Source organism: Stenella coeruleoalba (genome assembly GCF_951394435.1).
Source record: "Stenella coeruleoalba genome assembly, chromosome: 1".
NCBI classification, from domain to species: domain Eukaryota; kingdom Metazoa; phylum Chordata; class Mammalia; order Artiodactyla; family Delphinidae; genus Stenella; species Stenella coeruleoalba.
Genome location: NC_137169.1, coordinates 18,438,937 through 18,510,598, shown reverse-complemented (window position 1 = coordinate 18,510,598; position 71,662 = coordinate 18,438,937). Strand labels below are relative to the sequence as shown.

At 42.2% G+C, this 71,662-nt stretch overlaps 2 protein-coding genes and 2 pseudogenes across 9 annotated transcripts; 3 read left to right on the top strand and 1 right to left on the bottom strand.

Moving 5' to 3' along the window:
* The first annotated feature begins 15,678 nt into the window (after positions 1–15,678).
* LOC307175425 (RNA transcription, translation and transport factor protein-like) lies at positions 15,679–17,781 on the top strand (annotated as a pseudogene). The gene is made up of 2 exons: positions 15,679–15,684; positions 17,100–17,781. The product of its transcript is annotated as an RNA transcription, translation and transport factor protein-like (transcript).
* A 17,974-nt stretch (positions 17,782–35,755) lies between these two features.
* SRSF10 (serine and arginine rich splicing factor 10) lies at positions 35,756–49,535 on the top strand. Of its 6 annotated transcripts, none has more exons than XM_079943231.1 (6): positions 35,756–35,961; positions 37,414–37,520; positions 41,075–41,176; positions 43,170–43,332; positions 43,548–43,598; positions 47,134–49,535. In XM_079943231.1, exons 1-6 carry the CDS (start codon positions 35,897–35,899, stop codon positions 47,192–47,194), a joined length of 549 nt encoding a protein of 182 aa, XP_079799357.1. In that variant the 5' UTR covers positions 35,756–35,896; the 3' UTR covers positions 47,195–49,535. The 6 variants fall into 6 exon arrangements, with proteins under 6 accessions (XP_079799357.1, XP_079799356.1, XP_079799354.1 ...); XM_079943230.1 differs by having other exon boundaries at positions 43,545–43,598; positions 47,134–49,458; XM_079943228.1 differs by lacking the exon at positions 47,134–49,535 and adding an exon at positions 43,729–45,800.
* Positions 49,536–50,801: 1,266 nt separating this feature from the next.
* On the bottom strand, positions 50,802–54,584 carry PNRC2 (proline rich nuclear receptor coactivator 2). Its single transcript, XM_079943285.1, has 3 exons — positions 54,253–54,584; positions 53,154–53,359; positions 50,802–52,855 (listed from the first exon to the last, which is right to left on the bottom strand). Exon 3 carries the CDS (start codon positions 52,835–52,837, stop codon positions 52,418–52,420), a length of 420 nt encoding a protein of 139 aa, XP_079799411.1. The 5' UTR covers positions 52,838–52,855; positions 53,154–53,359; positions 54,253–54,584; the 3' UTR covers positions 50,802–52,417.
* Positions 54,585–64,026: 9,442 nt separating this feature from the next.
* Positions 64,027–64,461, top strand: LOC307195793 (ribosomal protein eL22-like 1; annotated as a pseudogene). Its single transcript has 2 exons — positions 64,027–64,128; positions 64,197–64,461. The product of its transcript is annotated as a ribosomal protein eL22-like 1 (transcript).
* The last annotated feature ends 7,201 nt before the right edge of the window (positions 64,462–71,662 follow it).

Here is a 71,662-nt window from a genome sequence, read left to right as displayed (position 1 = left end):
ACGGTGACAGCCATGCAAACAGACCACTGACAGCAGAGAGAGGAAAGGCATAAAGAAGCAAATGGACAATTTTATGGGGCGGGGCGGGGAATGAGCACGCTGGGACAGACTGAGAAAGTTCACAGAGGAGGCTTAAAACTAAGTCAATGCTGGTGGCATAAATGGGGGAGGACCTGAGAGGAGGGGTGGAAGGGGGAGGCACTTCCCACCTCTGGGCTTCAGACCTTCCCTCATTCTAAAATGAGGGAATCAGGCTAAGTTATCTTGGACACCACTTCCAGTTCCGAAGCCCTAGGCCTTCCTTCACCTTCTCTCCCTCTGTTCAGGTAGCATATTCATCACACGGTGAGAATAAGAAAACTAATACCATATGTAGGCGAAGCTCAACATGCCGACAGAGCTGTAAACTGGGACTCAGGGATGTGAGTTTCTTAATCAGACTTCTGCAGGCAGGTATTGTTTTGTCTTCTGTGATTCAAACACCACATGTGTGAATTTCAGAGGCCCGGTGTAGGGGAGGAAAAATATTTCCTCTACCTATCTTAATTAAGTTCCTCAGTTGGGGCTCTGTAACAAAAGACAGATTAACAAGAGAAAACAAACAGAATTTTGTCAACATGTATATTTCATATAAACATGGGAGAAACTCAGAGATGAGTAATTTAAGGAGGTAATTTAGAACTCAGGCTTAGGTAGCTTATGTAGCATCTTCAACAAAGAACAATAGATTTGTAGAGCTATGGCAGGTCAAAAGAAAGAAGTTTTAGGCTTCAAAGGGCAACAAGCTGTGTGAAAGTAAATACATGGGGGAAAATTAATGGTTGGTTGGTTGGTTTGTTTGTTTACAGTAACGTTTGTCTCTGGGCTGATAAGAGTCCAGAGTCATAGTAAAGGAAAATTTATATCCTGCCTTTAAGCAGAACTGGGGAAGGTATAGAGAGCTTTTCCTGCATTTGCTATTTCTTAATTGCCTTCAGCTCAAAATAATTCTTACATTAAAAAGGGATATTTTGACATGTTCTCGTTTACTTCACAAGTTATGTAGACCAGCCATCCATCTGTAGATGGAATCACTGAAAAAAAATGGGGAATTACAAAACAGAGGACAGTGTCTTATCTTGGCACCCAAGGCAAGTTCCTAGAACCTCAGCAAATGTGCAGTGGGTTGGGAAAGAACACTGGAGTCAGGAAACTGAGTTCAAATCTGGATCCAGCTGTGTGACCTTGGGCAAATTACTCACTCAATGATTCTGTTTCTCCATTTACATGTTATTTACAAGTAACTGAGCCTCTATGAACCTACTCAAGACTTAAAATCAATTTCAAACATAATCACATTAAAACACACACACACCTCTGAAGGCAAAAATGAGTAATGAGTATTTTTCCTGGAATTATAGTACACATCACATAGCAAAACTTCCCCCAAATCTTGGCTTTGTAGGGGAGGAAAAATAATTTGCCTTTTACACTTATGAGTTCTTAGCTGAGACCCTTGTAATAAAAAATAGAGAAAAGCATAAAAGAAAAAAGCAAACAGAAGTTTATTAACATGTATGGCTCATGTATACATGGGAGATACCCAGGAAAAATGAGCACCCCAAAGAGGTGGCTTTAGAATTCAGGATTAAATACTATGTTCATAGGGAAAGAGGTAAGGGGATGTAGGCCTCTTAGGGGAGAGTATGTAATTTGGTGGAAAGATGAATGGGCTCTTAGAAGAATATGTGGGAGATAAGATAGTTTGTGACAAAGTTACCTGGGTGTGGTATTGACATCCAGTCTCCTCTCCTATGATAAGAATGAATCTTCCCCTGTTAACGAAATTCCCAGAGAGGGGATTTATGACATCTGAGTTTCTTTGGGAGGATTTATCTTTAGGCAGATAGGGGAGTTCAGAGAAAGCCTGTCCGTGCATTTGTTGTTTTTCAAATGCCTACAGTTCAAAATAATAGATATATCAAAGCAGCATACTTTGGGGCGTGGCATGGCCTAAACGCCTACAGTCATATTTTGTGGTGGCATGCTCTACAGCCTTCAGCTCTTTCTTCAAATTCCTCTCCCTTTAGCAGCTGCTACAGTTGTCCCTCTCCCTGTCTCTCTCACTTATATCTTCCAGCCCCTCTTCACCCTCTTAGCTGCTGATGCCCCTCCAGCCTCACCCCCCAGGTCCAGCTATTCCTTTCTTATGAAGAGCAGTAACTCCACCTAACACCCTCCTTAGATGATTATCTACAACTATTCATTAAAATACTTTTGGTCTCCAAGACTGGATGAAGAACACAGACCTTGCCAAGTGTTTGGGAGGATTAAATAAGAAAAGTATGTCTAGTGCTGAGAGAGAGAGAGCAGATACAGCAGATATGTGTTCCTCTTTTTGCCTTCCTTTCTCCTGGAGAGTAGTGGATATTCAGAAGTGGAAAATGGGGCAGAAAAGCAAGCTGCCTTAAGGAGAACTGTCAACCACTGAAAACCAGACTTTGTACTGAGATTTTGGGGTGTGTGATTGAGTCCCCTCCCCACTACACACACATCTTTCTAAAGTACCCCCAATCCCCCTTCACCCAGTCACACTACTGCCCTTAAACATTCTTCCTTGTGGCCACTTCACTACCTGACTCTTTCCCCACCTGTTCTTAGCTACCTACCAGTAGGTATCCATGGAAACATCCCTAAATAGGCAGGCAAGTTACTCACTGATAAAGGACCCTGCTCTCCCTTCTTGCTACCTTGAAATCCTTGCTCTACCCTTCTCACAAGGTATTGGTAGTGTTACCAAACCAAACATGGGTCCACTCACCCAATGTACAGCAAAGTCAATCTACTGACAGCAGGTTGCAGTAAAGGAGAGTGCAGCTTTTATTGCAGGACACCAAGCAAGGAGAATGGGCAGCTCATGCTCAAAAGACCTAAACTCCCAGATGGTGTTCAGGGGAGGGTTTTTAAAGGCCACATTTGGGGTAAGGGTTGCAGCTCACAGACTTTCTTCTGATTGGTTTGTGATGAGGTAACAGGATGGTGTTTCAGGAATCTTAATCATCAACCTTCTGGTGGCAACCAGTCTAGGATCTACATGATTGTGGTCAGCAAGTAGTCACCATCCTCCATCTGAGTATGTGTGTGTGTGTGGGGGGGGGGGGGGGTCTCAGTATCTGAAGAACAACTCAAAAATATGCATCAGATAGTTATGTATATCCCTTGAGGAAGAACTAGGACTCTGTTTTATCCACTGAACTATTGTTTCTAGACTGCTTTTCCTTTTTTTCTGCATTCCCTCACCTCCCTAATTAGTAATTGCTTGATTCCGTTCTTTGGAACTCAGGGAAGTCCTAGGAGACTAAAGCCTTTTTCTACAATCAAGAAACAGGGGACACAGAGGGGCTTTTGCACCTGGGAAGGCCCCACAGAATCCTGCTCAGTTTCAATCCCTGCTTTTCTTTGATACTCCTCAATCCTGAGGGGAAGGGGGTGGGATAATGAAGGGAATACAGTTTTGAACTGAGAGGTTAATCATAAACCCAGCATGGGAACTCGGTTTTAGGGAAGCTCAGTTTCACTAGTTCTAGTCCCTGTGAGCAAAAACCAATTGCACCCAGTCAGTGCTACCTCAAAACATGCTATGTGGCAGTTTCTTCTAAAGTTAAACAGTATTTACCACATGACCCAGCCATTCCACTCCCGGTGTTACCCAGAAGAGGTTAAAGTACATGTTCACACAAGATTTATACACAAATGTACATAACAACTTTATTTGCAATAACTAAACACGGAAAACGGCACAGATGTCTATCTGCAAGAGAATGGACGAGCTGTGGTCACATTACGGAGTCCAAGCTTGTACTGCCCACCACACAACAGGCCAGCAAGTCAAGAGACAAGTTGTTGGACAAGGAAGAGTGAATTTACTCAGAAAGCCAGGAGACCAAGAAGTGTAGTGTCCCAAAGAACCAGCTTACCCGAGTTAGAATTCAGGCTTCTTTTCTACTAAAAGGGGAGGGTGGGCTGGGGGGGTGGCGGGGGAAGGAGGTAGCTGGTTGCTGTGAACTTCTTGGTGCTGGAACCCTTTGTTCCTGTAGCTGTCCCTGTAGGTCAGGTCACGGTGCTCCTATAAACCTCCCACAAGACAAATGTTATTCTCTGTTCTGCAACTTTTCATGTCTATAGGAATGGAAAAGTGTTACACATTTAAAGGTCAGAGCCTTGAGGATGGGCTATCTTGTATATTTCAGGCTACAGGCAACATTCTTTCACAAAGGTGCAGAGTCAGCATGACTCAGCACAGGCAACAGAGCTCAAGGGTTAGCGCTAAAGGACTAGATCCAATATGGAGTCAGGCTTGTTCTCTGTTACAGTCACTCCATACAATAGCACCAGCAATAAAAAGGAATAAACAGGCAACCACACAGATGAATCTCAAAAACGTTATGCTGAACAAAAGACACATGCCACAAAAGTGCACATACTAGATGGTTCTATTTACATGAACTTCTAGAAAAGGCAAAATGAATCCATGGTGACAGACAGCAGATCAGTGGCTGCCTGGGCCCAGAGGTTGGGGAGGTGGGAGGATAACTGCAAAGCAGCAGGAAGAAACTTTGGGGGGTGATGGAAAAGTTTTATATCTTAATTGTAGTGGTCATTACCCAAGTGTATATACATTGTCAAATCTCATTGAACTGTGCACTTAAAATGGGTGCATTTTATTGGATGCAGATTCATCAGTAAAGTTGAGCTTTTAAAAAACTGTTCTGTTTCTGCAGGTCTCAGAGGCAGGCTCTGAATACAGCACCTGGTATGTAACAACTGATAGTAGTTATTCCAGTAGCCCAAGGAAAACCATTCCCAATTCCAAATCTGGGGTGCCCTGGAGAACACCCCCCAGAAGTCTTTCTCACCCAAGGTTGGGTTTGTGCAAGTTCAGAAGCTGATTGAACGGGGTTTCCTAACTCAGCTCTTCCTGCTGTGCTGGAGAGCAGGCCTGAACTATTTCAGGCCCAAAGGCAACATCCTTGAGAAGTTCTATCTGGAAGGAGTGGGAGATCGCCATGGCAACCTGTCCCAGGCCCAGCCCTGGCCAGCCTCCAAGGCACACAAATAAAGCCATTGGAATGTGGTGCAGGGCAAAGGGTGGGGTGGGGGGAGAAAGTTGCCAAGTTTCCATGCAAACCAATAATGTGAGGCCTGAGGCCCTGGGAGCTGTCAGGGAAGCTTGGGCCCCCACACAATCAGCCCCAGGGAAATATAACACGTTCACAGACAGACAGACAGACAGACTTGTACACACACCCTGCTTGGAGAACAGCAGTGCTGCTTTTTGAAAAAAGAGGCCTGATGAAATGAGAGCCCTGGCTTTAGAGTCTGACAAATAGCCCTTCCAGTGCCCAATGATACTTCCTAGTAACCTCAGGCAAGTTTCTGAGCCAGTTATCTACTTGGCCCACTCCCTCCCCTCTTTGCCCGGAGGTCACCTTCTCCCTGAGACCTTTCCTGGTAACCTTACATCAAACTGCAGCCTCCCCTGCCCCAAACGCCTGCTCTGCTTTATTTCTCTTCATGGCACTTAGCACCACCTGACATATGAGACATTTCACTTATTCATCTCGTTTGTTGTCTTGTTCGTGTCAGTTCCACAAGGGCGGGGATTTTCGTCTGTCCATGCTCTCTCACCAATGCCTAGAACAGTGCCTGGCACATAGTAGAAGTGCACAAGGAACATGACAGAGCATGGACTTCTCTGTACATCAGCTTTCTCATCAGCAAAATGGGGATAATTCTACCACTGTGGGGTTAATGGGAGGGTTAAAGGAGTGGATTTAAGGCTGTGAGGTAGGTGCCCAGCCCTTAGTGGGGTTCCACTACGGCAACTCACAGTTAGAGTCTTCATTTAGTGAGGCTTAATCGTGAGCAGGTTCCTCATTACTGCCCTTCTGCACTTTGGTCCACATTTAAAAACAACTTTCCTGGGTTCTTACTTGCTACCCTGACCCGAGTCCAAGAACTTACCTGTGTCCATGTTCTGCAAAATCACTAGATATTAAAGACAATGTAATCAGAGATTTGATGCACAGAGGCATTTCTCTCTCTCTAAATATTTGTTAGGAGACTGAGCAAATGAACTAATTAATTCATAGGAAAACAAGGTCTTAAAAATGTACAGACGGGGACTTCCCTGGTGGTGCATTGGTTAGGAATTCATCTGCTAATGCAGGGGACACGGACTCGAGCCCCGGTCTGGGAAGATCCCACATGCTGCAGAGTAACTAAGCCCGTGTGCCACAACTACTGAGCCTGCACTCTAGGCCCGCAAGCCACAACTACGAGCCCCTGTGTCACAACTACCGAAGCCCGCGCACCTAGAGCCCGTGCTCTGCAACAAGAGAAGCCACCGCAGTGAGAAGCCCGTGAACCACAACGAATAGTAGCCCCTGCTCACTGCAGCTAGAGGAAGCCCTGAACATGCACAGCAACGAACACCCAACGCAGCCAAAAAACTAAAATTAATTAATTAATTAAAAAAAATTTTTTTTTAATGTACAGACGGTTTGTACAGGCAGGAAATGTTTAACCTGTCAAAGGAGAGAACAGGTATTTCTTGCCTTCTTAGACTGTGCCAGGTGGCGTGTTAGGCACCTGACATGTCTTATATTGTTTCATCCTGTGTCAGCCTTACAAGGAATGTATCCAAGAATGAACAAACTGAGGTCAGGACACTGGCCTGAGGCCGCAGAGCATTAAGTAGTGGGACAGGAGTTGAACCCAGAGCCGACAAGCCCCACAGCCTGTGTTCCTCCTGCCGCCCCACCCCACCTCCTTTGAAAATTCATTTGGTAAAAGGCCTCTTTGCCAAGCTAGGGACTTTGGATACATTCTGTTGGCAATTCTTAAAAAACAAAAGCAACTGATTATAAATATATGGGAACTACTAAGGAAGGAGGAATTATTTCTGCCTGAGATAAATCAGAAAAGCTACCGAGGGGAGATGGGACTGTTTCAGGACTTGTATTTCTATTTCATTTAACTCGTGTTTGCAGAGGTTATCACTGGCTTTTGGTTCCAACACATGATAATGAACAGCACTTTCTATTCATATGAGTTTTCCATCTTGTCATATTTTCAGCAGGTCATTCCTTTGGGATCCGGTACTTTTATCTATAGCCGTTTACATCACTTCATTGCCAGCATTTATCATGTTCTGGCAACGGCCACTTTCCGAGGGGCTGAAGCCTCCAACTACAAACCTTTAAGAAAGCAGAGAGTGTGGAGTTTGGAGCCTGCTTGAACCAATTCTCCTGTTCAGTGACTTCACAGAGGTGGCTTGAAATTAGCCAAGATGAGAGCATTTACTCGGCAGAAACCGACAGATGCTTTAAACCGAGGCTCTTTTTTGTTTCCCCTAGAGAGCCGGTTGTTAAACATCGCACCAACACACAACTGGCTTAGCTATTGTGAAAGAGCAGAGAGAATCCTGGATAGAAGTCAGAAAACTTGAGTCTTAACCTGGTGATATTACTAACGCACTTCAACCTCAGGCAAGTCATCTCACCTCTGGGGCCTCAGTTCCCTTTTCTATTAAATGGAGGGAGATTGACTAGATTCAAAAACCAGTACTGCGACCAGCAATCCCACTACTGGGCATATACCCTGAGAAAACCATAATTCAAAAAGAGTCATGTACCAAAATGTTCATTGCAGCTCTATTTACAATAGCCAGGACATGGAAGCAACCTAAGTGTTCATCAACAGATGAATGGATAAAGAAGATGTGGCACATATATACAAGGGAATATTACTCAGCCATAAAAAGAAACGAAGTTGAGTTATTTGTACTGAGGTGGATGGACCTAGAGTCTGTCACAGAGAGTGAAGTAAGTCAGAAAGAGAAAAACAAATACCGTATGTTAACACATATTTATGGAATCCAAGAAAAAAAAAAAAAAAAGGTCATGAAGTACCTAAGGGTAAGACGGGAATAAAGACACAGACCTACTAGAGCATGGACTTGAGGATATGGGGAGGGGGAAGGGTAAGCTGTGACAAAGTGAGAGAGTGGCATGGACATATATACACTACCAAACGTAAAATAGATAGCTAGTGGGAAGCAGCCGCATAGCACAGGGAGATCAGCTAGGTGGTTTGTGACCACCTAGAGGGGTGGGATAGGGAGGGTGGGAGGGAGGGAGACGCAAGAGGGAAGAGATATGGGAACATATGTATATGTATAACTGATTCACTTTGTTATAAAACAGAAACTAACACACCATTGTAAAGCAATTATACTCCAATAAAGATGTTAAAAAAACACACCAGTATTGTTAGGCTCCCAAGTTATTCCTCAAAAAGAAAACAGTTTAGAAGTTCTTCAGGCAATCTTCAATATTAAAAAGAATGAAAGAAAGAAAAGAAAACCATGCATGAATCCCCTGATAAGACCCAATAGGTTAACTTAAGGAATAAATTGTGTTTACTGGTTAAAATCTTTCAAAATCTGAAACTCAGAGGAAAGACAATAAAAGCAGGCAGCCCTCTGCTCCCCTCAATCCAATATATTGAGCACAGGAAATGGGGCAGTCACTGCTGGTCACTGAAGCTATCGTGCTGGGGAAGACACAGTCCCTGCTCCCGGGAGTTTGCAGACTAGGGAGGTAGATAGACAAGCGGCGAGCATCGTAACAAACGGGATCCACGCTCTGATGAAGGAAGAACCAGGCTTTAAGGGAGCACAGAGCAGGGGCACTATCAGTGTTGGGAGAGTAGAGGATGGCTTCTCGGGAGAAGAGACATCTAATGGGAATTAAAGCCCAGAGGTCAAACAGGGTAGGAACACTGGGGGAATTTTGCAGGCATGGAAAGTAGCTGAAAAGCATGGGACTAGCTGATGCCGGAAAGGCACACAGGGTCTTTTGTATCAGGTAAGGGAGTTCAGAATTTATCTTTAGAGTACCGGGAAACCATTGAAACGTGTGTAAACAGGTGAGTAATTTGAACGTTACAGAGCTCATTCAGGCTGTTATGTTGGGCAGGAATGGAAAGGAAGCAACACTGGAAGCTGGGGGACCAGTTCCGAGGCTCTTGCAGCAAAACAAGAGTCTGGTGACTTGGTAGAGTGTGAATGCATTAGGGCGTGTATAAGTACCCTGAGGCTGCTGTAACAAAGTACTGTTACCGAACAGGGTTCTTGGCCTTCCCCAAGCAATAGCAATTGACTAGAGGCCAGACCAGAAATTCAGGCATGGTTTTATTGGCTCTTCTGCTGCAGCAGGGGAGAGTGAGAACAAAAACAGGTTCCCTTGCTTGCTCCGTCACCAACCGTCACCGAGGGGGTGGAGAGCTTGTTTCTTATATGGGGTGAGGGTAGGGATGCGTCCAGAGGTCGGGCCAGAGGGGTGGCTTAGGTGGTGTTGTGTGCAGGGGGCATGCGCTGCTTTTGTTCCCGACACCCTGTTTTTTCTCCAGGCTCTTCAAAAGTGGCATTTGGGTTTTTCGGTCTCTTTGTATCTTTGGGGTCCAGAATTTGTCCCAACTGCCCATGCAGGCAGTTATTTTTAATCCCATATAGTTTCTTTGTATTTTGTTGCTCAAGGAGAGGTGTGTCAGGTGCAAGCATTGCAGCACAGCAGCAAAAGTATCCCAGGTCCCAGCAAAGGGTCCCAGGTCCCAGCCTGTCTCAGTACCACAAATTTGGCGGCTTAAATAACAGAAATGTATTCTCTCACAGTTCTGGAAGCTAGAAGTCTAAAATCATGGTGTCAGCAGGGCTGAGCTCCCTCGGAGACTCTGGGTAGAGTCCTCCTTCCTTCGCCCTAGCGTCTGGTGGGGCCATCAATCCTTGTGTTCCTTGGCTTGCAGCTCTATCTCTCCAATTTCTGCCTCTGTGTTCTCCCTGTGGGTCTTTGTCTCTTCACATCGTATTCTATAGACACCAGTTGTATTGGATTAAGGATCTACCCTGCTTCAGCATGATCTCATCTTAACTAATTGCATATGCAACGACCTTATTTCCAAATAAGGTCCCATTCTGAGGTTCTGGGGACTAGGAGTTTTGTGGGGTGTTTTTTGCGGTACGCAGGCCTCTCACTGCTGTGGCCTCTCCCGTTGCGGAGCACAGGCTCCGGACGTGCAGGCTCAGCGGCCATGGCTCACGGGCCCAGCCGCTCCGCGGCATGTGGGATCTTCCCGGACCGGGGCACGAACCCATGTCTCCTGCATCGGCAGGCGGACTCTCAACCGCTGCGCCACCAGGGAAGCCCAGGACTAGGAGTTTAACACAGCTTTTAGGGGGACACAATTCAACTTGTAATAGGGAGAGATTTAAAAATTGAATCAATAAAACTAATAAATTTATTAGGTATTGGGGGAGGGGCAAATAAAGGTTAGAAGTCAAGGGTTGCATGTTGATTTCTGAGTAGATGGTGGTCAAGGGAACCAAGTAGGGAACACAGGAAGGGAAGTGGATTTCAGGGAGAAAGTGATGAGTTTCATTTTGGATGTGTATCAATTTAAAAATGTGTTCCCCAGCAAAAAAACAAAAACCCAAGGCTATGGGGGTTTCCTTTTCCCATATAACAAGACCAGAGGTACGCAGTCCAGAGCTGGTACAGTTGTACCCCATTGCCATCAGGAAGCCATGCTCCTTCTGTCTTTCCAGTTGCCAACATTACCATGTAGGGCTTCACCCTCCCGCCTGTGTGTCCTGGTCACCTACAGGCTATTCCAACTCCAGCAGCTACATTCCAGACAAGCAGAAGACGAAGGAGGTGAAAACACGAGGAAACTGTTAGAAAAGCAAAAACATCCCAGAAACCCTAAGTCTGTGTGTCATCTGGCCACCTCTGCCTGCAACGGAGACTGAAGCAGACAGTACTTTCGCTGGCACATTGCCACCCTGAACAAAATCAGGGCTCTGTTAAAAAGAGATAAAGAGAGAGTAGATTTGAGGTAGAAAACCAGCAGTTTCTGCCACAGTCCACCCCTTTGGCTAGCCAACATTCAAACACATCCTTCTTCCCATAAATAAAAAGCACTTACCCCTCCCCAAGAAATACAGCTGCAAAGTTCCATCTCGTCACCGACTCCAGTGAGAAGTCCAGGATCCTTAGAGGCTTAGAGTCAAGATGTGGCTTCCCTTGAGCAAGGATCCATAAGCTTAAAGCTGAAAGACTAGTTTCTCTCCCCAACAGTAGTGAGTTATAAATACAGTCACAGATGTAGATATAGATATAAATAGAGATAGGTATAACTTAAGTGATCACTTATACAAGTGATTGATGATTGATCACATTTTAAAACCTCTTTGGGAAGAGGGGAGCATGGCAAACACCCAGCTGCCACTGGTCCATGGTGCTCATACAATCCCACTGGACAGGAACAGTGAGCATTCACTGTCCTGGCAGTGGAACTCCTTGGTTAGCTCCTTAGCAGCCCTCGTTCTGGCCTCTGGAAGGATTTTCCTTGTTTGCTATTCGGTACTGAAACCAGAAAGCAGTTTTCAGATGGCGCTTGAACCCAGTCAAAACTCAGATTGGGACTTGAACCCATGATCCCTGACTTAGGAGGGAACTTGAACCCACTGTCTTTTTTTTTTTTTTTAAATACATTTATTTATTTACTTATCTTTGGCTGCGTTGGGTCTTGGTTGCCGTGCACCGGCTTTCTCTAGTTGCGCGAGCGGAAGCTACTCTTTGCTGTGGTGCGCGGGCTTCTCATTGCGGCGGCTTCTCTTTGTTGCAGAGCACGGGTTCTAGGCGTGTGGGCTCCAGTAGCTGTGTCACGTGGGCTCAGTAGTTGTGGCGCACGGGCTTAGTTGCTCCACGGCACGTGGGATCTTCCCGAACCAGGGCTCGAACCCGTGTCCCCTGAATTGGCAGGCGGATTCTTAACCACTGCGCCACCAGGGAAGTCCCCCCACTGTCTTTTACTTGAAACCACTCACCTGGTGTCTGGACTTACTGAAGCTCAGGTTCTTTGTCTCAGAGCAGAAAGAATTCAGCAGCAGGCAAAGAGTAAGTTTATTAGCACGAGACGCTTGTGAGAGATACAAGCGGGCAGGCGAGAAGGCTCTACCCCGGGGACTGAGAGGACTTTATTTTTATAAGCAAAAGAAAAGTGGGGAGGGGGAGAAGACCACCTTCTTCCTCATTTGGGTGTAGATATCAAGGCTTATGTCATTAGTTCCTCCTTAAACCCTACATGTTCTAACCGGGACTGTCATGGCGCCATTTAAATCATATGTATATTAGTGGAAGGGTGGTAACATATACTAAAATCTGGTAATTCATCTCAGGTTTCAGTATAATGTCTCCTTTCACTTAGTTTTTTTCCCCTTTCACCTCTATTCCTATGTTGGCTACAGGCAGAAATGCTACTCTTCAAGGACCATTAACTTCCTGACTTCATGTAACAAGATTCAGACCCCATATCTATTGTCCTGTGTTTCAGGTTTGTGGCTTGAGTGTGCCTGGTCTTCCTTCGAGGTAGCATAGATTGTTACTAGGTTACTGGATTCTTTTCTTGAGTGGTAATTAGCCTACAACAGTCTCCCAAACTCCCTTAAATTTCCCTCTCTGTCTTTAGTCCCCTAAGTGGAATTTTTTGTTAAAATACATTTATTTATCCTACTCTATCCCTATCCCTGCGACTGCACCTGATTCGGGCACTGGGAAGAATACCCTTCCTGGAGGCTGTCAAGCTTCAGCAGACACTGCTGCTCACATAGATCAGGTCCCATCAATGCCTTGGGGGTTTCACAGGCTGTACTGAACAGCCTGGGGGATTCTTTGATAATCCAAACCTTCAAGATCTTAGCAGGCTTCCTCTATTTGTTTCAGTTCTATGAATAACCCTCATCAAAAGATCTTGCCCAGCTCTTTTCCAGAGCTGAAAATTGGCAGAATATGCCAACCTCAAATATGCTACTTTGCCATAAGGATTATTTTGAGCTAAAGACATTTGAAAAGCAGCAGGTACAGGAAGGACACTCTGACCACCTGTGCCCACCCCCTACCCATTGCACTTTTCTTCCTGAAAGCAGGAGATAAATAACTTCCTAGTGCAAGATGCCAGGAGGAAAGACACATTCCTACCACCAGAGATGGGGGGTGGAAGCCAGAGAAATCTATACAAACAGACCTTTTTAAAACAACTCATCCTACCTTGGTCTCCCCATATGTTTTACTTTTCCACAGTTGCTGCTCTTCGTTCAACTAAGTTTATAAACTTAGATGGGGGTGTCAAGGGGGGGAGGTCAAGGGGGGGGGTCTTCATTTTCCTATGGGAAATGTCCACACAAAAATCCATGTGCTTTTCTCCTATTAATCTTAGTCAATTTAATTCTCAGGCCCAGCCAGAGACCCTGTGAGAATAGAGATACAGTCCTGCCTCCCCTACAGATTTAAGTCTGAAGACCTGATTTTTTACCTCTGTATTCTGCCAACCTACTTCTCACTTAAAGGTCTTTGTCTTGAGACAATCCAAAATGAAAGATGGGGGAGGGCTGGAGTGGGGGAGGAAATGCCCGATGCCCTCTTTGCTGGTAGACCTACTCCCTTGAACTGGCACATAATCCTTAATGGAAAATGTCTTTTGGAGGACTTTGCCAAAAGGGGCAGGAAATCAGTACACAGCAACCTTCTAAATGTTTTCTACCATTTCCTCTAGCCCTGATTGGCATGGCTCTGTCCCAACATGTAGCAAAAAACAGTTTGATCGAATGCCACTGCATAACAAAGCTCACCACCTTTCCAGGCTGCAGCCGTGGGGACCTCATTAACTACCATTCTCCTCCACTCAGTCAATCCCACAGATTAGGGCCTGTGACTTCCAGAAACCACCTTAAAATACGAAAGTCTACATGCATCAGGGTTCTTAATTGTAAGCAACAGAAGCTGATCCTGGCTGATTACAGAGAAAATAAATGTATTTAAAACAATCTCAACAGCCCACAGAATCTGTGTGAAACTGAAGAAACTGGCTCAAGATTAAGCTTCCAAGAAATGGATTGAAAACCGAAAACCTGGCCTGATGAAGAAACTGCTGCTTCTGCTACTGCAGTTGCCGCCATGATGTGCTGATGCCGCCGTCTGCATTTCGACCAGAGTCTCCATTTGATTACAACCACCGCTACACCGGTAATGCTACCACCTGTGCATCAAGAGCTCAGCTCAACTGGAAAATGCTGTGTCCCTGAAAGCAATTCACCTCTGCCACTGCCGGGAAAATGGTTTCCACGCCAAGCCTCCTTCCTCAAATTGTGCCATTCTGAATCAAAGTTTCATATGGGCGAGTCCCATTGGTGGAGAATAGCTCACAGGCCTAAGCCTGACCACAAAAGAGACTGGGAAACACCTTTCTGAGGAAAAGGGACTGATGAGGCTGGAAATTCCCCCAAACAGAGCAAAAAGTACTGAGAATCCAGAAAACATAGCTATGTGGGGCATTCAAGTCGAGCAATCTGGTAGATGATGACTACACGTATCTGTAGTTTGGGAGAGCTACCTGGGCTTGGGAGCATAGAGGTGGTATTACGCTTTGAACTGTGTCTCACCAAAATTTATATGTTGATATCCTCCTCTCCATTACCTCAGAATGTGCCTTTACTTGGAGATAAGGTCTTTCCAGAGGTAATCAAGGTAAAAAGAGATCATGAGAATTGGCCCTAATCCAACATGACTGGTGTCCCTCTAAAACGGGGAAATTCCGACACAGAGAGAATGCCATGTAAAGATAAAGGCAGCAAGCCAAGGAACATCAAAGATTGCCAGCAAACCATTAGAAGCTGGGAGAGACGGAGGGAACAGGTTTTGTCCTCACAGGCCTCAGAAGGAACCAACACCACCACACCCTGATCTAGGACTTCCAGACAGCAGTGAGCGGTCCCAAAGAGAGATATTAGTTCCCTGCCCAGGAATTGAACCTGGGTAGCCTGGATGAAAACCAGGAATCTTAACCAGTAGACCACCAGGGGCTAGAGGCTGGAAGTAAAGTGGCCCTGGCTCTTGCCGGGTTTGAAAGCAAGAATGTTTCAAGGAGGCAGAAACTGTACAAAGGAGTACAAAGTTTATTATTGCAGACACAGCACAACAATTGGGAGAGCACACAGAGAAAGTGTTTGACTGAAGCAAGGCTGAAATACACATGCAGAGAGAAAGGGTGTGGGCATCCTTCCTAATGAGGAGCACAGTAAAGAGGTGATTTAAATCACTTGTACAGGGCAGTCCTTCTGGGTCTTTGTTTACCTTTGGCCAATTATCTTGTTTCTTTTTTCACACCTGACTGGGCCTAGGATCCTCCCCAGCATGTGTGCTCAACTTTTCGCTAAGACGGATCCCACAGCAGAGGCCTGGGACGGTATGTCCACCCTTATTATGGGGTGGCGCCCCCTCCTTTTTGACCCCCAAGGAGTCTTTCTGCTCCTCTGCAGTCGGGGAAGTTTCCCTGACCTCAGCAGTGGTCATCTTCCTTCTTTATTCCAGCAGAGCTCAGCTTCTGCCGCTAGCTTTGTCCTTGGAGTGTCTGGGGGAAAACAAAGCTTCAGTTTTAGTGCACTTGACAAACACGAGCTCTCCAGCCCAGGAGCCCATCTACCTCCTACCTCAGAAGGGCAAGGAAAGGGAGCGAGGGCTAATACCTGGGGACATATTAAAGGGAAGGCATCTCTTCCTCCATGAGAAGAGGAAAAGCCAGATGCAGGTGAGATGAGGATTCCTGGGCAATGACCTATTTGAGGAAGCATTCTCAGGAATGACCTGAAGGGGAGCGGGAAAAGAAAGCAGGAAGGGAAGGGGGCCGAGCACGAATGTCATGACAGCAAAGTGCCATGAAGGGCACCCAGACTTGGGTGCATCCCCCCGGGGAGCTCTCACAGCTCAGTCATCCCAGTCATCGGGCAAGTTTGCGGGGGTATTTATACTCCCGATTCAGGCAGCCTGAGGGCAGTCCTCAGACAAGAGACACAGGTGCTGGCTGTGGGGAGTGAAGGCACATGGGGGTGCTGGTGTGCCCCCAGACAGCGAAGGAATCCAAGGGGACATGGGCAGAGCTCGGGCAGCCTCTGCTATACAGCTGTGGGTTGGCAGGACAAGAGAGTGACACATGAAAAATTCTATATCCCCTTCTATTCTATAGGGAAGACATTTGAGGAGAATGAAGAAGGTTTAAAGTATGAAAGAGGTGCTCGCTTCAGCAGCACATATACTAAAATTGGAACGATACAGAGAAGATTAGCATGGCCCCTGCGCAAGGATGACACTCAAATTCATGAAGCGTTCCATATTTTTGGGGAAGCAGATTCGTGAAGCATTCCATATTTGGGGGAAGCAGCCGTATAGCACAGGGAGATCAGCTCGGTGCTTAGTGACCACCTAGAGGGGTGGGATAGGGAGGGTGGGATAGGAAGGTGGGAGGGAGACGCAAGAGGGAGGAGATATGGGGATATATGTACATGTATAGCTGATTCCCTTTGTTATAAAGCAGAAACTAACACACCCTTGTAAAGCAATTATACTCCAATAAAGATGTTAAAAATAAATAAATAAAAAATTCAGTATGAAAGAGAAAGCTGATCAGGAAGGTACAGAAAGATTGCCAGGCAACAGTGAAGTCCCAGTTGAGAGAGAGACCAGGACCTTGTTATGGCACAAACACCAACAGTATCCAGGTATAACAGGACCATGGGGCAAAAGAGGAGTGATTGGCAAAGACGTGGTAAAGGCATTCGGTCTTTCCTGGGCAGGAAAGGAACTTAGAACCTTAGAACTGAATAGAAAGGGAGACAACGGAGAGGCCAGGGGCTTGGCAGTTTTAACAAATTTGAAGAACAGGTATTGTGGGAGCAACTGGGTTAAAAAAATGTGGAAGAATGAGAGGGTGTGGTCCCAGATTTAAGAAACGATGATGCAAGGTCCAGGCTGTGGCCATTATGGTGGGTACCTAAGGTGGAACAGAGGGAAAGGTCACTGGAGCTGAGGAGGTCAAAGAACCAACAGGCTGCTCTCACCACGTTGCTGGTGCCTGAGTCACCCACTCCTCTTCCCCTCTCCTCTCCTGGCTGAAGCCTGGGGGACCACAGCCAGAAGCTGGGACCACCGCAATCCTGCCAACTACAGTGCAAAGATGAAACAGAATTTAGAAACAATTGTTTGGCTCGAAGACCAGAAAACTAGACACTATGAGATTAAAGACAGAAATAATTTAAGAAACGTTCACAGCAGTGACTGACCCAAGTTCTTTGAAAGGTATCTCAGCGCCATGAACTGGTTTTTCAAGATCGCCAAGTAGCAATTGGCTGGCTTCTTGATTTAGCTGTTGACTATGGAGGTAATGCTGAAAAATACAAAGACTTGGGACCTGATGGTGCAAAACATGCAGACAGTGCAACTAAAAATGCAGAGCCATTGATCAGTTTGGATGTAAATAATCCTGCTAGGAAGGCTGGGGTAAAGGCTTTGCTAACCTCCTTTGGGTTCAGCGTCACAGTGATTACCTGGTAACAAGGTAACAAGGTAAAAAAAGGCAATTCTCATTATGGTCCAGGACCTCCTGAACAGGATGTAGCTGCTGGAGGAAATCGAACAAAAGAAGGCTTGCCTGTTGGCTTTAGACAAGCATATTCTTGGTTTGGACACAGGAAATGCAGTTCTCCATGAAGCTACTCAAATTCTGTTGCATATAGAAGAGCTCAGAGAGCTGCAGACAAAAGTGAATGCAGCCAGAGTGGCTGTTCGGGCGATTCTTGCTGATCCAAAGACAGACCACAGGCTGGGAAAAGTTGGAGGACCAACCTTATAGGATTTCAGCTTCTCACCTGCTTAGTACAATTGGGAACCATGTACGCTCTGGCGTATGTTTGGAAATCAAATGTCACATTTTCAAAGGAGAAACCCCAGAAAATGGATGATGGTCTAGAGATTTACCATCATTGCTTTTTCTTTAATAAAGTTCTAAGAAGTGGGGAAAAGAAAAGAGAACTAGCAGGATGGGTGTGGAACGTATCATGTACATGGACACCGAAAACTCACAGGAAGCCTCAGAGCCAGGCGCTGACTAGAGCAATGCTAACGGTAATACTCATCACTGACACATACTGAGTGCTTCCACCTGCTTTATCTCATGTCATCCTCCTTCTCTTCCTTCAGGTCTTAGCTTAAATGGCACCTCATTCCCTAACCCCCTTCCCATCATGGTTCTCCTTCATTCTGTCTCAAACTCTTCATAGAACATATATCAATTTATAATTATTTTCTTCTGTTCACTTTTTTTTTTTTTTTTTTTTGCGGTACGCGGGCCTCTCACTGCTGTGGCCTCTCCCATTGCGGAGCACAGGCTCTGGACGCGCAGGCCCAGCGGCCATGGCTCACAGGCCCAGCCGCTCCGCGGCATGTGGGATCTTCCCGGACCGGGGCACGAACCCATGTCCCCTGCATCGGCAGGCGGACTCTCAACCAGGAAAGCCCCAAAGCCCACATTCTTAATGATAACACCTCCAAAAAATTTTCAGTGACTGAGAGGAGATGAAGGAAGTGGGGAGAGAGCAGGGCAGAGATGGGTGTACTGCCCTGCTCCCAGGTTATACAGTAGTTGTAGGACCAAGGACCTTCATACTAGAAATAGTTCAGAAGTAGCCCTGGGAAGGAAGGAGGGCTGCTAACCTACCTTCTGACCCCAGGTGTTCGAGATGTGGGCAATGCATAGTATCCTTTTGAGAGAGCTGCAGAGAAATCTCTCGGAGGAGCTCTGGGTTTCTATTAGCCAAGAGGTAGAGGGAAATTTCCATGAAGAGCTCACACTCCTTGGTAGGGTTTGCTTAGCATAGGATGAGGCTCCAGGGGGTGCAGTGGGAGGCTTTAGGGAAGCAAAGCAGTAGGAAAAGGCAACACAGAGCAGAATGCAGACGAGGGTGTGAAAGAAGATATATAATGGGGAGGCTTATATTTCGAGCATTAAACCAAGGATCAGAGGGCTGTGGGGAAGGTCAGGTTCAGCTGGCCACATATTTGCAAAGAATCATCCTTACCAGTCTTCTGATGGGCAGGAGAAATTCAGAGCATTCTGGAAGAAGTCAGTCTTGTCCTAAGTTGGTTAGGTTTTGAAGACAGTCTCATCTCACTCTCATCTCACTGACCCATGAGAGTTCTATTTAGTTCCCAGGACTCTATCAGCAGTTGAACACAGCAGAGGGAGTGGACATGATTCAGGTCTCCAGGAATGTGTCAGGGATGGCCTGTACTGATTTGCTTCAGACAGAATCAGACAGCACAACAGGGTAAGCCTGCAAGTTCCTGGGCAAAAACCGTTTACTCAGCTCTGTAACTCCAGAATGTAACAGATGCCCACCTCACGTACCAGAAAGAGGCTCGCTAAATGCTTGTTGATTGAATGATGGTGGGTTTATACGCTTTGTGATGGAATTCAGCACAGCCATCTAGTAATACGGAGTATTATAGAGACATTTAAGTTCAAGATTAGATTTGAGTAAAGATTGAATCAGTAGGGCTCCCCCGCAAAATCCTCGAAATATAGCAAAATGGAGACTATTTTTTTGTGTGTAGTGAAAAAGCCTAACATAAGATTTTCCATCTTAACCATTTTTAAGTGTACGGTTCAGTCGTATTAAGTATATTCACATTGTTGTGAAACAGATCTCCAGAACTTTTTCAGCTTGTAAATCTGAAGCTCTATACTCATTAAACAACCCCCCTTTTCCCCCCGCCCACCAGCCCCTGGTACCCACCATTCCACTTTCTGTCTCTATGAATTGGACTACTTTACATACCTCATGTAAGTGGAATCATACAGTATTTACCTTTTTGTGATTGGCTTATTTTGTTCAGCATAACATTCTCAAGTTTCATCCATGTTGTAGCATGTGACAGGATTTCTTTTCTTTTTAAGGCTAAATAATATTCCATTGTATGCATGTACTATATTTTGTTTATTCATCTGTTGATAGACATTTGGGTTGCTCCTACCTCTTGGCAGTTGTGAATAATGCTACTCTATATGTGGTTGAACAAATAACTCTTTGAGACCCTCCTTTCAATTCTCTAGGATATATATTCAGAAATAGAATTGCTGGATCACATGGTAGTATTATTCTTAGTTCTTTGAGGATCTTCCATACTGTTTTCCATAGTGGTCGCACCATTGCACAATCTTGACAACAGTACACAAGGGTTCCCATTTTACCACATCCTCACCAACCCTTCTTATTTTTTTTTTTATAGCCTTTCTAATGGGTGTGAGGTGATATGTCATTGTGGTTTTGATTTACGTTTCTCTGATGATTAGTGATGTTGAGCATCTTTTCACATGCTTGTTGGCCACTTGTATTCATCTTTGGAGAAATGTTTATTCAAGTCTTTTGTCTATTTTTTGGTTGGGGTATTTGGGGGTTTTGTTTGTTTGTTTATTTTAGGAATTCTTTATTTATTCTAGATATTAACCCCTTATCAGACATATGATTTGCAAATAATTTCTCCCATTCCATAGGTTGCCTTTTCTCTCTGTTGATTGTGTCCTTTCATGCACAAAAGTTTTTAAGTTTGATGTGGTCAAAATGTAGAAGATTTTTTAACCACAATGAAGTAGCTAAGAGATCATGGACTAATACTCCTAATGTTGGCAAGAAAATCTTGCTTACATGATTAGGAAGATATTCAAGGTAAACTGACATTTGCACTAAAACATCTCTTTATTTGAAGTGTTGGCTTTGGAACTGAGCCTGCAATTACTCTAGGCTGTATTCCTCAAGGGGCTCAGTGCAACACTGGACCTGCTTAATACAATAAAACTGATGTTATAAAACTTGGTGCGATAAGACGACAACAACAAAAACTAAAAAAACTAAAAAATAAAATGAAATGATCACTAAGGAAAGGTATTAAGCAAAACCAGTAATATTAGTGGTTTAAAAGTTGCCACCTGGATTATGCAGCCATTACTTTTTTTTTTTTTGGCTGTACCACGCAGCATGCAGGATCTTAGCTCCCCCACTGGGGATCAAATCATTGCCACCTGCAGCGGAAGCGTGGAGTCTTAACCACTGGACCGCCAGGGAAGTCCCACAAATGTTAATAAAACCCTTAAAGGACGTGATAGAATGCTTTGAAAGTAATATTAAGAAAAAAAAGTTAGATATAAAATTGTAGAATTCATTTTCATAATTTTAACAAAACACATGCAAGACCATAAGGCTGAAAATTCCGACGGAACATTGCCAAGACAAATTAAAGAAGGCCTAATTAAACAGAGAGGTGTACGCCATGTTTATAGATTGTAACACTCAATATTGCTGAGATACTTCAGTTATCTTAAAACCACTAATGCCCATCAGCAGTAATTCATTATTTTAAATGGTGGTTTACGTTTTATATTGCTAACATCTGAAAAGTGTAAGTATTTTACTGGGATACTTTATATTGTCGAATTTGATAGATTTCAGGGTGGGCTCAACAAAAAAGTAGTTTCTGAACCTGCAAAGGAGATGACCAGTGCTGGGACTGTGGGTTTTTTACTGGGGACAATCCTATTTTTTACTGAGTGAGCAAATCCTTTTTGACTCCTCTTCAGCTATAATCATCTGGGATTAGCCTCAGCTTCAGAGGTAGAAGCGACATGTGGCATCACCTCTCAAGATGGTATGAATAAAATAGTCCCTAGGGCAAGAAATCTTAAATTTCCCCATCAATAAAAAGAAAGTATTCCCGCGCTCCTGGGTGATGGAGCTGTATTCAGATAAGGTTAAGGCTTTAGATCACTGGAAAATTAACTATTCACGTGGAAGTCATTAACCGTTCTCGTGCCCTAGGGCACTCCAATATGAAGAGTCAAGTTGAAGAGGGAGAATCAGCCAGCAAGGGAGATTGAAAGTGTCTACTAGGATTGGGCGGGGAACCCTGTGTGGTGCCGTAGAAACCAAGTGAAGAGAGTATACTACGTACTGTATGAATCAGGATCCAATCAAAGGAAAGCAAACCAGTTCTAGGTATTTCAGACAGAAGAATTTAATAAAGGAACTGGCTACAAGAGTATTAGAAAAGATGGAGGAGCAGAAGAGGAGAGGGGCGATTACTCAAAGATTATTAACTTCAGGAAACCATCACCACTCTGGGCTAGAAGTGCAAAAATGTTACCTGAAGCCCGGGGCACAGTATCCCTAAGGTTCCTGTTGGTTGTTGGAGCCCAGTTATCTGAGCAGGAGCCCGGGAGCCTGCACTTACAGGTTGTTGCTCCTGTGTCCACAGGCACCACCCAGATCCACTGCTGCCATTGTCACTAGAGCCAATGCTGTCACCACCACCAACGCCGTACTACTCAGTGGTACTGCTGTCACTGATGCCAAAGACACCACAAGAAACCAGAGTCAGAAAGGGAGGCAATTCTCTCTTCCTTTCATCTTCCAGTGCCTTTCGTTGACAAAACCTAAACAGAAACCCGCTAGCTCGGGAGTCTGGAAAGTATCATTTGTCTCTCTCTGATACATACCAGAGCACAGAAAGGCAGATAAGGGCCGAGAGCAATAGGCAAATGACCAGCATAATCTACCCTTTTGGTCATTCAGCATCCTTTCTTATTCTTCTACCTATATTTAGGTCAAAGACTCAAAGACTAAATTGAAGTTACTTACCAATGCTGCCTACATCTTAGAAACCTTTCATAGCTCTCCATTACCTTCAGAGTAAAGTCAAAACCCCACAGCTTGGAGGTTAAGAACCTACCAAGCTAGACCAAGCTTCCTTTCGTAACTTCTCACTATTCCAACTAGATTGATCCATATTTCGTTTCCCAAACACATCTGGTATATTTCTCCCTCTAAGCCTTTGAGCTTGTCATTTCTCCCACCTAAAATGCATTCCCCTTCTCATCTTTTCTACCTCCTCTGCTCCAAACCTACCCAATGATCACAGCATGGCTCAGGTTCAATTCCTCCACACAGTCCCCTCCCAAAGGCGTCAGCCCTCAGCACTCTTCCACTCTCTGAATTCCTCAAGTCTATGCCACTGATAGAGACCAACTAGCCTTCCTGGCAACCCCATGGCACCTAGTGGCATATTGCCTCCAACCTATCCATTTACTGGCTGATTTCTGGCGGTGGAGGATAGGGAAAATGAATTGGCAATACATAGCCGACTATTAATTGGAAGCCCAAGGCACTTACTGCCCGATATCAGCTTCCTGCTGTCTCCCATAGGCCCCACTAAGGCTCTGCCTGTTTAATTCTGAATTATAATTTGGAGCAGTTCATCAATTCTCCATAGCAACCTTCAGAGGAGCTCAGCAGGCCTCCAGAGACATTGTTCTCAGATTACTACCAAGCTAGCAACCTGGTTGAGGGTATTACTAAACCACACAGCTTGCCAGCTAATATCAAGTCAAAGCAGAAGCAAACAAAATGTTTTCAAGGGTGTTGCTCAACAGGAATCCTGTGACCTGAGAAAACTTGCAAAGACTCAGAGCTAAACAAATTTCTGCTTAGCTATCCTGAGTCTGCTCCTGACAAAGATTAAAAGAAGCAAAGCAGCTATAAATCCTCCTTCTCTACGGAAGTTTAAGATGTGGTTCAGGGCTTCCCTGGTGGCGCAGGGGTTAAGAATCCACCTGCCAATGCAGGAGGCACGGGTTCAAGCCCCAGTCTGGGAAGATCCCACATGCTGTGGAGCAACTAAGCCCATGCGCCACAGCTACTGAGCCTATGCTCTAGAGCCCGCGAGCCACAACTACTGAGCCCGTGTGCCAAAACTACCAAAGCCCGCGCACCTAGAGCCCGTGCTCCACAACAGGAGAAGCCACCGCAATGAGAAGCCCGTGCACCTCAATCAACAGTAGCCCCCGCTCGCTGCAACTAGAGAAAGCCTGTGCGCAGCAACGAAGACCCAACACAGCCAAAAATAAATATATTTTTAAAAAAGATGTAGTTCAGAATACTAACTCCTACCAACAAAGAAAGTTGTTCATCAACACGAACGGCAATCAGCAAAGAACCAAAGACGTGGTTCTTGTCCCAGTTCTGCCCTGCATGAGGCATGTCCCTTTCCCTCTCTGGAGCTCAGTTTCCTCATCTGAAAAATTAGGAATTTGAGCTAGATAATCCCCAAGGGCCCTTGCAACCACCAAATCCAAAGACATCTTTAATTGCTTTCTGGTCTCCTTTTACAAAACATCCAATTATTCATTGAAGACTATTAATCATCTATTATCTTGAAAGCCACCACATATGACTGTTCAGATTGTACTGAACAAATCCAGAGGGCACCATCTACATTGGGTTTGTGTGAACTGTACCCCTGTGTTGAGTGGTAAACAACCTGAACATCCAAACATAGCAGCCTTGATTACGCTCTTCAATTTGGACAATATTTAAGTTTTCACCTTTTATTTTCTTAATACCCATTGTTTCCTGACCTTGGGTCCCTACCAGCAGAGATGAAACTACATTAATATCTGTTACTGAGTTAAGTACTCTCTTATTGATTAACTTTTAATCATGGACAAGAAATGAGAATAATAACATTAATACACTATTGACCACATATGTGCAAGATACTTTACATATATTAACATTTAATCCTTATGAAATCCTAGCAGGGATAAATATTTCATCCTTATCTTTGGATGGGAAAGTCGAGGCTCAGGGGGACTAAGTAAACTACCCCAGGGTTCCTAGCCAGAGCTAGAAAGTGGCTGAGATGAGGATTCAAAGCCACGTCTGACTCCAAAGCTCATCCTCTTTCCACTCCACCACCCACGACACCTTCTGTACGCTCCATACTCTGCCAACAAGCTTGACATTTTTCTGATATCAGTGAACACGTACAAGTAATTGGAACATTCAGTTAACCAGAAACAGCAGTCACGTTGCATAATCACACCAGAGAGAAGTCAACACTCACCCATTTCCATCCTGATGTTGCTGCTAACTAGAGATGTGCTTACCTCTCTGTGGGCCTGTGCTCTCACTTCAAATAGGAGTGCTGTCTTGGGACCTTTTTAGGTAAGTTAAGTACCAGCAATTCCTATAGCAACGAGCATTTAATTATTTGCATTCTCTGAGTTTTTGTTAGTCTTTTTGGCTCCAGCTAAACAGTTGGGCCACTCTTGTGACCACTTCAGCCACCAAGGAGGGTTCTTCGTGGTCCTTGCTTCTTTATGCCTCCCTCGGGGCACTCCTGTACTTCTTCCCCCTCAGCCTCAAGATCCCAGGTCTGAGAACTTATTCTGTGTAGATTTGCAGGCTTTGAGACACTAGCCTGTTATCAGCAGCCCTTGTTTCCTTCCCTCTCGTGTCTCCAGCTCTTTCAGAATTTCCCAGGGAATCGAGCATTGCATTCCTAAAGAGGGCTGATGTCAGAGTTGTGGTCAAATAGGAGGTGAAATGGAAGGACAGATGCTGGCTGCTCCTTCACAGACCCTGTCTTTCAACTCAGCATCAGTCAACAGAACTAGAGGATGTCCTAATGAGCAGCCATAACATTTTCAGATCCAGACCAGGTTTTCCTTCTCAGTATGAATAGTCAATCATCATGCCTATGATTATGAGGGTAGGGGGAAAAGGAGATCTAAATAAAATTAAAACGTGAATTATTTCCCAAGTGCAGCTGTTTTCTGCTCCATAACACCTGGATACAAGATATAATATTTTCTTTATTTGTCTACGTCACACTATATCTGGCTCTGAACGCTTATCTATGTGTATGGGAAAAAAATATAATCTTCGTTATATGTAGAGGCCCACAACCTTCCCCTTCTCCCAGAATTGTACTTGGGTATCAGGGCACTTAGGCAATGCCGAAATTTGTGGGAAAGTTCTCTGATCCTCAGTGTGTCGAGGTTGACACTAAGAGGCTCATTACCCAAAACTATATGGCCCATTAAAAGATGACAGTTCAGGGCTTCCCTGGTGGCGCAGTGGTTGAGGGTCCGCCTGCCGATGCAGGGGATACGGGTTCGTGCCCCGGTCCGGGAAGATCCCACATGTCGCAGAGCGGCTGGGCCCGTGAGCCATGGCCGCTGAGCCTGTGCGTCCGGAGCCTGTGCTCCGCAACAGGAGACGCCACAACGGTGAGAGGCCCGCGTACTGCAACAACAACAACAAAAAAGATGACAGTTCATAGCCCAGTTCATAGTGAGTGGGGACCTCACTCACTCCCAAGATTCCCATGATGCTGAGGGTTTAAACCCCAGGTTCCACGCATCACTTCCAACAGAGGAGCAACCCCTCTTGGAATGCTGCATGGTGGCTGGGCACTGGTCTCCGCCACTCTTGTGACCACCACTGCCACCAGGGAGAGTTCTCTGTGGTCCCTGCTCCTGTGTGGCTCCAGCCTGCTGTCTAACTCTGGACAAGGGGCGTGTGATTGGTGAAGCTTAGATCACAGGTCCATACCTTTGCTACAAGGGAGGCTGGGAAAACAAGCATCTATACTGTGAGGCAGGCTCTGCCTCTTACCAAGACATGGAAAGCAAGGGATTCCCCAAACAAGTCATGGGCAGGAACAAAGAAGGACAATGTCTGTACTGCTTTAACCTGTGGATCTTGGCAAAACCCCTTGTCTTCTCTTGGGCTCAGCTTCCTCAACTGAAAATAGAGATAATGACACTGACTTCACAGCATAAAAGCCCAGGAGACAAAGGCATACCTGGGCGACCCAGCCTCCCTGTCTTCGGGGTGTGGCAGGATGGGGCAAAGGGAGATGAAATCCCAGGAGAGGGATGAGATGTAGGGAGCATGCCTGGAGGTGATATGTTCTGACCATCAAGGCAAGGACCTGAGCTGAAGTGCCCTCTAAAAGTGGGAATCATCTAGAAGTCATTCCTCTCCAACAGGTAACACTGAGCCAAGAGCATTCTAGAAGGAGTCAGACTTCAGGAAAGGAAAAAGAGAAAGAAGAAGGTGCTTTAAAATGGGACACTGTGTGCACGTGGAGCCAGGAGCGGGAGGAAAGTCAAAACGCAGGGCAGTGCTAGAGCAGAGGTCATCTTGCCCTAAATCAGGATTGGGTAACTGAGGCAGCTTCTCACAGAGGGCTCCAAGTCTTCTGATCTTCCCACATGCCTGCGGGCTGCCTGTTAACCAAGTCACATAGTTTCCAGTACAGCAGCAGTGAGGCTAAACAATTAAATCTCTGCCTCTTTGCTTTTCGTGCGGAAGGTCTCTCCATGTGAAAAAATCTAACGTGATTTTTTTCCCCCATAACTGTGTGCCTCCTCTGATGTTCCAGACAGGAAAACAAATAACAATTGATTATGAAATATGGTTCCAAAAAGAATGTTGAAGACTTGTTTACTGGTGTTTTTAATCTCTACAGTAGTTTGAGCTCAAAAATAATAATAAAAACACTATGACTATATACAGTGAAAGATATATACATATTTTTAGAACACCCTGCACAATTCTATAGTTACTCTATATTTATACACCATATATATGTGTGTGCATACGTATAGAGAGAATTTGTCTACATATGTATACACATATACTCACTGAATTGTACACTTTAAATTTTACTAAAAGTTTTACTAAAAATTATTGAATTGTACACTTACAGTGGGCATATTTTATGGTATGTAAATTATACCTCAATAAAGCTGTCTTTAAAAACCACCCTACACAAGATTTGAAAACAAACTACAAACTAGCAGAATATATTTGCCATGAAAATAACTGTAACAGAGGTATCCTTACTATATAAAGAACTCTTCAACATCCTGAGAAAAATGTTTACATCCGAATTGAAAAATGGGCTAAGGGAGAAACAGAAATGGTCAGTAAACATGAAAAAAATCTTTATTTCACCAACAATCAAATAAATGTAGTTTTAAGAAGTAAAAGTTTTAATCTATAAAATTCTTAAGAATTGCAACTTCTTTTTTAAGATGATGTCCAGAATTGGTGAGAGTAGCTGACCCAGGCTGGGAAAACTCCTAGATCTCCTAGATATCATCTCCCTTCCTAACCCAGAGGGAATTAAGTCCTCCTTCTTTGTTTCAGTGTCACCCTAAACTTCCATCTCTTATCCCTTATTGTTACTGGCTACTTACATGACTGTATCACCCAGTTAAATTTCAACCCCCTGAGAACTGTGGCTTATTCTTCAGTGTACTCCCAGTTCTAGCAGAGAATATAAACCCTACACGTTTATTCTATGTTTATTGAATGAATAAGAAGAGTGAATTTGGTACAGATTTCCAAAGGGCATTTTGATCATGTCTATCAAGTCCTTAAATTCTTTAATATTCCTTTGACTCAGTGATTCAAAACTGAGAAGTCTGTCCTAACCAAAATGTACAAAGATATTTATTTCAGGGTTAGTTTTAAATGTGGAAACAATGCAAATGTCAAACATTCAGTGATAGATTTAATTTTTTTAATTTTTATGTCCTTTTTCACTGTGGTAAAATGCACATAACATACTATTTATTATTTTAACCGTTTTAAAATGTGAAATTCAGTGACATTTAATACATTCACAATGTTGTGCAACCATCACTACTACCTTGTTCCAGCACATTTTCTTCACCCCAAAAGGGAACCTCATACCCATTGAGCAGGCTCTCCCCATTCCGCCTTCCCCCAGAAGGAGGAACCACAATCTGCTTTCTGTCTCTATAGATTTACCTATTCTGGATATCTCTTATAAATGGAATCATGCAGTACTGTATGTGGTCTTTCGTGTCTGGCTTGTTTCATTTAGCATAATGTTTTCCAGATTCAACCATGTGGTAGTAATTCATTCCTTTTTATGGCTGAATAATATACCTTTGTATGAATATACCATATTTTATTTATCCATTAATCAGCTAATGAACATTTGGGTTGTTTCCACCTTTGGCTGTTGTGAATAGTACCGCTATAAACATTCATGTCCAAATTTTTGTTCAAACACTGTTTTCAGTTCTTTGGAGTATATACACCAGGAGTGGAATTGTTGGGTATTTCTATGTTTATGTTCTATAGTAATTCTATGTTAAATTTATTGAGGAAGGGCCAAACTGTTTTCCACAGTGGCTGCACCATTCTACATTCCCACCAACAATGCACAAGGGTTCCATAGATTCACATTTTATTATGTGCTTTTGCGATGCGAGATGGTTCTGGCATGAATAAAACAGCCAAGTCCCTGCTTTGAAGAAGCTGACATTCAGGGACTTCCCTGGTGGTCCAGTGGTTAAGACTCCATGCTCCCAATGCAGGGGACGTGGGTTCAATCCCTGGTGGGGGAACTAGATCCCACATGCATGCCGCAACTAAAGATCCCGCATGCCACAACTAAGACACAGTGCAGCCAAGATAAATAAATAATAAAATAAATAGGTAAATATAAATAAAAAGAAACATATTCAGCAGCGGGAGTCAGGTAATAAACAAGTAAATAAACATAAACCTTCTTTTGATTTTTTTTCAACTCTTTGAAAACATTAAGACCCATTCTTAGTACATGGGCCGTGCAAAAACAAGCTGCAAGCCAGACTTGGCCCGAGGGCTGTAGTTTTCTGACGCCTGATGTACATTCCCACTTACCAAGACTGACCTACCTAGCTGCTGCCAACCTGCCGCCAACCTGCCAGGTACAAAGATCAATGCTGAGCCCGGGATACGATGCCTCACGACTGCCAACCAACCCCTTCAGCAGGAAGAGATAGTGTTACTGTGATACCACAGGGGTTGAGAGGAATGCGTGTAGAACCCAGGTGATCCTGGGACTTCCCTGGTGGTCCAGTGGTTAAGACTCCAAGCTCCCAATGCAGGGGGCATGGGTTCAATCCCTGGTTGGGCAACTAAGATCCTGTATGCCGCATGGCACAGCCAAGAAAAAAGAACCCAGGTGATCTAGTCAGGTCTCTTCATATCACTTACTTGACAATTGTACTGCAGATGGACAAGTGCTGCAACCCTGACCTGAGAAGGACATGGTGACAAGGGGCTCAGACCACTATGGGTGAGCCATCAAGATTTGAAGAAGTGACATGAGCGTGAGGATAGCGGAGGCGGGACAAGATGGGTGTCAGCTGTGGCCCAAGAGCAGCTGCAGCTACGGAGCTGTAGTTCATCCCAAGAGCCTCCCTCTTCCAATTTTTCCCCTTAGTAGGAAAGACCCATGGGACCCATGAAGGAGATGCTCCCCAATAATGTCAGAATAAGGGGATCTGCATGAAGCAAGGCATGGACTTTAGCCATCATGTGAGTGTAACTGAGCAGGACCCTATGGGGCCTTCCTGGGACAGACCCCTCCCCCATATCCTCTGCTGTAGCTCCTCTGAAGTACCCAGGTAATAGTATCTCATGCATATTTCCTGAGTTTTTCAGATGCTAAAAACCACCACCAAATGCAAGAAATTAACTACCTGATGATCATGTGCATGTAGGCCTATCTAAGGATCAATCCCATCAACCAATCAGAGAATTGTGCATGAGCTGATGACGTACCCTGTGACCACCCTCTCCCTCACCTGGCCTTTAAAAATGATTTGCTGAAGCCCTTCGGGGAGTTCAGGGTTTGAGGGACACAAGCCACACATTCTCCTTTCATGGCTCAGCAGTAAACCTTTCTCTACTCCAAAGTCCAACATTTCGGTTTGTTTGGCCTCACTGTGTGTCAGGCACATGAACTCGGAACGTGAGTTCAGTAACAGAAGTGTGCCCGCTTAGGTCTCCCTTTCAAGAGTGACCTTCCCCCACCACGTGTGTTGTTAGCTAATAGCCTCAGCCACAGTGCCTTCAGGATCCAGTCTGAGAGAAGAAGACCAACGTCCCAGCTCAATCAGTTAGGCAGGTGAAGTTCCCTCTTACACAGCCTCTTTCAGACGTCCTATTCAGGTCTTGCATTGATTGGATGAAGGCTGCCCACGTTAGGGAGGACAACCTGCTTTACTCAGTCTACCTGTTCAAACGTTAATCTCATCCCAAAACATCTCCACAGACACACACAGAATGATGTTTGACCGAATGTCTGGCACCCCAAAGCTTAGTCAAGTTAACTATGTTTGTCTATTTGTGTGTTGTGCTTCAAACAGTCTCTGACTATAGGCTCAGTGACACTCATAAAAGGTATAGATACCTGTAAACAAGTTTTTTTACTCGGCCTATTGTTACTCTCTGGGACTGGATAGTAATTGATGGGCATCTTGGATGATATAAAACTAATCTGATTAAAATTAAGATAACTCAATTATGAACCATGTAAAACTAACCTAAAACTCAATTTTACAAATACTGTGTACCTCACTAGCTTAAGAGCTCCTTGAAAACACAGGAACTGTCTTAAATTACCTTTTATTCCCTCAGCCTTATATACTGTCAGAAAGCCTTATAATGTCTCAAAGGTTCAGTCTCTTCATCCGTAGAATGGGGATTAAATGATTAAATGAGATAGTGCAGATAAAATGATAAATACAGTATCTGGCATGTAGTTAGTTCTTATTCAGTGTTAGCTTTTATTATCATCATCATCATCATCATCACTGTTTCTACATAAATCAATTATGCTACAACCATGTAATGAAATGTACCCTTTTAATGTATCCACAACATCTTTCCTTTCCCTCTTCTTCCTTACAAACAGAATTCTAATTTTGTTGAGAATAAGAGTGGTTAGCCTCCCTTGATGATAGGGTTGGCTACAAGACTCAGTTCTGGCTAATTAAGTATAAGTGGGTATTGCTGTCTCCAACTTAATAAGTTCCTTGAGTGTGGGGGGTGGGTGGTGATTCAGCTAGCATATGCTTTTTGAACTTTGTCCTACTCTTTCTTTTTTTTTTTTGGACTGTAGACATGATGCCTGCAGCTCCAGCAGCCATCTTGTGACCATGAGGCAATTTGAGTCTAGAAGCCAGCACTAGGGATAACAGAGAAGAAAGAATGAAGGAGGAGCCTGGATATCCTGAAGCTGCCATACCAGTCCTGGACTCCCTATTCCTGACTTCTCATTATACAAAAAATAAATAAATAAGTAAGTAAATAAAATAAATAAATAAAATAAATAAGAAACTCTAATTTGTTTTGACCACTCTGTATACCTGTTTCCTCACCTATAAAATGGAAAGAATAATAGTAACCTAGCTCATAGGTTTGGAGTGAGAATTAAATGGGTTAATATATGTGACTTAAAATAACTGAAAACTATGAGCAGAATGACCTCTGAAAGTTGTAACATTCTGCTACTTCTTGAGCCATTTCTCTTGCTCTTTTGTGAGAAAAATGCCTGGCATTTAAGTGCTCAGTAATAAGTGTAAGCTAACATGATCAACATTATTATTATTTCAAGTTTTTGTTACAGGCAATTGAACCCAATTCATAACTGATACAGCAGTGATTAAAAACTATACCTATTGGGCTTCCCTGGTGGCGCTGTGGTTGAGAGTCCGCCTGCCAATGCAGGGGACACGGGTTCGTGCCCTGGTCCGCGAAGATCCCACATGCCGCGGAGCGGCTGGGCCCGTGAGCCATGGCCGCTGAGCCTGCGCGTCCGGAGCCTGTGCTCCGCAACGGGAGAGGCCACAACAGTGAAAGGCCCGCGTACCGCAAAAAACAAACAAACAAACAAAAACTATACCTATTAAAACTATCTAATGGCCAGGGAAGATAATTCTTTTTTTTAATTTATTATGTATTTTATTTATTTAGTTTTGGCTGCATTGGGTCTTTGTAGCTGCACGCAGGCTTTCTCTAGTTGCGGTGAGCAGGGGCTACTCTTCCTTGCAGTGCGCGGGCTTCCCCTTGCAATGGCTTCTCTTGCTGCCAAGCAGGGGCTCTAGGCACGCAGGCTCAGTAGTTGTGGCACATAGGCTTAGTTGTTCCACGGCATGTGGGATCTTCCCAGACCAGGGCTCGAGCCTATGTCCCCTGCATTGGCAGGCAGATTCTTAACCACTGTGCCACCAGGGAAGCCCCAGAAGATAATTCTTTATAAAATGTTTAGTGAGGAAGAAAACACATTATAAAACTGTATATATAGTATGACCCCAATTTAAACAATTATAGAAATGCTCAGAAATTCAGAAAAGTCTTAGAAGTAATTAGTTCTGAGTGGTATGATCACAGGTAATGTTTGTTGTCTTTATAGTTCATTTCCAAAATGTTAACAATAAACACAGGACATTTATTACTGGGAAAAATGTTATTTGAAGACATTAAAAAGTAGGCTAAGATACAACAAGTGATTTTTACCTTAAGCATATTCAAGGTAGCAATCCACATGCTAGAATAGATCATCTAAGGAATAAGATAAACAAGTATGTGCAGTAGTGGTGAATTCACCCACAGAGCAGAACTAGTGGGAGCCTGAGGTTAAAAGAAGAGTCTGTACATAGGTAAATTGATAATGTGTTTATGTATGTGCCCCAAAGTTTCTGACCCACAAGTAAGGAATGTCTAAAAGGGAACACTGAGTCCTCAGCCTGGGGAACTTGGCTTGCTGCCTACCCATTAGAGTTAGAAGGCATCTAGGAAACACCAGGCATGTCTTATTAAACGCATTTAAAGAGCAGGCTTCTAATTGATTGTTTGTTCATGGAGACAGAGGCAGTGCCGAGCACCATCCATGGCAATTGTCTGAATCAAACAGTTTTAGCAATAAAATTAAGCTTGATGTACTGACTCAAGGTTTTGGTTTTGTCTATGGAGACGGGCTCATACTTCCATGGCTTTAACACACAGAATTTGTCCCTGTGAGTCTCCCTCTAGCTAGCAGCACGGCCCTCTCAGGTGTGATGTTTGTACTATCGCCCACAAATCAGGAAAGAGCTGTTTTAGGATCAAGGAAATTCATAGGTATATATTTTACACTCGGGTCTTACTTGTGCAATTCTGAGAACAGTACGCAAGGAAAGTGGTTTTCTGACATAAATCCCAATAAAACATAATTTCTTCAAGAAGAGGTGCAGTGCCAACAGACCGTTTTCAGAGATTAACATTTGGCTTTCAAAAAAATTACCAACCTTGGTATTGTGCTCGGAATGAAATACGGTGCTCTTAACCACACATGGCAGAACTTTTGTGAGGAAGTGTTTTACTTCCAAAATTCCTTGGTGTACCTCCCTCCCCACCTGCCTCACGCGCTCCCACTACCACCTGCAGCAGATTTAGAGTTTGGTAAACTGCCCAGCTCAAGCCCCAGCTGAGCGGTGCTTACTTTCTCTACTTTTCCCAGTATCATCTTTTTCAAGACTGGGATACTAAAGCACAAAAGATAAAGGGGCACTTGGTATGTGAGGCAGAAAGTGATTCCAGTGAGTAAATATTTGTACCTCACTTGCTCTTATTATTTCTCAAGGCATTATGAGTAATAATAATAATTGCTAACATTCTGGGCAGGCTTCAATGGCCGTGCCACCTGTGTAGTTGCACGGGACCCCACTCTCGGAAGAACCCTGCACTTGGCTTAGTGCTCTGCTATTGTCATCTTAATTTTTGAACGTCTTCATTTTGCACTGAGCCCCACAGATTATGTAGCCAGTCCGATTAACATTTATAGGGCACTCGCTATGCATCAGACTCTGCTCTAAACATTTATCCATATTAAAGTTGGGTGGAGTACCACCAAACTGAATTCATTTCCTCATTACTGAGGGTAATTTACAGGAGTCTGTTTTCTAGCCACTAAAAAGTGCTTAAATTAATTTGGGAGGGGGGAGTAAGGAAACACTTGTTCAGCAACTCTTCGTTTTAAAACAAAAGTTGTTTTTTTTTTTAAACTGTCACATTACTGTCTCTTTCATATCACAGATCTGCAATTACTTGTTGACCAGCTTGTTTCCTACGGAATCATAAGCTCCATGTTTTTCACCACTGAATTTACAAAATCTAACGTAATGTCTGACACATAATAGGTAATCGATAAATGTTTTAATAAACCAAGTGTCCAAAGCATCTTGGAAAATATAAACGTAGAAAAACAATGTCTCTCCTAAAGAGCACAACAGATTATCAAATCAATTGCTATGGATGCGGATTGATGCAAAAATAATGCTTTTTTGTCGTTTTGTAAAATAAAAGTTAATTTAAACAGTTCTTGAGCCCCTGCTATCTGCTTGGCAATGTGCTACATGCCAGAAGCATTCTAATAGATGGAGAAACACTGCAATACATGAACAATGCACACTCAGGAAGCCGTTAGCAACAAAGACAGCGTAGATGACAATGGAGACTAAGATGTGAGGTTTGCGTCCCATTTTGGTAGGGAACAGCCTTTAATGGGGAGAAAACCCCGTGGATGGGTGAAGGAAACAACCAAGAAAGGTGTACGCGAGGGGCGACCTGGGCAAAGGCGCTCAGGGAGTGAGTCCACCGCGTGCAGAAAGCACTGGGGAGGCAGGCCTATCTCTGCAAGGACACACACCTCCTTCCCTTTCACACTAACACGAGAGGCCGTAAATTCTTCTCTTGCCGATGTGAGATCTGATAAAAGCCAGGTTATAACATGGACCAGACAGGGGAAAGCCTGTCCCTCCGGATTATAATATTTAAAACTCAGTATAGTTTGTAAAAACTGTACAGTGTGGTGTACAGGTTAAAACATCTGCTTCCTGACTTGCGGGGGGGCGGTCAGGAGGGGAGAACGCGGTGCACGGGAGAAAAGGGCGGCAAAATAAAGCACTTAAGAAAGAAAGAGCGGGCTAGCGGGAGAAGGGGAGGCAGCTCAAGAAGCCAATGAATGAGATCTAGGCTGCAGCACGTACTCCCGCCGCCCGCATGCGCAGGCGCACGCCGCGTGATCTCGCGGGAAAGAACCATTGCAGGTCCCGGCGTTGCACTCAGGTAGGAGGTGGGGGGAGGCGGGAGTGAACTCTCGCGAGAAGAGGCGGTTGCTGTAGCGGAGCTATCTGGCTGTGCGTCTCGAGGATCTGGCGCCGGAGCTGCGGACGGTTTGCTGAGCCCGTTAGTGTCCTTGCTGAGACCCACGCCGCCGTCATGTCCCGGTACCTGCGTCCCCCCAACACGTCTCTCTTCGTAAGAAACGTGGCGGACGATACCAGGTATGTACAGGGGAGGCACTCCGGGCCCAAGAGGGGAGGCCGCGGGCGCTCTGAGAGGACCGGTGTGGCGGCGGCGGCGCGCTGGGCCTGCGCCGGGGGAGGGGAAGGGGTGAAGATGGCGGGTCCCGCGCCGGCTTTCTGGCCCGAACTAGGCCGCGCAGCCGGCATAACCGCCGCGTGGGAGCGAGGGCGGCGCCGCTGGTCCTCCCGGGCAGCCGCGGGAGAGCGGGCCGCGTGGCGGCGTTTCGGTCCCCTCCCCCTCCGCAGATGGGGGCCCCTTCCTTCCCGCTTCCTCTCCGGGCGTTCAGCCTCTGCCTCCACCGAACATCAGCTCCCCCCATTGATTTGAAGTTCACGTTCTTTGGGGTGCACGCCCCCTTGGCCCAGAATTTTTTTTTTTTCTAGTTAAAAAAAAAACTGCTCTGCAGTAAAATAACGGATCGGGGGAGGGGAGTGTGGCGAAGCATTTGTTACCCTTTTTGTTGTGTTTTATTTGCGATTTTTTTTTTTTGGTGTTGTAGATGTTTGGATAAAGGGAATGTTGAGATTAAAGATATAAAATTCTTCCACTTAAATGGTACGAACTAGTTCTTCCCATTTCCGGGAAATACTGGCCACCCTTTGAAAACGGAGGTTTAGGAAGCCTCTACCATTAGGACGTTGATAGCTAAATTGGATTAACCTGGACCGTCCCTTTGTTCTCGCCAGTTCCCTTAATTGCTTGGAGTTGCCGTCAGACTTTTTTGAAGAGATCTTATCACAAGATGAGATTTACTGTTTAACAAATAATCACTCTACACACACAAATCAAAAAAAAATTAGGTAGCCTCGTATGATTTATATTTTTCTGTCTTTAAGTAGGGCAAGTAAGCAATAGTACTTACTGTAGCGTCTAGGAAACTTTCCCCTTTATGTCATATTGACATTTATTGAGGAATTATATATATTTGTGACTTTTATTTTTCAAAGCGTATCTACTATTAAGTGTGTAACCCTGTCGCTAAAATTTGGAGGTAAAATAAGTGCTTTGTATTTTTCAGAATACTAGAGTTGCTTTGATACTGTTTAAAAAAAACATAGCAGTAGTTAAGTACAACTTAATGCTACTATACTATTTATGAAAAATGAAGGCTGTGGATAAAAGCAATAGAGATAAGTTGTAGTCAAGTTTCCTTAAATGTCTTTTCCTGTTGTTAAGGTTTCATTATAAACTGCGTTATTATCTTTCAGAATCTTGCATTCTGGCTTTTCTTTTTCAAAAAGACATTGTTGTATATTCTTACCGTTGGCTCTTGATGTTGAGATTTAGAAAGCTTGTTTGTTTCAGGTCACCCAGGAACATAGCACAGTCTCTTTCATTAATTGAGATATTACGGAAAGAAACCTATTTCTTACAAAGTAACTTTTAAAGGAGTGGACTTAAAAATTTGGCCTCTTTTTATGATGTTTTAGGTCTGAAGATTTACGACGCGAATTCGGTCGTTATGGTCCTATAGTTGATGTGTATGTTCCACTTGATTTCTACACTCGCCGTCCAAGAGGATTTGCATATGTTCAATATCCTTTCTTCAGATGGCTGATTAGTGAGGGGTGTTGAAGTTTGAAATTCAAGTTTTTGTAAGAGGTAACATCTAAAAAGTAGTTGTTTTTTTTTGTCTTCTAATAAATGTTTTGTCTTCAATTTTTTCTAAGTTAATTCTGACTCACACATTGCTCTTACTATTTCTTAAAGTTGATCCAAAAACAGTAAAATATTTAAATTCCCATTCATGCTGCTGAAACTCAAATCAGTGATTATGTGATTTAAATCTGAATACACTCTGGTTGCTACCACCTTTAATGTAACTCAAAAGTTAATATGTTCTTGTGCTTAGCAATTAAAGTTTGGTATTCTTGTTTGTTAACTTGAATCACTTGATCAAAAACAAATTGTATAACAATGAGGTAAACTTCTTTAATATTGTCCCCTAATTTGCTGTCCTCTGTTGTTACCTCAGAGAATGTAAAGCTGTACAGTTATGGCGACCCCAAAGAGAAAGCATGAAAGAACCTTTAGAGTAGAGTTCAACACTTAAGGCAAGTAGACAAGCCAAAGACCTCTTAAGGATCAGGCTTGAAGAGAAGGGAGAGTTTGGGAAAAGAAAATATAAAGAAAAGCTGGAAGAAGGACAAGCCTAATGGGAGACAAAGCCTCGCTTTATCTACAAAAGGGGGAAAAGGTTGTTTTTCAAAGTTAAAGATAAAGCCATCTGTCATATTTGGCCAAGCATCTCATGACAAGTCCTTCTGACAAGCACTTAAAGAGTTAAAGGTCAAGATGAAGTTGAATGATGGCCAAGATTAAAGGAGTCATACCTGATGTATCCTACAGAATAACTATTTTCCTTTTTTTTTTTCTCCTCATGTTTTGTAAGCAGTTAATTTTCAAAATTATTCTGGTTTGGTCTAGTGACAAAACCTGTAACTTGATTTACATGGGCCTTTTTGATGTTGTGATGTGGTCTTGTATAAATGCACTCTCTCTTAGCTTGTGAAGTTAAAGTGTACCAGGATGTAATGTTGTTAAGCTTAAACTCAGCATATTTCTGTTTTGGACCAAGTGGTCCGGTGCCATAGCGTAGCAGGCAGTGCTCTTTGGAGTAGCATGAAGTTCTGGAGTCAGGCCGACTCCATAGAGCCACGCTTAGAGGGCACACAGGTGCATGCACTGGGGACTACTTAGAAATGGCTCTGGTGGTTTTCTAAGGTCAGATCCACTAGAGATACTGTCTGTTTATAGATTTTTTAAAAGGGCTGTTAGGGGCATGCACATAGTCCTAACATCTGAAACTTAGCTCTGTGAAACCTGCTGGCCCTGACTGCTTTAGCACATGTGATCAGTTGGCCCAGAATGGGTTGCAGAAGGCCTTATCTTTGGTATGGGTACGTAATCAGGATCTATGGGAAATTGTTCCTTGGCCCAGAGTTTCAGGTGACATTACTTCCTTCAGTGAGATCATCTCCTTGTGGCAACAAAGGTTTGGGCTGTGGACTTCAGGCTAGGAAAAATTCTTACTGCTTAAATTCAGTGGATCTCTTGAAACTTAGCAGAGTTCTAATGAGACTTAGGCGAAATGCCAAAAGCTGCTACTCCTGCAGGCCCAGTGATCAAGGACAGTTGTGGGAATTGGTTGCAAAGCTCTGTTACAGAGAGGATAAGAGGTATATCTGGCTTGGTTTAAAAAAAAAAAGTAATGGTACATTCTGGCTTACAATGTGTTGGCCTGATTTTACCTGGTTTGGGGGTGGCCTGGGAACCAGGATCAGCAGTTTGAAGAGTATGTGATACTTGAGCCAGGAAAGAGTTAACCAAAGGAGTCTCAAGGTGAATTATAGCTATTTTTATACACAAAGTCTGTCTGTGGTCTTCAAGTAGTTAAAAAGAAATAGGTATCAGGATTTCGCAAAGACCCTGAGTACAGATTTCTCCGTAACTGGCATCAGAATGATATTTGACTGTCCCTGCTGTGGTCCTCTTTTCTATCTGACCCCATTCCCAGCTAGCTTTCTCTTAACAGGTCTGGTAGAACCTTGCCATGGTTCATCCAATCCCGGATTCTGTTTTTGAGGGTAGCCCCAGAGGATGATAGGCTCTCATAAATAATTTTTATACTTCTTGGTCTGAATCCTTTAAGAAGTTATTCTGTCTCTCAAAGTATCAAAGTAGTATACCCTTTAAATGAACTTGTTCTTTTCAGTTATTTTAGAGCCCAACTGCATTAACCTGGAGGGGTGGTTGATTATAGCGTTCAAGGTTCTAAACTCCCCGTCAACCTTTTTCTTTTCATGATGAAAACTTCGTGATTTAGGACTTGAGAAAAGCTCTCGTTCACTACACATAATAGCCTCAGAGAGAGAGAACTGGGACCCTGTTGTGTTCTTTAAGTCCTTCCAGAACAAAAAATAGGAAATCTAGTGAGGCAGACCTTTTAGTCTCTGGAGTAAAAGAATATTAATATCAGTCTTGAAGAGAGTATATCGCTTCAGGGATTTTTTTAATCAGCACTCAAGATCTGCACTCCTCTCAAATTTAAGAAATAGAAATGGACAAGTTAGAATAGTGAATTTTAGTACAGAATGAAAATCCACAGCCAAACCTAGCCTAGCTCCCCTTCAGAAGCTTTTATATCAAACACTGCTCTGAATATGTGCTTGGCTTCTGTTAGAATGGTGGTTTTAGGAAAGGAACTAAATTTGGTCAGAATAACTTTGTTTGGGGAGAACAAGGCAACAGCCTCTCAGATCAAAAATGGGTACCAGCGGTTCCTGCTTTAGGCTTATAAATACTATCTTGAAATTTCTCAAATTGAAAACCAGTCCCAAACGCACTTCACTTCGGGAAGCTTTATGTTCGGTGTCATGGTTAGGGCTTTCCAGTCCAGGAATCTTTAGAAATGGTCTGTTATTTCTTGGCAGCATGCTTTTATGGTCTGTGCATGGATATAATATGTCTTAAGTATTGCTTGACACTCTCTTGATATCTACAAGTGGCTGGTGTACCAGTCTTCCCAGTAAGGTATAATAAGGAAGACAGCTAAGTGAAATAATAATGTTAGATATGTCTGAGAAAAATAGGAAGATTAATTTGAGGTTGATGCTTTCGTTTCTTGTAAGGTATATTCCGCTTGCTTACACAAGAACTATTGGCATTTTCTTTTTTTCATTTGAAACAAAAATAGAAAAACAGTTTTGGTTTTATTTTAAGCAATTTTTGCTTTAGCATACAAAATAAAATTGACATTTGTTTTTCTTTTTTGTCTTGTTTTGTAAAATTCTTAAAACTCAGGAAAATCTTCTGATGGGATTACTTGGTAGTTCAGCTGTAACAGGCCTTATTTCAGTAATAACTTCATAATATGTATTCATAAGTGTTTTCAAACTCATGCCTTACGGAGTCACAAGTGCTTTAATACTCTAAAGTGTTTATAGCTGAATCAACCAACCAGTTAGTGGGGTCTGGTTGATTTTCTAGAATAATATCGAGAGACTGTGAATTGTTCCAGACTTACCAACTGAACTTTCATTCATTATCAAAGTTTGCAAAACTTCCCAAGCCCCTTAACATTTAGCACATTTGAGGATGTTCGTGATGCAGAAGATGCTTTACATAATTTGGACAGAAAATGGATTTGTGGACGCCAAATTGAAATACAGTTTGCACAGGGGGATCGAAAGAGTAAGTACCTTTATGCCTATATGTAAAATGCATCATTTCTTTTTTTTTCTGCATATATATATATATTTTTTTTACTTGGATTATAATTGCTTTACAAAGGTGTGTTGGTTTCTGCTGTATAACAGAGTGAATCAGCTATGTGTATGCATCTATCCCCTCCCTCTTGGGCCTCCCCCACCACCACCACCCCCATCCTACCCATCTAGGTCATCACAGAGCATTGAGCTGAGCTACCTGTGCTATACCACAGGTTCCCACTAGAGATGTGGATGGACCTAGAGTCTGTCATACAGAGTAAAGTAAGTCAGAAAGAGAAACACATGTATGTGGAACCTAGAAAAATCGTACAGATGAACCTGTTTGCAGGGCAGGAATAGAGATGCAAACGTAGAGAATGGTCGTGTGGACACGAGGGGAAAGGGTGGAGGGTGGGATGAATTGGGAGGTTAGGTTTGACATAAATACAGATTTTTTTAATTTTATTTTTTAATTTTATTTTTTCAGCCGATTTATTTATTTTTGGCTGCTTTGGGTCTTTGTTGCTGCGCGTGGGCTTTCTCTAGTTGCGGTGAGCAGGGGCTACTCTTTGTTGCAGTGCGTGGGTTTCTCATTGCGGTGGCTTCTCTTGCGGAGCACGGGCTCTGGGCACACCGGCTTCAGTAGTTGTGGCACGCGGAAATACATCATATTTATACAAATTGTTCTGAGAGTGCTTCTTGGAAGTATTGTGCAATATGTCTCTCTGTTCAAAACCCAGAAAGATAGTTTTTGGGAAGATAGAGTATCTTGAATACTTTGCAGAATTTCAGGGCAGACAAACGACTTAGAATGCAGCGATCAGAATGCCTGAGATATGTTTGGACTCTTTAAGAAGGTAGATCAGTACCATCAGCTGTGGCATGTTTAATATACTAAGAGTGGAATTGAAAAGAATAAACTTTGGAAAGTTTTGGTTCTCTTGAGCCATTTCCCTTCTGCATAAAGATCATCAAGGTGTAATTGGGTAATTATGTAGGTGCCTGGCTGTAGAAATGAACAGATAGACTGGGAAAGACTATATAGATTAAATTTAGAAAAGATTTTCTATTAGTACTTGGTTTTTATTAATAATGCAGGCATACACCAGGTGTTGGCTGCATGCTAATGAGGCATAAGTACAGGCTTTGGGGTCAGATACACCTGGGTTTGAATTCTGGCTCAACTGTTATGTTTCCTTAGGCAAGATATTAAAAGATAGAGATTAAAATAACTGCTGGAAGAAAAAAAGAGCTGCTAAAGAGAGAGGGAGTACTTAGGTAGACACAAGCTGTTGGTGATTCTCTAGTTCTTGGGTTGAATGATAGGTTCCTGGGTAGTCAGTGTTATTTATACATTCATACACATATGCATAAAGTATCTGCTTCATAGGATTGAATGAGATAACATAAGGATTGAGGACTGTCCGGGGTGTGGGTGTGTCTAAGGCATTCGACAAGTGTTAGTTTTCTTCTGCTTTTCTTTGTCACGGTTTCTCAGAACTGTATGACTATATATTATTGCGTTTTGGCACTACATATCATTCGTAGGCCACCATTAAGTATTTTGTTATTGTTAATTTTGTTCCTACTGAATGGAAACCATGGTAGGATAATTCCAAATTAGCATATGGTTCAAAAGTCATTTGTATTTTAATTTGGAATTTTAAAAATACTTTCATGGTATATTTTCCTAATGTCCAAGTAGTTGGCATATTTTTGGACAACAAACTAGATGTGAGAGGTCTTTGAAAAAAACAAAATAGTTGGGGAGATATTTGAGGGTATCATTTTTAACATAAAACAGTCTTCTGATAGACTTGCTTGAAAGTAAATACCTTTTCCAAGATTAACATTCACAAGTAGCCACAGATTTGGAAACATAAAGGAAGGAGATGCAGGAATTTTTCCTATAATTTGGAGGCTTAAATACTACGTTTTTAATGTTTGTAAATATTTCTGTTCTATGTATTTCATAGCTCCAAATCAGATGAAAGCCAAGGAAGGGAGGAATGTGTATAGTTCTTCACGCTATGATGACTATGACAGATATAGACGTTCTAGAAGCCGAAGTTATGAAAGAAGGAGATCAAGAAGTCGTTCCTTTGATTACAACTATAGAAGATCTTATAGCCCTAGAAAGTAAGTGATGTGTACCACAGAAAAGATTTAGTTTGTTGGCCTTTAATTTTTTAAAATCTTCTTGTATACTTTTAATTATGTATATTGTATGCTTCATTGAGACTAAAAATATTTTTAGTGCTTTATTTTAAAAGTTTTATGGTTCATTTTTTTAATTAGAAACCTGTAAATAGACATGTGTCACTGTTTGCTTTTTCTGATGTACTTTTTAGCAGTAGACCGACTGGAAGACCACGGCGTAGCAGAAGCCATTCCGACAATGATAGGTAAATAACTTTGCTTTGAAAAAGACTATACATATCAATTTCAGAGTGAACTTTTGCTCTAAAAATAACAAATTTGATTAATATAGAATCTAATTTTTACTCTAATTGTATCTCTCCTCTGTTTTGAAAGATTCAAACACCGAAATCGATCTTTTTCAAGATCTAAATCCAATTCAAGATCACGGTCCAAGTCCCAGCCCAAGAAAGAAATGAAGGCTAAATCACGTTCTAGGTCTGCATCTCACACCAAAACTAGAGGCACCTCTAAAACAGATTCCAAAACACATTATAAGTCTGGCTCAAGATATGAAAAGGAATCAAGGAAAAAAGAACCACCTAGATCCAAATCTCAGTCAAGATCACAGTCTAGGTCTAGGTCAAAATCTAGATCAAGGTCTTGGACTAGTCCTAAGTCCAGTGGCCACTGATAGTATAAACCATGATATTTTTAGGCATGTATCATTCATTTACTCTCATAGTTTGGTTTACTTAAATTATCAGGAATACAATGTTGCAATGATGCTTAAAAAAACACTTGTCAGTTTTCCCTGTACCAGGCAATGGTTATTATTAAAATGATATGCTGTTGAGAAGCCACTCTTAAGAGTCCAGTTTGTTTAATGTTATGGGCAGCTACCAATTTGTGGTGTCTCTGTATATTTTTGTAAAGATTCTCATTTTTTAATGCTTGAGGTATTGGTGAAAAGATGTTGGTTGACCATAATTTGCAACATTGTCTTATTAAAAATAAACTTTCATATCCATATTTGGTAGAACTGTTAACCTAGAAATGTAGCTTGCTAATCAGGTAGAATGATACAAAAGTGAAGTTGTAGCCACCGTACAACACTGACCCGACTAGACACATTTAGGTTCAGGGTGGACCTTTTTGTCTTGTCAAGGTGTCGAGACCCACGATGATAATTTATGGCACAGTGTGGAATAGTTCTTTTGTTAACCCCACTGTCTCGGGGAATGACGCCAACTGGGTTAAGTAGCATTTTCAGGGAGATGGCGTTTTTGATTGAAACACGGAGCCTTCACTTTTCTGGTTTCTGTGAAGATTTGGAACCATACAAACATCGGAAAAACCCACCTTAAAATTTGGGCAGGTTGATGATGGCAGAAATAATTTTAAGGGGAAAAGAATGCTCTTATGCAGTTACTCTAAACTTTAAGGAGCATTGTTGACCATAATATTGCTTAGTTTTCTCACTGCTGTTAAAAGCAAGTAAAGTGTTTTCAAAGTAGGTTTTGTTTGTGTGTGCGCATAGTGTAAAAGGACTGAATTTTGATACTTAAAGCACTTGGTGTGTGCATTTGTATCAAAATTTGCCCATATCTTTATGAAGGAGGCTTGTTCTTCACGCCTCAGTTTATTTAATGTGAGGCAAGTAAAAAGACAACACTCCCATTCTACGTGATTCTGTGGTGCCATGAGATTTTAAATAATTCTGGAAAAAACTAATTTTAAGGAAGTCACATCTCTTGAGGTTTTGCCTGATTATCCATGTAGTACCTGATGAAAATAATACCCTAACTCTTTATAATTTCTAACATCTCTCTGCGAGACCATTTGGGGGCAATAAAAAGTGACTTGACGTGTCCAATCTCATTTCAGAATAAAAGCTGGCATCCTTAAAATTTTTAGATTGCTTGCTTACAGGCATAATAAGTAAGAAATATTTTAGGGAAACCATTCCTTTTAGAGGATTACTTTTTTCAATTTTGGTTTTAGTAATCTAGGCCTTGCCTGTAAAGAACAAAAGGTGGTTTTTAAATACTGTTTGTGGAATGTGTTTAAAGGATTGATTCTAGAACCTTTGTATATTTGATAGTATTTCTAACTTTCATTTCTTTACTGTTTGCAGTTAATGTTCATGTTCTGCTATGCAATCATTTATATGCACGTTTCTTTAATTTTTTTAGATTTTCCTGGATGTATAGTTTAAACAACAAAAAGTCTATTTAAAACTGTAGCAGTAGTTTGCAGTTCTAGCAAAGAGGAAAGTTGTGGGGTTAAACTTTGTATTTTCTTTCTTATAGAAGCTTCTAAAAAGGTATTTTTATATGTTCTTTTTAACAAATATTGTGTACAACCTTTAAAACATCAATGTTTGGATCAAAACAAGACCCAGCTTATTTTCTGCTTGCTGTAAATTAAGCAAACATGCTATAATAAAAACAAAATGAAGGAAATAATGATTAACTGGAATTATTATAGTTTTGAATGAGATTATACAATAACAACGGATTTAGGAATATTTTAAATCAGTGTTGCACTAGGCACAGGTTTTACTTTGGAAATGATAGAACCTGCCAGAAAGGTACATCTTTTACGTAGTACTTAAAAATTCCTTATGTAATGTCAGAGTTGTTTCATTATTGCTTATTAAACCCCTTGGGTTAAATAACAGAGGTTATTGGTAGTGTTAAGATACGCATTAAAATGAAATTTGAGTTAGCTAATTTTAAGTTTATATTTTCATTATTAGATGGACCAATAATTCTACTCTTCCCCATCCTAAACAAGATGGATTGGGCCTTATGTTTATGGCGTGATTTGAAATATTTTTGCATTGAATGTTCGTGAGCACTTAATATTAAGTGATAATCACTGTGGGGAACTGGTTTAGGTGTTTTGTGGTTTGAGTTCAAGCTGCTTTATAATGACAAGTATAGCTGATATTTATTGAGTATTTATGATGTGCCAGACACTGTTCTGAAAGCTTTATGTGTTAACTCATTTACTCATCACGAGACCCTATGAGAAAGATACTTTTATTTTCTCGTGTAACAGATGATAAGGAAATGGAGGCACAAAGAAAAAGCAGTAAAAGGCAGATCCAGGATTTGAGCTCAGCCGGATCCTTAGATGGTTTTTTTTTTAAATGGACTGTAATTAGAGTAGATTGGGGAAATAGCCCGTTTAATTTTTCTGTCTGTATAGAATTAGAAGTAGTGGTTTCGTTTTTATTTTTTACTTGTGTCACTTATTTTTAGACTCATGCTGTTTTCTTGAGAACCTTATATGTTATTTCTAAAGTGACATACCTAAATAACATAGCTTCAAAGGGACTATTTTATAGTTGAACCCATGATAGATAGGATCCTACTGATACTTAAGGATCCTTATACAGGGCTTTAATATTGGGTTACATAGTTGAGTTCCATAATTATTGAGTATCTACTGTGTGTCTGGCACGGCTCAGTATTGGAGTAGAACATATCAAGACTCAAGTGAGAGCTGACACTTCACCTCTCTTTTTGCTTAAGATCTCTGCATTTTTTTTTTTTTGAAGCCAAGTAAGCAAGAAGAATAATGACAGATAATGCTTCAGTGAGAAAGGAAAGGTGCTACATAGAGTATGAGCTGTTAAGTTACAACCCAGGGAAAAGACCTGGGAACTATTATACTATTCTCTTGAAAATTTGGCCCTGTAAGCTGCTACATCCAGTTCAACTAACAAAATCCTGTATACCACAGAGAAGAATAAAGAAAACCAAACTGACAAACATCCTTCTTTTATTTAAGACCAAACTGCAGCTGGAATACCCAGTACAGTTCTGCTTACTACACTTCAAGAAAGATCTGAGAAAGCGGAAAAAGAACCAAAGAAGGGCAGTTCAAGCGACCAAAGGGTGGGTGGAAGGTGCTGCAGTATGAATACTGTACGAATATTTTGACTCTGGTCTGAAAAGATAAAAGAATGTTATCGAAACTACATGGAATAATTGAAGTCCCTTCAAGTTTGAAAGTAAGCCTTTTAGGACAAATAAAAGGAAATTCAACTTTGTACTTGTGGAAACTAATCCCTAAATCTGAATAGGTTTATATTGATTCATGGGTAACAGGTCCATGTTAAATTGGAAACTAGGATGTTTGAATATCAAGGAAGACAGCCATAGTCTCTTACAGTGCCTCTATTGGTCTGTCTCAAACTGAATTGGGTGAGAAAAGGTATGGTCCAATATAAACTTGCTTATCTCTTAAAGTCAGTTCTGTTTTTGCTATTGGCAAATCTTGCCTTTGTTTATTCCAGTGCCAGTGTTTTCTGCTTAATGGTTTGCTTTGTTGGCATCTGAGTTTCCTTACTTGTATGCCACATGCGGTTTACATCTTCCTTAAACACTCTCCCACATAAATTCCAATTATACTTGACATCCAGCTAAGAGGGTCCATCTCTTCTCACCTCTTTCCTAGTCAGTATATTCAGCAAACATTTACTGAGCCCTTACTGTGGGCAAAAATTGTACTGGGTAATTGGGGAGAAAAATAGATAAAATTCACTTATTCAATAAATGTCTACTGAGCACAATCTAGTGAATCATTACAGTGTGGCCTCACTGTTTTGTTTGAGGTGTATTATTCATAACTATTTTACACCATTTATATCCTATGTAATTATAAAACCCAATATACTATCAAATATAAGTAATTTTGTGGTTATTTGCCATTTAAAAGTATCCAGTATTTGTTTTCATCCCATTAATACAAATAATGAAAAAATGATATGTTTTAATCTGTAATAAACTGATTTATTGTGCAGTGACTGTAATATACTAGAGTTATATATAATTGTTAACTCTGCCTCCTCAAACACGTTAGGAAACAATCCCCAAAAATATTTAACTTTGCATCAGATGTAAAGGAGACTCTGGGTGCTATAATTAGATTATTTTGAGGCAGATAGCTGTTATTCCCAACTGATTTAGTATGTTCTGTAATTGAGAAAATGTTCACCAAATATACTTTCTAGCGATTTACATGTACATTTTATAGGGGACATGTTCTGTGTATAGTGAATAAATAACTTTTATAGTATCACAAAATGTTTTGGATTCCTTAGTTCCTTATTAGGATATGAAGTTTATCTATACATTGATTTCATCACTTGCATATTTGGTTTTTGTCTTTATTTCTGCCACATTTAAAACTTTGTGTAAAGTTACTCATCTAAAAATACAGACGTGTTTAAGCCTTTAATTTATAAAGATTTTGAAAATATAGCAGAATATACCTAAGGGAGATATGAAACGGAGGTATTTTTACCCGTTTTAATTTTTCAAACTTGCCCGAGATCACACAGCAAGTAAGTGGCAGATACTAGATAAGTGTCCAAGGTTTTTCATTTGGTTCATCTTTTTTTTTCTTTTTTACAAATGGGGAAATTTTATAACAATACAATTAATATAATGGAATCTAGAGTTCACTTAGAGGGAAGATTTAATAGATTTATGAAAATTATTTAATTACAAAAAGTATTTGTAACCTTCTTGGATGGAAAAGGGGTTAAATGTAATCTAAGATCTCAACAGCTGTTGACTCACTTTCCAGCCTGGCTTTCCAAATTTCAATCTCGTGTTGCATTTTGACCATATTCCTGTTTACAAAATCCTGAGATAATTTTGAAGGGGAGGCTGTGACAGGAATAAAGTAAGTGTTCAACTAGGCGGTCTATCAGAGCTTTTAGGAGTCCCAGGAGTGAATTGTCCTCACTGATGAAAGAAGTCAGCAACCTTTCCATCTTCAACTACTGACATCTATAAGACATAGCTAGCTGCTATGGAAAAGGATCTTTTTTGGGGGGGTTTCCCTTTGTCCCTTCCTCCAGCAGTGTCAGTTACGTTTATTGTGTTGCTTCTATGTATTCCTAACAGTTGTTTCACCCTTATGTTAAAGATGGGGGATTCCTTTTTTATTTGGAGTACAAAGCAAGGCATGTAAATTCATTTTGTTGATAATTGACAGAGTAGTTTGTAAAGAAGTAAAAGGCCTTTGTGTCGTTTGTTGTAGAGCACATCTCTGAATGCTAGATAATTAAATAAACTGGTCTAGGATCCAAAAAATCTTGGATTTTTTTTTTTTTTTTTTAGGTTTAGTTCTGCCTGACAGATTTGTGGCTCAGTAGGCTTTCCTCATTTGTGTAAGAGGTTTGAGATGTACTCTATCCCACTTGGTTTACGAAGTAATTGCCTATGAGACAATTAAACACTAGAAAACTAGTGTTTTCCTTCAGTTATTTTCCACCTTGTGCTTCTGGGATGAAGAGAATTTACCAGAACTGAAGTGTAAAGATAGGTTATGGGCTCAAGATTCCATTGTACTATATACGCTGCCATCAAAAAGGTATGACAAGTTTAAATTGTAACACTGACAAGGCTCATGCTATGGCTGACTGCAGCCCTACAGGGTAGATGAGCTCTAACAACTTTTTGGTTCTTACAAGTACGATTTGAGAAATTCGTGTCAACCATACTTCCTGTACGCTAACCATAACTTTATTAGTACCTTTCTAAGGTATGAGATATAAAATACGATTATTAACTTTTTAAGTTAACCGTAGCTATTAAAAATTTTTGTAGTTAAAGCCAATGTGCTCGTAATTCTCTGAACACTTTTACCACTGGAGTCAGTCCCAAACCAGAAATCTAGTATATACTGTATTTACATGTATACATCAAAACCTAACATAAAGATGCTTGGGATGAAAATTGTTGAATCGAGCGGGATTCCAGTGCAGTACTGCAAAGAACTGGGCAATTCTTGCCACTGTTAATAGAAATTACACTGGGAATAAACAGGAAAAAAAGACTCATTATTTCTGCCAAATCAATTTCTTCCGACAGTTTGCATGAGAAAATACAACCTGGCTCTGGGATTCACTGCTTGCTTAGTGTAGAAATTAAAAGATTTTTCTTGAACTAGTTTGAGTTATCCTATCATTTGGAACGTATTTTAGAAAGCCAGTTTAGTTCTTGGGTCTTTTCTCTCCTCCAAGGTCCCCTTGTGAAAATTGTTTATAGAAAAAAAAATTTGCAGAATTTCTCAAATTGACAAGAACTCTTGTGTTTACCGAAGTCATCTTAAAATGTAGAAGAGGGAGACAGGCGATTACACCTGCTTTACCCAATTTGGTATGAGATGAATTCAGAAGCTTTATGTAAATTTCCAAAGTAATATTCTGTGGCCTTTTACTGTTAGCCCTGCTGGGAGGAGGAAGCCACAGTTGCTTTTTTAACTGTATAGCTGCTAATCCAAATGTCTATTATCAGTTAGCAAATTGGTTGCCTCTTAAAACCAAGGGTCCTACTGTTATTTCAGTAGGATTAATTATGTGCATTCTAAGAATATTACATGGTCGTAACAATTTTTTATACAATAAAAAGAAGACACGGGAAAAAGCAATTTTATTTTTTAATTTCATGCTTCAAATTCCTGTATGTACATTAAGTACTATTATATAAACTTGTCTTTTATCATTATTTGATATGGGCAATATTATCTCACCTGAATTTGGAGAAATACAACTTACCCATTCTGCTTAAAAGTATCAAAAAAGCTGCCAAATGAGAGAAGAGGGCACCTACACTCATTCTAAATAGACCCCCCACACACACACTTTCCTTTTAATTTACTACTGAGTTGGCTGTTATAATTAGCGCTTATCTTTAAGATAAGCAAAACATGTTATCATGGTATTAGGCAAGAAATTGCATCTTTTGCAATGAGTGGTCCCCTGGGTTGTACCTGTTGACCAAAAAAAACCCCACTGGCATTGTACACTATACTCATAGGTTACACAAATTGTTAAAAGCCAAAATTAATCTTTTAAGGTAAGAGGAACCCCTTAATAGTTAATCTTTGGGCTTAAGAAATTAAAATAATCCCATACTGCATTTCACATCTCTCAAAAATAGGAAGTGTTTTAGCAGCTTAAAACCTACCTTTTCAGTTATATAAAACTTCTTACACTAGGATTTACTTTGAAATATAGTTTACAGCAAGATCAATTATAGTATACATACAGTGGCACTTTAGCACAAGGGCAAACTTTAAAAACAAGGTTTTTTTGGACCTTTAAAATTAGGCCATAGTATAAAAAGAGTCCATGTCTTACATTCAGCAAATTCATACTAAAATATTCTATTTTTGTAGGATAAACGCCAACAAAACTTTACATATGCTACAAGTTTATTACATGTATTTACATGGCTCTTTCCTAGATACGTAAAACTTTCACATTATATAGCTCCCAACTTTAAACAAGCTTTGCAGGGATGATTTGAAGCCAGATCACTGTAAGAATAGCTTGTGCAGTGCCATAATACTAAAATGTATTCTGAAAGCTACTCGGTGAACACCGAATACTATTTCTATATAAAATGGTTTCGGTGCATTTGTTGGCAGACACCTATCCACTGCATGTCAGTTACAGGGACAATGGGGTATACTGTTTCATTCTAAATAGCCCCTAGTGCCCTTTCCGCATTCCCCACCATACAGTTCACTAAAATACAACTATACTCTAAAAAAAATTCACATTTTCTTTTGGCAGTGCATCAGATTGTTGGCATATTACTGGTTTAGGACATTAAACTTTCAAATATTCAGCTAGTTTTCAACCCCTGTATGTCTTAACTGGATGCTTACAATCACATTTGCCAGATCTCAACAAGTCACTCTGCTGATCCGTGAATGATAATCTTAAATTACTATTTTCCCCCAACAGGCAATAGAAAAAGTTGATTCCTTTACCATTCCCCAAATCTAAACTTGACTGGTTTCACTTGAATGGTTACTCAATTGAGAACACTTAGTATTGATATGAAGTACAATTATCAATAATTTAGTTATTTTAACTTGCACTGATTCTACCATCACAGTGCACATAACACACAAAACAGTTAAGTCTGATTATATTTTCTACATTAATTAGCAGTTTTACAGATTAAATTCCCTAGTGAATTTGGTCTGAGACAATTGCCAATTATCCTTAAATATGACTAAATTTAAACACATAATACTTTATCTCATTTTACACCTGTACTTTAAGTAACGTTTTAAGTTGAAATGTCATTATTTCTTTATCAGAAGGATTAAAGGAAACAGGAACCCAGTGGCTTGGTGGTTTAGGAAGAACACTTGGTGATGGCGGCTCACTAAATTTGGCTCCAGCATAGTTCTGATTAGTTTGAGACTTAAAAAGTAAGGTGGGACTTGATAAGCTAGAGTTCCAGTTTTGATTATTTGGAAAATTTTTGTTCTTCCCCCCACTTTGCATGGCCTGCCATGCAGCTGCTGATGAATTATAAGTATGTCCTCTTTCCTTTTTCTTATGAACAATCTTCATCTGGGAATTCTGATCCTTGGTCTTCTGTCTACTAAGCTGTTGTTGGTTCTTACTAACATTTCTAGACTGAGGGGCTGGAATGTTATACCTCTCTCCACCACCCATCTTCAGCTTCTTTGTCACCTGTAAGTGAATGTAAACAGAATATTGAGTAGAATTCCACTTCAAATAGTTCAAAACTTTAAGAAACTTCAGTAGCTCCAATTTGTAACTCCAGAAATCTTGGGCAAGACCCAAATATGTGCTATTCGGCTGCTTCAACTTCACTATACTGTTCACACTTCATTACATGCACTTTATTATACCTTCCTAAGAACAGTGAGCTTATCCACAATTCTGAATAATCCTCTATTTAAAAATAAAAACAGTTTAGGATGAGTCCATCATAAAATGCCCCATTACAACGGGAAGGTTTTGATACCTTTCAGTCTGCTTTTCAGATTGCAGGATTTCCACCACCTGTCCTCTTCCTTGCTGCCACGCCCAGGATAATAGATGTTGCTTTCTGATAGATCCTTTCCTTTGTCTCAATACAGAAGTTTTCATGGGCCGATCTGCTGAGTTCAGCCTAGGAGCTGAGGCCAACATCTGAGTCTCCTCAGCACACAAGTTTGAGAGAAGTCTTAGCTAGAAAAGCAAATATTTCATTATTTCAATTCAAAAACACAGGAGAAAGTGATCCTTTATATTTACTACATAAATAGTGACTACTTCCTGAACTAAAAGGCAGAAAATAAAGTCTCTAAAGATGGCTTTGACCTTGTAACTGTCATCATTTAAATACCCTCGAGATCCAGGAAACCCTGAGGAATCTGGGGAGGGGTGTCCGCCAAATCCCGCAACAAGTTGCATCTTTTTCCTAGGAACCTTTCAGATTCTCACACGGATTTTGTGACCAAAATGTTAAACCACGGAAGCATTAACTTTTACAGCCATGCCAAGAAATGGGCTTAAAATCTTTACTAAAGACCATGTTTTGAAAGTCCCACAGAATTTCCCAGTCTTTGGACACACCACATATCTGTTTTCACAAAACCTCCTCTCCCAACGTGTCTACGTCATGCAGCTCTTCCTTTGGATATGAACTCTTGACTCCTCCCCGTCTTAAAATAAGTTTCACAAGCCGTAACAAGCGAAGTCAGTTCTTAAATACAAAAAAATGCCTCCCTATCGTGAACATTAAACATTCGAGATTTCATTTGATATTCCAAGAAACCAAGTTACCGAACAAATAAGAAGCCCTCTTCTTTTCGAAAAGGTGAGCGGCCCTTCCAGACTATGTTAACAGCCCTAAAGAAATTAGTTCCCGGATCGTGAGTCATTCCCAACGCGAGCCCGGAAAGTTCGGTTCTGCCGACGGCGCTGGGCTTCCGAGCGGCTCAGCGTTCCTCGAGCCCGGCCCGGGAACCCGCTCCTCCGGGCCGCTAGCGCCCGCCCGGCCTCGGATCTCGCCTCCTTCCCCCAACAATGGGGAGCGCGGCCGCCAACATGGCCGCACCCGCCGCGCCGCCGCCACTCACCGACTTCGAACCCGGGACTACGGCGGCGGCGGCTCCTGCTCGGCGTCGAAGCCCCCTCCCCTTCCAGGGAGCGACGAGGCACGGAACGAGCGAAGCCCACGAGCACCGATGAGACAGCTGCAGGCCACCTCAGCGTCCCGACCGACCTTCCCCTTCTGCCTCTACCGACAAAATGGAGGCGGCGGTGAGCGCTAGAGCGGGGCCGGGGGGCGCGGCGGCCAATCAAAACACGCCTTTGCGCGGCCCGGCCAATGATACGTGGGCCGCCGCCTGTTGCTGAGGCCCGACGGGGCCGGGGGAGGGGAGGTGGTTGCGGCCGAGGGTTTGAAATCCTCCCCGAGAAGAGCATGTCGGGAACAACTGCCGCGGCACCGGCTGCCGTTCCTCCGCCGGCTACCAGGTGACACCGGCCTCTCCCGGAGGTGCCCGCCCGGCCTCGCCCGGCACTTACAGAACACGGCCAACGCAACCCCCTCGTGGCGACTCCGGGGCCCGAGGCCGGCGCGCCGGGGAAGGGGCGTCAGCCGCACGCCCGGGCAGCGGCTTTCACCCGGGCTGCCCGGCTCGCGGGGCCCGCGGCCCTTGGAACCCAATGGTTCCCCGCCGTGGGGAGTCAGCTAAGGGGCTTTAAGTTCCCGAGTTAAGTTCACCGAGTCGTGTACTCGATCTCTTACTGATGGAAGGTACTCCAGCAAGTTGATTTCTGAAGCTGGCCCCTGGCCACTTAGTCCTGACACTCCTGTCACTCTGTTCCCTGGCCACGGGGACTTCTTTGCAGCTCTCCAGCTTGCGGTTCCTCTGCGGTTCCCTCTTGTCCTCCCTGCCCGCAGCCTCGAAATTCTTGAGTAGTTGCCTCCCTTGTGAAGGCGTTTCCGACACAGGTGCGGATCAAGTTAATCAGTTCCTCTTTTGTGTCCCACTGGCTCTGAACTTCAGTCACACGGTGTGGCGGCTACGTGTCTGCCCACCCCCCCCCCCCACACACACACCTCTTTCTCCGAGCGCAGAGCACACTGTAAGCGCACAAGAAAAATCTGCTGCGAGAATGGGGCTCCCTTATTTCCCTTTCTGCCCAGTTTGTAAGTGAAAGCGGGGAGAAAAGGTAGAGTTCAGTTGATTATGCGACCAAGGTGCAGGGAAGAGGAAAAGGACAACTTCTTTGGAGTAAATGGATAGCAACCCAGAGTTTGTGTTTTAAAGAACACCAATTTCTATGAACATGTACGCATTTTTGTTACAGGATTTATATGTACTTTTTATAAGTCCCACATAATTCGTTTTTTAATCTTCAGTTTTTCTGCTACCATCATCCCCCACCCCTATGTTCTTGTAGCCATGGACCTTAATTAAGTTTCTTAAGAAAACCAATTTAAAAGAGGAGTTTGTTAATCAAATTAGGTTGGTGAAATGTGTAGAATAGAAAAGATATTTTTGAGCATGGGTCTTTCAGCTGCTAATCATTATAGTCAAGTAAGATGTACATAGTAAGCGACCTTACTGTGTAATCTAAATCTAAAGTGTAATCTATTTCCTAAAAATTCAAGAGGCTAGACATCCAACCAGATTACAACCAGGCTGTATTTAATGGATTCAAGACTTTGACTTAAGAAAAGACCCTTACAATATATTTTTTAATATAGTGATTTGTAAAATGAACAGTCTGGTTTCAGTCCGAGCACTTCTCTTTTCTAATTCTTTTTTATTATCATCATCCAAATATCTTTCAAATTCATCCCTCCTATACTCCTATCTCACCCTCCTTTCTACCCTCACGGATCTGATTGTGTTACTTTAAAACAACAACAACGACAAACACTGCATTGGCCCCAAATTGTATTACAAAATTAAATCACCCTCCGGATCTTACCTGTATAAACATACGGGTAATGTATTGGATGCTTGCAAACACACACACGGTGTACTGTATTGGATACTTACTCTGCCTCCCTCTGCCTTGTGCTAAATTGTTTTGCTTACATCATTTCATTTAATTTTCACAAATTGTGGAGTAGGTGCTATTTTGATCTCCACTGTACAGATCCAAACTCTGAGGCCAGTTTAAAGCTGAAAGCCACACACGAAGGTTCCAGAGCCCACCCTGTGTTCCCTGCAGCATCCGTGTCACCTCTGTGTCCTCCCCAGGGCCCCAAATGTGCTTTGCCCAGAGCAGACACTGACTGGCTGCTGACTGGGGTGCTGGGGAAGCTTGGGCAGGGTGAAGCCTCCATCTTGCCGTCTGGCTGAGCCAGCTTCTCTGCCAGAAGGTCAGAGTCAGGCTGCCCGCCAAAGACTGCCGTTAAAGCCTTTACCATGTCCCAGACTCCCAGGAGCCTCCCAATATAGCTCCAGCCTCATCCTTCATTAATATTTACCAAGTGCCCACAACAGCTCAGAACTGGAGAGCAGGAGTTAAAAATCACATCCTTTTCAGGACATCTGATACAGCCTCTGCCTGTCCCAGGCTGGGCTTTAAAGTCGGTTCCACCAACATGATCCAATTAGTGATTCTCAGATCAAATAGGAAAATGTTGATATAAACAAACAGCTCTCAGGATGTCGATCAGCCACCAATACTGGGCACCAAATGCATAATAAATACGTGGGTGTTTAATACCAAGCATTTATTTAACGAAGCTTTACCTGGTGCCTTCTTTGAGGCAGGCACTCCGCCAAGCCCTGGGAATACAGCAGTTGATGAGGCTCCATCGCAGCCCTAAAAATCTCAGCAAGCTTTTCCCTTTACCACTTTTCCGAGAGGGAAGCTGGTGTCTGAGGAGATTCATTTCCTCAGTTCTTCCCCAGAGAGTCAAGGACAGGCAGCGCCAGTTGTATGCAAACACAAAAATCAACCTGCTAACACTGCGAAGGAGTGCAGGTTCCAGACCTTGGGCTCAGACCCTGTAGAATGGAAGGTAAAAGGAGAGGATTTCCACACTCGCTGAAATCCTTTCCCCCGAGAATCTGTTTTGCATTATGTATCTGTGGGAGCTAAAAATCAACATTACCCACCTAATCTGTAAGTAGAAGTGAGGCAAAAGACATTTCTGAAAGTCCAGCTTTGGAGAACTGGCAAGTTGCAGGCGGATGCTTATTCAATTTAGATCCCACGAGGGGGAGAGCAAGTGAGACAAACACCCGAGTTTGCCAAATATTTGGAACAAGTCTCTAGTTGAACTGACTGGCTTTCGGGCTGGATCACTTACCCCGCCACGGTGTCTATCTCAAAACAAGCCGGTTTGGTTCTGTTTCTTCCTCAAGCTCATCTATGAATTCAGAGGACAGCTTTGAAGGCTTGCAGGTGTGTCAGCTGATGGCTTATTTCATTTAGGGCAAGCAAGTTCTTGGCATCTGCCAAGAGGAAAGTGGACGGACAAGCTGCCTGATGTTTTGATGTGCGTTAGGACTCTTATCTTGTTGCCAAACTGGTATCAAAACACGCGCACAGTGGTTTTGTTTCCTGGGGAAGCAGCTGCTGCACGCTCCCCAGTTGCTCACACATTCCAGAGCGGTTGCAAATCAGTCCTCAGCCATTACAGCCATTTCGGTCTAATTACTAAATGGGGCACAGGAAGTCAATGTGAAACTCCCACACTTCCTCTGACTCTGACCCAGCGATTCTCAATCTTCAGTATCTTTAAAGGGTTCTGCTGCCTGGACCCCCAGCCCAGGATCAGAATCTTTGAGGATGGGTGCTTGGGTGTTCCAGTTCCAGCTGAAGGCTGGCAGAATATGCCACTCCTAAATATGCCACTTTGGCATAATGATTATTTTGAGCTAAAGGCACTTGGAAAACAGCAGGTGCAGGAAGGGTGCTCTGACCCTCCTCCCCTTTTCTTCCTGAAAGCAGGAGAAAACGCCCCTGTGAAAGATGCCCTTCCTGGGCTTCCCTGGTGGTGCAGTGGTTAAGAATCCACCTGCCAATGCAGGGGACACAGGTTCAGTCCCTGGTCTGGGAAGATCCCACATGCCGTGGAGCAACTAAGCCCGTGGGCCACAACTACTGAGCCTGAGCTCTAGAGCCTGCGAGCCACAACTACTGGAGCCCACGCGCCTAGAGCCCGTGCTCCACAGCAAGAGAAGCCACCGCAATGAGAAGCCCGCGCACTGCAACGAAGAGTAGCCCCCGCTCACCGCAACTAGAGAAAGCCCACGTGCAGCAACAAAGACCCAACACAGCCAGAAAAAAAAAAAAAAAAAAAAGATACCCTTCCTATACCAAGAGGAAAGAAATGTTCTTATCACCAGAGACGGGTGGCGGGGGCTGGGGAGGGTGTCAAGGCCAAGAGAATTCTGTGCAAACAGACCTTGTCAGAGTAAGTCTGGAACCAAGCAGAGCCCTGTGGGCCGCCCCCCACCCCTCCCCAAGTATTGATACAAAGGCCCATTCACATCTCCTGCCTCTTGTTTATGGAAAAGCTGAAGTCTCCCAGGCCTCCCTGAGTCACAAAAGAGCAGGCTCAAGCAGCTAATGATTAGGACAACAGAGTCCCAGACTCAGTGTCTGATGCACCTTCCTGAGTTGTTTTACAGATACTGAAACTGCCACCAGAGGGCAAAAGCTAACTGCATGATGACCAGTTAGCTCCATCTTGAGCAGTACTGAAACTATGGCTAGCACAGCTCCAAGAACTGGCCTTAAGAGAATGGGATTAACACTACTGCTCATAATAATCTATATCTTTGTGGGCATCAAAATAATTGTAGCTTGTTCTGCCCATATATGTAAAGGGGCGAGACAACTGTCATCAGGGAGATGCTACATACCCGTGTCGACATCTTCCACTCTAAGGATACAGTGTCCTATGTCAGCATGAAGAAGTTACAGAAGACGGACTTTCACCCATGATCCCATAGAGAGGGAACGATGTTCTGACAAGCGGGGATTTGTGAGCAGCTTTTGGCAGAAAAAAAGCTCTTTGCAGGAAAGAGCTCTCTGCAGGAGAGAGCTCTTTATCTCTACACTAATCTTAAACCAGGCATCCCCATGCTCTACTCATCTCCGGCCCTAGTACCCCTTTTAAATCTTTTGATCACACAATAATTTGCCTAGCTTGTTGGTTCTTTCCCTAGATGAGTGAAGTAGACATGAAGAATAAGTAATTAACAGATGACCGGATCTCTTTCCTAGCTTCCCCTTCAGTAATCTCTTGAACAAACCATGTAAACAAAATAGCATCTAAATAAAGATCATGAGTCCCCAAGGACTTATTTTACTTAAAATTCATTTGGCCTTTGGCTTATTTCTAAATAAAGAAAGAAAGATCAGGAGGAGTCGACAAGCCTGCACAGGGGGTTATGGGGACGGCTCTGGCCCCCGATCTCAATGGTTAACTAACATTACTTCCCTGTTTCCTTTTAAAAACTTTCATGGCCGAGCAGAAACTTCAGATGTGATTTTGGAGGATGCTGAGTCCACCTTCTCCCCAGTTTGCCGGCATTCAGTTTAAAGGCAACTTTCCTTTCTATCAACACTGATAGAGTATTGATTTTGCAGGCAGTGAAGAGTGGGACCAAATTCAGTAACAACTCTTATCTTCTTTTAGGCTCTCCATATACTTTAGTTACTTTTCCACAGTTGCCTGCCTTTGTTCAATCTAGTAGAAAAGCATTTAGGGTTTACCACTTCTTAGGGTCTTCATTTTCCCATGAAGGCTCCGCATCACATAAAACATATTAAATAGACTTGAATGTGTCTACCTTGTTAGTCTGCTTTACATCAATTTAATTCTCAGGTCCAGCTGAAGAGCTTACGAAAGTGGAAGTCAAGTTTTGCCTACCGTGCATCTCATTCCAGTGTCTCACTCTGGTTGACAGCTCCTGCTCTAAGTTTCTCTAAGGGCAGTCCCCTAGCATGGGGATGTATGTGTGAAGGGGACCCCCTTTGTCCTCCATAATCCTCAAAGGTGGTGATCACACAAACAACTGGAAAAAGCGAGAAACTAGCTCCTGAACACCCAGAGGTACTTAGATTAACTTCGTAAAGTGTTTGTCTCACAAGTGGACTCCAGGCTCTACCAGCAAGCTCCCTGCTAGTCCATTGAGCCAAGCTGTCCATTCCTTGGCCCACTGCAGGGGCTGAGCTCCCAGTCCTTCAGGTCAGAAGCTGTGTGAACAGCGAGATGGGAAGCAATGTTTAGAAGAACAACCAAAACAGGTTCAGACGGGCAACTGGATTGATAATAAGAGGAAATCTGGGACACTCACTGAAAAAAAATAGTGGGAGATGAGAGCTATCTACTTATATTGGGTTAGCCAAAAAGTTCACTCAGGTTTTTCCGTAACAACTTACGGAATATATAAGATCATGACAATACCTGTCTCCCAACTAGTCACGCCCAGGGCATGAGGAAGAGGCACACAATCCTCAGCTCAGAAGTCGTTGGAGTCGCTAAAGAGAATCGGATGAGATACGAGCCCCCTCCAACTCTCACACCATGTCTGCTCAGCTTGACAATCTCTGAATTCCTGCAGACATCTTGCCTTGTCACTTTCTACTTTGTGTTGCTTTGTACTGTAGCACCTACCACTTTTTTCTTTTTAATTTTTTAAATTTTTGTCTGTGTTGGGTCTTCGTTGCTGCGTGCGGGCTTTCTCTAGTTGCGGCGAGCGGGGGCTACTCTTCATTGCGGTGCGTGGGCTTCTCATTGTGGTGGCTTCTCTTGTTGCAGAGCATGGGCTCTAGGTGCGTGGGCTTCAGTAGTTGTGGCACGCGGGCTCAGTAGTTGTGGCTCACGGGCTCTAGAGCACAGGCTCAGTAGTTGTGGCGCACGGGCTTAGTTGCTCTGTGGCATGTGGGATCTTCCTGGACCAGGGATGGAACCCGTGTCCCCTGCATTGGCAGGCAGATTCTCAACCACTGTGCCACCAGGGAAGCCCCACGTAGCACTTTTAACACATTCCAAATCTACACTATCAGAGTGCTTTCACAAGCATTATTACAATCTTGGCATTAGCTCTACAGGAGAGGTGTTATTACCATTCTACAGATGAAGAAACTAAGGCTCAGAGAGACTTTTTCAAGTCAGCAACAAAGATCTTCTCTCTTAAACATTTTTATTGGAGTTTATCTTGTTACATAAGTAACGTGTGTTAACTGTAGAAGAGGCGGATAAACAAAAAAAAATAATAAAATAAAATAAAACATCTTGCCTCCCAGATAAGCACAGAGATAAGACTTTCAGAGGATGTCCTTCCAGCCTTTTTTCTATACTGAGAAGCAGTATGGAGTGGTAAGAGCACAGACTCCAAAGCCTGTCCAGAGTCAAATCTCAGCTCTGTGACTTACTGGCATATGACCTTGGCAGGATTTTTAACCTCTCTGTGCTTTAATTTCCTCATCTGTAAAATGGGGATAATACAATACCTAATAGTTAGTGTAGGGAATTAACTAAGTCAACATCCTTGAAGTACTTAGAACAATGCCTGGCACATAGAAAGTCCTTGTTATTGAGCTTTTTTTTTTCTTGTTATAAGAGTGGTAATAAATGGCATATGTTCTTTTGTTATGACTTTTTTTTCACTTCTTAAACTCAATATATTGTGAACGTGTTTCTGTGTATATATACATGCCTACATGGTTGTTAACAGTGTTTATGTTGTGATCATCTGTCGTTAATTTCACCAACCCCCCCCCCCACTGTTGCTTGCAATCTTTTGCTATTACGTGCTGAGTTGAACATCCTTATAGATAAATCTTCACTTCCTTAAATAAATTTTCTTTAAAATAAATTCCCTTTAAATAAATTCCTAGAGATGAAATTACTAGAGTAAATATATAGGTAAGACTTTTAATGTATGCCCCCAACATCAGGGTAAAATTGAAGTCTCAGGCTTCCAGCTTTGAGATACTATTCTCCCTCCTTGTTATCTTTATTTTTTATTTTTTTAAATTTATGGCTGCATTGGGTCTCCGTTGCTGCATGCGGATTTTCTCTAGTTGCGGCGAGCGGGGGCTACTCTTCGTTGTGGTGCTCAGGCTTCGCATCGCGGTGGCTTCTCTTGTTGCGGAGCACGGGCTCTAGGCACAGGGCCTTCAGTAGTTGTGGCACATGGGCTCAGTAGTTGTGGCTAGCGGGTTCTAGAGCGCAGGCTCGGTAGTTATGGCGCACGGGCTTAGTTGCTCCACGGCATGTGGGATCTTCCCGGACCAGGGCTCGAACCCGTGTCCCCTGCATTGGCAGGCGGATTCTTAACCACTGTACCACCAGGGAAGTCCTCCCTCCTTGTTATTTATGGCTGCTTCTGTGACATTGGGTCTGTAAGAGGAGTTAGTGCATTTACACAGAAGGGAAGTAGTCTAAAGAATCTGAAAAGGTTTTTTAAAGATGGCATGTTATATGTGGCCCCTTTAAGAAATATGCCTGTGAGACAGTTCTTTCTTCAGGGAACATGATGCTAATAAGGTCTACTTACTCAGCACAGTTGACAGCCTCCATAGTCACCGATTTGGCAGTTAATGAGCTACAAACATCTGGAATTTTCCACTGACTCACGTGGCTGATGTTCTCTGGCTGATTGCATAGGTTTGGGAAGAGACTGAGCTTCAAGCTTCCATGGCCCAAGAGCTTGTGTTTTGCCACAGCACAAAAGACATAGCGACATAGCTTTAATAGGCGATTAACACTTTGGCCTAGTTGACACCATGGTGTGACTACACAGCACCAAGGAATCTCCACAGCTTCTAATGCGTGGGGAAGTGACATATCTTCCCCAAGGACAGTCTGGTCTCTTGACTCCAGTTCACCATGGCTGAATTTTCATACCGTCTCCTTGCCTTTAATTGATAGATCTTTATTTTATTTTGTTATAAGTGTTACCTTGTGCAATTCAAAGTTATGTCCTTTTGCATATTCCAAATGTACCCCTCATTAGATAATAAGGGGTAAGTATTGACCACTTTACAATGAGCAAGACAGTGTACTAAGCAATTTATACGCATTATCTTATTTAATTCTCAACAGAATCCCCCTAAGGTAAGTAATGTTATTATCCCCATTTAACAGATGAGAAAATTGAGATTCAGAGAGATAGGTTAAATGATTTTCTCCAAATCACACGCAGAGAACTCACACCTGGGTCAATGAGATACAAAAACCTCTGCTTTTAGCCTGCTACACTGACCTAGTCTTCAGGGTCTGTACTTCTAGAAAATGCTCAGAATACAGCTTGCTCTGGAATGGAAGGTAGCCACCCTTCTGAGTCCAGGCTATCATCAGCCTAGTAAACTTGCACATATATTCTTAACGCCAATTAGAAAGGAAGCAAAGAAAAACTAGACTATAAATATAGTCTCCCATACGTGGGGTTATTTTCAGAGGGATCCTGCCCACAAGGGTATTCCTGCAGTGAAAGCGTACTGCTAAGAGGCAGCAGCTGAGGGAGCCTCTGCAGGAGCCAGCCTAAGGAGGAGCACAGCCCACTGCAAAGAAATTACAGCCAGGTGAACTCACGAACAGGAGTTCCTGAAGGACCCCCCAAAGTGCCCAAGAGCAAAAGAGGCAGCTTTTGATATTCATCAAGCCAGGAAAACATGAAGCCATCTGACAAGAGCTCTGATCCAGAAGGAACTTTCCTTCTCTCCTTTACACTTCTTCCTCTGTGACTGAAATCTCAGAGATGTCAAAAGCTATATAGTTAGCAAGCTGCAGAAGGAGAAATAAGGAAGAAGAGAGCATCAACTCTCAACCAAGTTCAGAGTTCTGATTATAACCGGGACTGACCAGTTTTAATTACTGAGTAAAAACTGAGTTTAGGATCGCGCTGCCGGCGTGCAAGATGGCGGTGAAGAAAGACAAGAAGCCTAAGAAGTCAACCTGGAAGTTTAATTTGGACCTTACTCATCCAGTGGAAGATGGAACTTTTGATTCTGGAAATTTTGGTACCTTCCCTAGTGAATATCTAGGGTTTTCTTCCCTAGTGTGGCATTTTTTTCTGTTTTAAAATAGGAACAGTTTCTACGGGAGAAGGTTAAAGTGAATGGAAAAACTGGAAATCTTGGGAATGTCGTTCACATTGAACCCTTCAAGAATAAAATCACAGTTGTTTCTGAGAAAGTTCTCTAAAAGGTATTTGAAATACCTTACCAAGAAATACCTTCAAAAGAACAATCTTCGTGATTGGCTCCGTGTGGTTGCATCTGACAAGGAGACTTATGAACTTCGTTACTTCCAGATTAGTCAGGATGAAGATGGATCCGAGTCTGAGGACTAGATGAAGCCGTCCCTTTCAGGGCTTTGCTTGCTCACAAAACAAATGAAGTATACAAGAGAAACATCTTGAAGTGGACCTTCAGTTTATCAGTGAATAAAAAAAATTACTCTATGTTAAGCATTCATCTCTTTGATTTAAGTGTATGCTGTTTATATGGTGCTGGCTTTCCTTTAATACTTTTTTATAAAAATTTTTGTTGGAGTGTAGTTTATTTACAATGTTTTGTTGGTTTCAGGTATACAGCAACGTGAATCAGTTATACACATGCACTCCTTTTCTTTTTTAAGATTCTTTTCCCATATAGGCCATTACACAGTATTGAGTAGAGTTCCCTGTGCGATACAGCAGGTTCTTATTAGTTATCTGTTTTATGTATAGTAGGATGTACATGTCAGTCCCAATCTCCCAGTTTATTCCCCCCAACCACCGCCCTTATCCCCTGGTAACCATAAGTTTGTTTTCTACATCTGTTCCTCTACTTCTGTTTTGTAAATAAGTTCATTTGTACTCCTCTGTTGTTGTTTTTTTTAATACTTTCTGTAAGCAGTATTTAAATAGCCTATAGCTAGTGGAATTTCTTCCAGGATTTCTGAAGTGTAATACTTTTACAAATGTCCTTCAGTTAAAGTATATAGTGAAAAAATGAAGCACAATTTTGGGTATAACTTTATATAATAAAATATTTAAATTCTCTTGACAGTCTCAAAAAAAAAATGAGTTTAAAATTTAAAGTGACCACAGAATTCTATTACCCCAAAGAAAGGACGGTAATATAAAATAACAACTGGTGTAACACAGACAACATCCAATCAGACATTTGACCAATCAAAATTAGACAGCCAGTAGGGCCATTGGCTAAATGTCAGTCCTGCCTACGAGTAAGCGAAAAGGTCACTTCCCCATGAAAATGGGTGTTTTGACTGGAAAAGAACTATCAACCTGAACAGATTTAAAAGAATAAGTTTATGTACCTAATAACAGACAATCAAATGTATGAAGCAAAAATTGATAGAACTGAAGGGAGAAATAGATATTTCTACAACAATAGTTAGAGACTTCAATATGCCATTCTCATTAAAAGATAGAACAACCAGATGGAATATAAGTAAAGAAATAGAGGACTTGAACAACACAATAAACCAACCAGATCTAACACATATACAGGACACTCTACCCAAGAACAGCACACACATTCTTCTCAAATGCACATGGGACATTCTCCAGTATAAACCATACTTTAGGTCACAAATTAAGTCTAAATATATTTTAAAATATGGATATCATTTAAAGTGTCTTCTCTGACCACAACAGGCTGAAGTCAGAAGTCAATAACAGAAGGAAAACTGGAAAAATCACAAAATTGTGGAAATTAAACAACACACTCTTAAAACAATCAGTGGGTCAAATATGTCACAAGGGAAATTAGAAACTACTTAAAACCAAATGAAAATGAGAGTCCAACATCCCGAAACTTTTGCAATGCAGCAAAAACAGTGCTAAGGGAGAAATGTGTACGTATAAACACACTAAAAACAAGAAATATCTCAAATCAACAATCTAGCTTTACTACTTAAGGAACTAGAAAAAGAACAAACTAAGCTCAAAGGTAGCAGAAGAAAGGCAATAATAAAGAGTCAAACAGAGATAAATAAAATAGAGAATAGAAAAACAACAGAGAAAATCAACAAAAGTTGGTTCTTTAAAAAGAAGTTCAACAAAATTGACAAATTAGCGATATTGACTAAGAAAAAAAGAGAGGATCAAATTACTCAAAATCCGGAATGAAAGTTGAGACATTACTACCAATTCTACAAAAATAAAAAGATTATGAGAGCACTATGAACAACTGTACTCCAACAAATTGGATAACCTAGATGAAATGGAAGCATTTCTAGAAACATATAACCTACCAAGACTGAGTCAAAAAACAATGGAAAATCTGACTGGACCTATAATTAGTAAGGAGATTAAATCAGTAATCAAAATCTGACAAAGAAAAAGCTTTGGCCTAATGGCTTCACTGGTGGATTCTACCAACATTTAAGAAGAACTAACACCAATCCTTCTCACAATTTTCCCAAAAATTGAAGAGGAGGGAACATTTCCTAACTCATTTTATAACACTCTGCTACCAAAGCCAACAAAGACACGACAAGAAAACAAAACTACAGGGCTTCCCTGGTGGCGCAGTGGTTGAGACTCCGCCTGCCGATGCAGGGGACGCGGGTTCGTGCCCCGGTCCGGGAAGATCCCACATGCCGCGGAATGGCTAGGCCCGTGAGCCATGGCCGCTGGGCCTGTGTGTCCAGAGCCTGTGCTCCGCAACGGGAGAGGCCACAACAGTGAGAGGCCCGTGTACCGCAAAGAAAAAAAAAGAAAAAGAAAACTACAGACCAATATCCCTTATGAATATTAATACAAAAACTCTCAACAAAATACTATCAAACTGAATTCAACAGCATAGTAAAGGGATTATACACCATGATCAAATGGAATTCATTCCTGATATGCAAGAATGGTTCAACATACAGAAAATTGATCAATGTAATACACCACTTAAATAGAATGAAGGTAAAAACCACATGATCATTTCAACTAATGCAGAAAAAGCATTTGACAAAATAAAACACTCAAAAAGCTAGGAATAGAAAGAAACTACCTCAACATAATAGAAGTCATGTATGAAAAACCCACAGCAGACATCATGCTCAATGGTGAAAGAGTGAAAGCTTTTCCTCTAAGAACAGGAGCAAGGCAAGGATGCTCAGTTTTGCCATTTCTATTAAACATAGTCCCGGAGTCCTATACAGTGCAATTAAGCAAGAAAAAGAAATAAAAGTCATCCATATTGGAAAAGAAGTAAAATTATCTATTTGCAGATGATATGATTTTATATGTAGAAAACCCTAAAATTCCACCAAAATCAATTAGAACTAATAAACAAATTTGACAAAGTAGCATAATAAAAAGTCAGCACCCCCAAATCAGTTGCATTTCTATAAACTAACAATGAACAATATGAAAAGGAAATTAAGAAAACAACTCCATTTATAATAGTATCAAAAAGAATAAAATACTTAGTAATTAATTTAACCAAGGAGGTGAAAGTCTTGTTCAATGAAAACTAAAATAAAAAATTTTTAAACGCTAGAAGAAATTAAAGAAGACATAAATAAGTGGAAAGTCACCAATGTTCATGGATTGGAAGACTTAATATTGTTAAGATGTCAATACTACTCAGTGATCTATACACTCAATGCAATCCCTATCAGTAACCCAATGACATTTGTTTTCAGATAGAAAAATCCATCCTAAAATTCATATGGGTCCCAAGGGACCCTGAATAGCCAAAAGCAGCTTGAAAACAGAAGAAGAAAGTTGGAGTCTCACACTTTCTGATCTCAATACTTACTGCAAAGCTACAGTAATCAAAACAATGGGAAACTGGCATAAACATAGACACACAGATCCATGGAATAGAATAAAGAGCCTAGAAATAAACCCTCACATATATGGTCACGTGATTTCCAACAAGGGTGCCAAGACCATTCAGTGGAGAGAGGACAGTCTTTTCAACAAATGTGCTAGGAAAACTGAATATTCACAAGCAAAAGTATGAAGTTGGACTCTCATTTTTTTTTTAAAAGAACCTTACTCTTTTTTTTTTTTTAAATATCCTCAAGGTATTTATTTATTTATTTATTTATTTATTTATTTATTTATTTTTGACTGAGTTGGGTCTTCTTTGTTGTGCATGGGCTTTCTCTAGTTGCAGTAAGCGGGGCTACTCTTCGTTGCAGTGCATGGGCTTCTCATTGTGGTGGCTTCTCTTGTTGCAGAGCCCCGGCTCTAGGTGCGCAGGCTTCAGCAGTTGTGGCTCAGGGGCTCTAGAGCACAGGCTCAGTAGTTGTGGCACACAGGCTTAGTTGTTCCGCGGCATGTGAGATCTTCCCGGACCAGGGCTCGAACCTGTGTCCTCTTCATTGGCAGGCGGATTCTTAACCACTGTGCCACCAGGGAAGTCCCTGGACTCTCATTTTATCCCATATACAAAATAATAACCCCAGGGCTTCCCTGGTGGCGCAGTGGTTGAGGGTCCGCCTGACAGGGCTTCCCTGGTGGCGCAGTGGTTGGGAGTCCGCCTACCGATGCAGGGGACATGGGTTCATGCCCCGGTCCGGGAAGATCCCACATGCCGCGGAGCGGCTGGGCCCGTGAGCCATGGCCGCTGAGCCTGCACGTCCGGAGCCTGTGCTCCGCAACGGGAGAGGCTACAACAGTGAGAGGCCCGCGTACCGCAAAAAGAAAAAAAAAAACACAAAAAAACCCAAATGCATCAAAGACCTAAACATAGGAGCTAAAACTCTTAAGGAAACATGACACAAGATTTAGATTTGTCAGTGATGTGTTGGATTATGACACCAAAGACACAGACAACAAAAGAAAGGTTGAGCAAATTGGACTTCATGAAAACTAAAAACTTTTGTGCCTCAAAGGACACTATCAACAGAGTGAAATGGCAACCTATGGAATGGGAGAAAATATTTGCACATCATATATCTGATAAGAGATTAATATCCAGAATATATAAAAAAACTCCTAGAAACCAACAACGACAAAATGACCCAATTCAAAAATGGGCAAAGAAGTTGAATAGATATTTCTCCAGAGAAGATATACAGATTGCCAATAAGTATATGAAAAAGATGGTCTACATCACAAATCATTAGGGAATTGCAAGACAAAACCACAATGAGATACCTCTTCACAACCATTAGGATGGCTATTATAAAAACAAAAACAGAAAAGCAAAAAATAATAAGTGTTGGTGAGGATGCAGAGATATTGAAACCCCTGTGCATTGCTGGTAGGAATGCAAATTGGCATGGCCACTGTGGAAAAGAGTATGATGGCTCCTAAAATAATTAAAAATATAATTACCATACGGTTCATCAATTCCACTTCTGGGTACATACCCAAAAGAATTTAAAGTGGGGTCTCAGGAACTTCGCTGGCGGTCCAGTGGTTAAGACTCCTCGCTTCCACTGCACCGGGTGCAGGTTCGATCCCTGGTCAGGGAGCTAAGATCCCACATGCCCGCGGCATGGCCAAAAAACAGATTATTTTTTACACCCCTGTTCACAGCAACATTATTCAAAATAGCTAAAACATGGAAGCAACTCACGTGTCTATTGATGTGTGAATGGGTAAGCAAAATGTGGCATATACATACGATAACACTATTCCACCTTAAAAGGGCAGGAAATTTTGACAGATGCCACAACATGGTTGAAACTTGAAGATATTATGCTAAGTGAAATAAGCTAATCACCGAAAGATAAATACTGTATGATTCCACTTATATGAAGTTCCTTGAGTAGTCAAACTCATAGAGACAGAAAGTATAATGGTGCTTACCAGGGGCTGGGAAGAGGGAGAATGGGGAATTATTGTTTAATGAGTATAGAGTTTCACATGATCTTGTGAACTATACTTCAATAAAAACAAACAAACAAAAAGTGCATATAGAGTTTCAGTTTTGCAAGATGAAAATGTGCTGGAGATGCTGATGGTAGCACAACTCTATGAATGGACTTAATCACTGAACTACACACCTAAAAACGGTTAAGTCGGTAAATTTTAAGGTATGTGAATTTTACCACAGTAAAAAAAAAAAAAAAAAAGAAGAAGAAGCAAAAAAGTAAAATAAAGATACTTCCTTATAGCATGGATCTTCTTTTTCAACATACTATGATACTGAGACCTATCCCTGACATATGGGGTCTGGGGCAAGGGTGCAGACGGAGACCCACATATCGTTTGTGTAATTATTTAAATGGGACAAACTAAAAATCATTTAAATAAAAGATGTCCTATCTTAGTACCTTGTCAAATTTACATTCGTAACGACAAAATCAACCACAGACCTTCCTGTCATTTGGATGCGATTGCCCTATGTTTCAAGATCACAGGGCAAGAGATTTGGAAAGCGTTTCCCTGGGGCCTGAACAGTGTTAATCATTAAGAGTGGATGTTGAGGGTTGTCTTGTACCAGCACTGGATGCCGGAAGTGCCCATGTGTTCTTGCCATGCAAAGCAACCCGTATGAGCAGACAGTCCTGGAACTCCGATGACTGGCAAAATTAGGTTTATTTAGATAGTCCGGTTTTCATTCCTGTGTTCATTCATTTTGAGATAGGATGATAATCACCTGTTCATGTATTTCATTCTTAACAATTCTTTTTGTAATTTGATTTTGAGCTTTCGTTTTTTTCTCTTATTCAATAAATAAGAAAGAAGCTCAGGGTCTTCCCATGATTGCGATAAGGAGTCAGCCCGTCATTTCAATGCTGGATGTGGGGAAGGATCCACTTCCAAAGTCACTCACCTGGCTGTCCACAGGCCTCAGGTTCTTCCTGGCTGTTGGCTGAAAACTTCGTTTCCTTGCCACGGGAGCTTCTCCGCAGGACAGCACACCGTACGGCAATATTTTCCTTCAGGGTGAGTTGAAGTGGGAGAGCAAGCAAGATGGAAGTCACAGTCTTTTTCAACCTAGTCTCAGAAGTAACATCCCACCGCTGTTTTCGTATTGTGGTAAAATATACACAACATAAAATTGACCAACTTAACCACTTTTAGGTGTACAGTTCAGTGGCATTAAGCGCATTCACACTGGTGGGAAACCATCACCACTACCCATCTACAGAACTTTTTCATCTTCCCAAACTGAAACTCTGTTCTCATTAATCACCAACTCCCCATGTTCCCCTCCTCCCAGCCCCTGATAACCGCCATTCAGGTTTCTGTCTCTATGATTTTGACGACTCTCGGTACCTCATTGAAGTGGAATCATATATTTTCCCTCTGTGTCCAGCTTATTTCACTTAGCATAACATCATCAAGGTTCATCCATGTGGTAATATGTATTAGAATTTCCATTCTTTTTTAAGACAGTAATATTCCACTGGTAAGGATAAACCACATTTTCTCTATCCATTCTCCTGTAGATGGACATTTGGGTTATTTCTACCTTTTGGCTATTGTGAATAATGCTACTATGAGCATGCGTGTAACAACAATCTGTTCAAGTCCCTGCTTTCAACTATTGTTTTGTAGCCACAAGTGGAATTGATGAACCGTATGGTAATTATATTTAAAGAATTTTCAGGAACCACTATTCTGTTTTCCATAGCAGCTGCAC

Coding starts and splice junctions, on each gene's coding strand:
- SRSF10 (XM_079943227.1), top strand. CDS start 35,897: ATGTCCCGGTACCTGCGTCCCCCCAACACGTCTCTCTTCGTAAGAAAC. Junction 43,333..43,544: donor AGATCTTATAGCCCTAGAAA/GTAAGTGATGTG, acceptor TGTACTTTTTAG/CAGTAGACCGACTGGAAGAC. Junction 43,599..43,728: donor AGCCATTCCGACAATGATAG/GTAAATAACTTT, acceptor CTGTTTTGAAAG/ATTCAAACACCGAAATCGAT.
- PNRC2 (XM_079943285.1), bottom strand. CDS start 52,837: ATGGGTGGTGGAGAGAGGTATAACATTCCAGCCCCTCAGTCTAGAAAT.